Here is a 72089-nt window from a genome sequence, read left to right as displayed (position 1 = left end):
ATAAACTACAAACAAAAAAATACAATAATTTATTTTGTCCTCACAAAAAAGCACAAATGTCAGGGTACAACAAAACTTCTCCAGGACCTAAAATACCCTTAGACCCCAGAGGGTTAATGTGTCATAACTTGGGTTTCCTTCCACACATTTGCCTGAAATTTACCAGAATTGTTCCAAATTATGAACTTTGCAAGAAAATTTTTTTTTTCTATTTTTGTTGAACTATGTGTCCGTAAAATAAATACATTCCTCCTCAAGTCCTCCCGAGTCAATTTGACCCGGCCACATTTAGTGGGCCAATAGGTCACACTTTTGCCCATTTCAGCGCAATGAACCTACATACAGAAACAAAAATGCATACATAAAATGTTCACTAACACATGCACCCAAAACACACACTCACACACACATCGGGCATTGAATTTCATTAGGCCTCCAGAAAAAAATGCCACACATTTGTAAATATTTCACACTTTTGATATGCCTTTGCCTAGCAGGGGCAGAATATGATCTACGGAAATGATGCTACACACACACACACACACACACACAGTCAAACACTGTTCAAGGCATTGGGCATTGCATTTCAGTTGGCCTCCAGACATAACAAAAGATATACATTTGTAAACATTTCACACACATGCACATGCACACACGCTTTGACCTGGGGATGTTTGACATACACGAGCCAGTGGTTATCCAAAATAATATTTAATCATTTCTGCTTATTTTACTTAAAACATGGCATAATTTCATGAGGTTTATTGTTTCTAAATTAAATATAATAAAAAGCATAAGAGGTGTAAAGGAAGTTTTATTCACAATAAGTTATGCCACGTTTTTGAGTGGTGTGTGTGTGTGTGTGTGTGTGTGTGTGTGTGTGTGTGTTTGTGTGTGTGATCAGATGGCATCTGTAGGCAAAATAGACATAACAAGTGTAAAATGTCCACAAATGTAAGCTGATCACACAGAATGGTGATCATTGTAAAATTTTTGATTTATAAGCATTCAAGTCAATTTGACCTGGAAAAAAAACAGGTTTTTTATTTTTATTATTATTATTATTTATTATTAAAAATGGTCAAAATGGGTTCAAAACAATATCCTGGCTTTCAAAGAGACAATGCCCCAAGATAGATTCATTTCAAATATGAAACAATTTGCTGCGGTCTCTGACATCTGGACACGCTTCAACAAGAACTGTGCTGAGAGTTTCACTCCAGGAGAACACATGACCATAGATGAACAGCTGTTCCCTACCATGGTTTGTTGTCCATTCACACAGTATATCACAACCAAGCCAGACAAATTTGGGATCAAGTTCTGAATGTCCACGGATTTGGAGACCAAATATGTCTGCAAAATCTCCTTACTTGGGAAAGGACCCCAGTCGTCCTATCAGAGAGCGTGGTCATGAATCTGATGGAGCCATTTTTGGATGATAGCAGAAATCAATTTCTTTACTTCACTGTCAGTGTCGCATAGACTGCTGCAGCGCAAAACAACGCTACTGGGCACGGTGAGTGAAGTCCGGCGTGAACTTTCTCAACTTGCAAAAGACACTGCACAGCAAGAGGTATTCTCCACTTCAGTGCTTAGAAGTGGCAGTATCTGCTTGACAATTTATGCACCTAAAAAAAAACAAGACTGTGTGTGTTCTAAGTCCCATGCACCCATGCACCAAGACGTGACAATTGGTGACGGCAGAAAGAGGAAACCCAACATGATAACAGACTATAACCACATGAAGGTATTTGAATGTGTGTATAATTTTACATCAGTGCTACAAAGTTTTCTGATGTGTACTATACAGGCCTATAGAAAATGACTCATGACTCCCCCTCTCACTGCTTTTACACTGTGGTGTAGACGTGTTGGACCAAATGGAGCAGATTTATTCTGTAAGAGCAGCAACACACAGGTGGCCAGTAGCGTTTTTTTACAATATGCTGGACCTGGCGGCGGTGAATGCCTACATTTTGTACAAGGCATGTACAGGGTGGACAGGCAAAAGAAGATTTTTCTGAGTCTTCTAGCTAAGGAACTTCGTTGCCAATTCATGCAGCAGGAAATATTGGCACAGAGGCAGGCTGCTGCAGCTGCTGTACCAGGGACTGTACAGACAACGCAGTGTGCAAGAGAACTGCAACAGGAATAACAGCAGGTTTACCTGTGCAACATGTCAGAAATTCACCTGTGCCAAATGCAGGAATGATGGACACTGGATCTGCAAATGCTATAAAGTTTGAAACACTTTAAAATAAAACAGACTTGTGTATCCATATATTGTGAATGTGTTTCTTTTGTATAAATACAGCAGACATTTCTGAAGGTTTCCATGTCACACACAAAGACTCTGTGTGTCCAGCTTTCGCAGTGAAGAGATTGCTAGCGATAGACATAACAAATGTAAAATGTTCACAAATGTAAGCTGATCACACAGAATGGTGATCATTGTAGAATTTTATAAGCTTTCAAGTCAATTTGACCTGGAAAAAAAACAGGTTTTATTATTTACTGACATTAAAAATGGTCAAAATGGTTTCAAAACAATCAATCACTGGGCATTCCAATGTCCTCCTCTACCCACACAGTGCCGTCTTTTGCCGTCTGGCTCAGACAGGGCTTCCCAGTACCACGGTGCATCTTCTTTGGAGGCATGTTGGTTCTTGCTCCGTCTCAAAATTCACGTTTGGTGTTATAATTGATTGATGGCCAATGAAAATGAAATGACATCATTTTATTCTGTATGTGTACGAACATGTCAAAAGCCATGAACTTCACTCAGCTTATGACATTTGTCTACAAACGTATATTGGAGACTGACGTGTTAGCAAGTTTTCATTTTATTCATGTCATTGTATTAGCAACTTTTCATTCTGTTTTCACACATTTTTTAATAAATAAAACAGACTATTTTGTATAGATAGGCCATGAAGGTTTCCATGTCTAGATAGGCTTGTATAGATAGCCATTTCTGAAGGTTTCCATGTCACACATAGAGGTTTGGCCTGCCTTGGATCTGAGCTACTCTGAGTGAACAAATGCAAATGTGCCAGGCCTCACAGGTGATGGAGGTGTTTGCACAACAAAAGCAGGAGAACAATGGAGCTGTAGGGGTGCTAGTAGGTGTGAGGTCCATGGATTTTACGCGAATTTGTGCATGTTTTGTAAATCCTTCCTTCGCTGGTTGTGACAATTACTATATATTAGAATTATTAAACAATGTATTTCAATCATTAATTAATGACAGAAAGAGTGAGGATGTAGATTTTCTTTGTATCTTTATATACAGTGGATCAAGCAGTGCTAGAGGTTTAGAGGGAACACGAGGTAAAGTAGGAGGCCCCACTCAGGGCAGGCTCAGGGGTGTAGTGTGTTATGATGAGTGAGAACCACTAGTAGATCAGGCATGGATTAAACCAAATGAGTTCCCTTTCAAGAGAACTCAACACTGCATTAAGGCTAATGCTATGCTAATGCTAAGGGAATACGTGCCATCAATTCCATTTAAATGGCATCTATGTCACATTACTCCAGCTTTTTTGACCCCATGCCAAGGTCCCAGATCCTTCAGAGCTATTGATGTTCTGTTCCCAGTCTGCTTGTGCTCCCTCATGGCCTATGGGTAGTCATTGACTGCTGTGTGGCAGCATTATTATTGACCTTCTCATAGTTTCAGCCTTAATGCAGTTCAGAATTCGCTCGAAAGGGAACTATACCAGTTTACATATGTAACCTGTTTCCCTGAGAAGGAAACAAGATGCTGCATTACTTGCCACACAGCAGGCATATTCTCGCACTTTCTTTAGACAAATAGAAGCTGGAACAATGTGACATAGATACCCTTATTTGGACTGCCTGGTGCATATTCCCCTTGTCACGTGTCCTTACTGAGCCTTTAAATTTTAATACATCAGTGTAATAGAAAATGTTGTGAATAACAAAAATGAACATTGAACATTCTGTACCAATACACACACACCCAAAAACAAGGAACAGCAAAAAAGTAACAAAGGGGAACTGAACTGTTTCCAGTTGCACACTAGGCTGAAGAGACAAGAACTTTGCAGGCTGCAGGTGTGTGGAAATAACGGAGACTAACGGAGCGACCGTGCAAAGACAAGATTAGAGGAAGTCACACACAGTGGAAGACACACACACACAGCTCCATGTATAAATGGAGAACTGCCTTATATCCAAGTAACTCACTCTGTTCAGATTTAGGTTGGGACAGACTGACTTCACACTTGCAAGTGTATTGAATAAAGAAGTTGGATATTCCACAGGACCCTGCCGCGTTCTTCTCTGCAACTTAGTGAAAAGTTCACTTGAACTATTATCTCTGATTAATAGAATAGAATTTCCTCCACATCCTCCACACTTACTAGGCTGTGGAGGTGTTGCAATTATTCATAATGATAAGGCACCACATAAAGATCAAGACATAAATTCCACACATGCAGTTCTATATACTAACTTAACATATTGTATAAAGCCACAAAAAATAAGTCTACTGTGTCAATTCTATTAATTGCTATTTACAGACCTCTGGGACCATATACTGAATTCCTCTGTGAATTTGCAGCTTTCATTTCAACCATTTTCAAGCATTAATTGTGTGTAATATTATATATTCATTTTGATAAGTTAGAAGATCATCTGAGAACAGCAGTTGTCAGATTCAGTATGGTTAACAGTACAACCTCTAAGACCCCAACCAGTCTGGCTTTAAAGCAGCTCACTCTACAGAGACAGCCCTTTTGGATGTCTCTGAGAAACTACATGCTGCTAGATCAGCCAAACTGTCATCTGTCCTTATCCTCCTTGACCTTTCAGCAGCGTTTGATACGGTCAACCACAAGACTCTCTTATCCACCCTCAAGAGTCTTGGGATTTGCGGATCAGCTTGGGAATGGTTTGCTTCCTACCTGGAAGGACGCTCGTATCAGGTAACATGGAGGGGAGTGACATCTGCTCCACGCAGACTCTCCACTGGCATCCCACAGGGCTCAGTACTTGGTCCTCTTCTTTTCTCCCTGTATACTCACTCTCTTGGTGAAGTTATTTCATCACATGGGTTCTCTTACCACTGCTATGCTGATGATACACAACTTATCTTCTCTTTCCCACCCTCAGATGCCACAGCTTCTGACTGGATCTCAGCATGTCTGGCAGAAATTTCATCATGGATGACTGCTCATCAGTTAAAGCTCAATCCTAGTAAAACTGAACTACTGTTCATCCCAGGTGATTCATCCCCAGGTCATGATCTTGCTATATCTTTGCACAAAGATCTGATCTCCCCTTCAGCCACAGCTCGCAACCTTGGGGTAACCATGGACAATCAACTGTCCTTTTCCTCTCATGTTGCTAATGTGACTCGCTCATGTCAGTTTCTTCTCTACAACATTAGAAGAATTCGGCCATTTTTGTCCACACAGACTGCTCAGGTACTTGTTCAGTCTCTTGTCATTTCTAGGCTGGATTACTGCAATGCACTGCTGGCAGGTCTACCTATGAACGCAATCCGTCCTCTGCAAATGATCCAAAATGCAGCTGCCTGGCTTGTTTTCAACCTGCCAAAGTTCTCGCATACCACCCCGCTGCTGCAATCCCCCCACTGGCTTCCGGTAGCTGCACACATCCGATTCAAAACACTGATGCTGGCCTACAAAGCCAAAAATGGACCAGCTCCGTCTTACCTCAAAGCCCTCATCATTCCTCGCACTGCACCTCGCAACCTCCGATCTACCAGCACTGCTCGACTGGTTCCACCATCTCTCAGGGTAAGAGGGAAGTTTACTACAAGACTCTTCTCTGTTCTGGCACCAAGGTGGTGAAATGAACTTCCCCTAGAGGTCCGGACAGCTGAGTCACTGGCTATTTTCAAGCGGCGGTTGAAGACCTACTTATTCAGGAAACACTTCAACTAGCACTTCTTTCCTTATCTTTTGCATTAAAAAAAAAAAACCTTTGACACTTTTTCATTGTAACTTTGAACAAATGTTTTAAACTCATGGTATCTTAAGTATGTAACCTAGTAAGCAGCATTAACGTATTCAATGTTAGAGATTTAAGCACTTATGTACATCGCTCTGGATATGGGCGTCTGCCACATGCTGTAAATGTAAATGTAATCAGAATGTAATGTAACAATCAGAAATTCAAACACATTATCTAATATTGTTTTAAAATGTGTCTTGGACAAGATATTTACAATTTGTTATGTTGCTATGTTAAACACACAGTTATGTGACATTATAATTCATGCCACATATACTCAAGCCACATGAAGAAGTTTTGTATTGTCATTTCAACCATATACAGGTAGTGAAGTACACACTGAAATGAAACAACCTTCCATGAAACAATACATGTATTAAAACTATAGTTAGAGAATTAATGACTTTTAACACATTTATGAATCTTAGCCTCCTGGTGGTCTAGTGGCAGTATGCCGCATTTCATTGCTGTGGACTGCGTTTGATCCAACATAGCCACTGAAGTGTCAGGAATGGCAGAACTTTTTCTTTGTGTTTTAATTATTGTCACTCTTCCGGTATTTATACCGGTTGTCTTACATCTGTCTTTTGCTGACTGCTTATCTTTTGTTTTGCTGTCTTTTTTTGCTGTCTCTGTTTGTTGTTTCTGTTCCTGTTTTTCCACTTTCCTAGTGCTTCTTGTCCTTTGTTATTTTTCCCCTTATAATAAATCCCTTATTGTATGTTATCCCTGTATTTGGGGCTGTTTTTATCCTTGAAGTTCTGAATTTTCTGCACTGGTCCCAAGCCCAGATGAAATGGGAAGGTAGTGTCAGTAGGGGCATCTCCCATAAAACCTGTGCCAATTCAAATATGTGTAACAGATGATCCACTTTGTTGATCACAGCAGGCAACAGGGAGCAGCCAAAAGAACAATATTAATTTGGGAGTTTTGTGTTTATTTTATTGACACTTACTATTTATTTGTGGATCTTTCTTAATTGTGGATTTCATTTTATGATCATGAAACTTGTTGTTATTGACAGATTCTGCAACAGAAATTACAATAACCTTCCAGACAGTCCACACTGTCTGCCTCTATGGTGTGCAAACGTGTGTAAACAATGCAAGACGGAGATGACAGTGTGTAAACAATGCAAGACAGACAGTACAATACACTACACTGCAATAATATACAAAGAGCAGCACTGGTTTTCACCATATAAATGCTGAGAAACAACTCAAGTCTAAGAGTTGAGTATTACCCATGGAGCTGACATATGAAGGTGTAAAACTTGTAGTTTTACTTGTGGTCATACTCTGTGACCTTTAGAGACTATCCTTTACATAATAGACTGAGCTGCTTATTTGTCTTCTTACAGGCAAAATGGTTTATGCAAATCACTCCATCCTTTTGCCCTGCATTCTACTGACAACCAAAAAGTTCTGCTATACGCAGAGGTACTGTTTCATTCAGGGTACAGGAGATTTACATTTAGATTTACATTTAACAGTATGCCATTTGCCAGATGACCTCTTCAGAGTGACTTACAAAAGTCCTTTGAAGTCTCTATCTATGAGGACATAGATACTCGTTCACAAGGTCACCTCACAGCTAAGACCTGTCACTGTGTGTATTCTCTTGCATCTGTCAGAAATGTAACAATGGCTCATTTAGATTCAGCTTGCCACAGAAGGTCCAACATGGTTGAGAATGATGAGCGAGATGTCATGAAAAGATATTCATAATAGATTCTGTATCATTCTGTATCATGTTTGACCTTGTTGAAGGTCTTAGCAGATTATACACACGCACACAACACACACAACACACAACACACACACAGTGAGTATACTGTCAGTGTTTCAAAGTCAAATTAAATTTATTCATTTATCGCATTTAAGAATTCCTATTGTCTCAAAGCAGCTTTAACAGAGAAGAGAGAAAAAAGAAATAATATAATAAATAATGAATAGAAGAAGAAGAAATATAAGGATACAAATAAATAAATGAATATATACAATTAAAGTTTAAAATTAATGAAAAAAATACTAACTTTAAATAATATATAAAAAAATACTAAATATCTTATCGCCCTAATGACAAGCCAGAGGTGACGGCGGATAAGAAAAATTACCTGAGATGATATTAGGAAGAACTTGAGGAACCTGGCTCAGAAGGGAACCCATCCTCATTTGTGTGTCACTGGACAGGAAATAATGTAAATGTAAATGAAGTCCTTTTAAAAACAGTTTATAATAGTTCAACGAGAGCTCCTGAGGAACTAATGGGTCAATGCAAAATCTAGATTCAGCAACGACCTGATTGCTGATAAAGACCAGACCATACAGCTGACTGTCACTTGGTGTATTAGAATCAAACTCTCTGCACTGTGTGCATGTTAATCAACAAATATATAAATGGTTATAATTAGGTATTAATTAAAATTGAAGAATATTTTTTTATTCAAATTATAATTATATGGTGACCAAGATGGCAGTGGCGAGCGCATTGCGAGGCACTGGGACTCCGGATTTCATAATTTTGCAGTTAAACTTCCTGCTCATTTCGAGTCTGTTTGTAAAGAACAGTTTCACTTTAATATCGTTCACCCCTGTTTGGCTGCTGCTCCTCTCTCCCGTTTATTCTTATTTTAGTAGTTTGAGCCAATGAAGACAATTTGCGTATTTTTTCACGATGTGGATTCATGCTTCGCATGTTGGATTACTGCTTTTATCTCTGAGTGCTGTTTACTGGACTTTACTGTTTTATGGCGCAAAGAATCTGACAGTCCTTTCTTTTTAATGAACTAACTCCTGCTGGCTATGGATTATTTGACCTTCCAGGTTTTTCTGATAGAGGTGGGGGTATCATTGTGTTACACAATCAATAGGTTAACATGTGTCTCATGGCTGCCCCCAAATTTGACTAATTTGAGTGTCTTGTTTTGAGTGTTTGTGCACCCCTTCATGGCTACAGTCTACAGGCCTCCTAAGTCAAATAAAGACCTTTTATCTGAATATATCAGATATGTCGACTTTTCTCTGCCTCAGATTTTGAAAGAATTCTTCTCTTGAAATCTTCTCAGACCAACTCCTGGACTGTCCTATGCAGTCAAAGGCCACACTTTAGACCTTGTGATTTCCAACGGTTCATTTGTGTCTCAGTTGTCAACTTTTGATTTAGGTCTGTCTGATCACCGGGCTGTCTTTTTTAAAATGGACTTACCTGTCATGAACACTACCTCATCTTGCATCATTAATTATCACAAGTGGAGATCTATTGAGCCCACTGATTTTTCAGACTTTATTGACACTTCTTTAAGTTGTGACTCTCTATCTGATGATCTGCATGATAACGTTTCTGTGCTGAACTCTTTTCTCCTGACTGGCCTGGTAACATTGGTTCCCTTGAAGTCACGATCTGTTTCTTTTGCACACTCTGCTCCTTAGTACAATGATGATTTGCGAACAATGATGGCTTTGTGTCACAAAAGGGAGCGTAGATGGCACATTTCAGGTTTAACTGTTCATCACCAGGCCTGGAAAGACAGCTTACTCGAATAGAAGGCTGAAATGGTGTCAGCCAGATGTGTTTATTTTTCTCAGATAATTGTCAATAATCAGAGAACCCCTAAACAACTGTTTCGATCAATCAATAAGCTGCTAAAAAAATCAGTGCCTCTCTAATGTTACAGCTCACCGATGTACAGATGTAGCGGCTTAAAATTGTTTTTTTCCTGTGCCTGACAGGTGCTTCATCACACGCTTATCAGGCAGTTGTCATATTCTGTCATATAGACGTGTGAATATTCTAATGTAGCCACCACCATTTTTAGCTGTTGTAATGCAATTCCAGGGCACAACCCGAAGATGGGGCCTTTTTGCTCACAAACACTTTCTGACCCTGACTTTACAGGTCAGAGGCAACATTTTTTTAAGAGTATAGAAGCAGTTTTCTCTTTCACCTTGTACCTGTCCAGCAGGTACAATTCAGTTTAAATTCAGTTTTTATTATATATATATAATATATATATATATTAAAACATGCATCACCAAGCGTAACAACACTGCACTATTAGAGACATCAGTTTTAATAGGAATCCTCAGATTTGCAGGAGGTGAATACCAGAGTTTGCAGATTGACCTACAGTATCTGTCTGTGAGACGTGAGGGAGAGAACACCCCTTTGTTATGCTTACTAGGGGAGCAGAGCTGGGTGTTATCAGCAATGTTCTCACCATCCTCCTTCTACTGTTCTGTCTGCTGGGAGAGTGATGTGGCTTGAGAACAACTTTCAGAAAACTTCACTTGGATGACAGAATCTTCACAGACATATTATGCTTAAATTAAAAAAGAATGATTTTGGATCATTTATTACCTGCGTTTTTACTTACCAAAATGAAAACTAAGACAAATATACTGTATGCCAAGAGCGTGATTTGAACCGAGGACAAGATATTTTCAGGACATGCATCTAGGACCTGTTTAGACTTTAACCCTCTTATTACAGTATGTTGCAGGTCAAATTGACCTATAAGTTTTTAAAAAATTAAACAAATCTTTAAAAGTATTTTTTCTTAAAACTTCCTCAACATGTAAAATAAAATTGGTGAACATCACATATATGCAACCCTCCCTACAGTCTTAGGGTTAGAGTACTTTAGGGTTAAATGTCATATACTGTAGGACTTTTTTGTTTGCAGCTGTGAGACATATTTACGTCTCACACTCTCCTATATTGTCTTGACATCATCTATAAGGTGCATAAATGCAGTTTGTTATGACTTTTGATTGGAACAAGCTATTTAACCGTGCATTCTCTGGTGTTTTAGGTTGTCATCTGATGTCGTGTCTGTCTTCATGTTTTTAGCTATTAAAACCTGTTTTCTTATACGCTATCCTGCATTTGGGTCTGTTTTATCCCCGGGTTAATGACAAATGTGGGTGTCTGCAGATTAGTGCAAGCCGCAAATTCTAAATTTGATCGTTGCATTCAAGTAACATTACCTGGGAAGTGGTTTGAACTCAATGAAGGAGAATTCGCAGCATGCAGAGATCAGGGGGGTATTCCAGAAAGCAGGTTATGTGACATACCTGGGTATGTTTAAGGGTAAGTTCGTGGATAACCTCAACTTTCGGTTCCAAAAACGGAGGTAACTTTCTGGGTATGTATGTAACCATAGCAACTGACTCTCTGAAGATAACCTGCTCGGGAGCAGGTTATGTTTCAGTGTAACTTCGTTGCAGAAGGTTGGTGAGCATGGTTTTTTCGTCGGGAGAGGGTTATAAGACCGCGTATTGATGTGTTTGTATACCCTAATAAATATTTGAAAGAGCGTTATCATTTTTCAAAAGATTCGTTAGTTTATTTAACACGTCTTTTAAAACCACATATCGCAAATATGACAAACCGCGGTTCTACGCTTAGCACTTAGGTTTTTTGCGTCTGGCCATTTTTTGTACAGTGTGGGCGATTCAGAGCATGTGGGAAAGGCCACTGTGTGTAGAGCTGTTCGTACAGTATGTGTGGCACTTAAACAGTTCTTACCCACGTTGGTGCAGTTCCCTGGCCATAAACCTGCTTGTTATTAAAGACGAACTCCACAGAGTGGCAGGTTTGTCCTTTGTAGTAAAATCTATGACGCATATTTAATATTTAGTCATATTATTTATATCTATACATGTATTCATTATGCACACACACTTCATACTTCCATAACTTTCTGTTTCATGGTTTCCAAATGTATTTGGGTGCATTGATGGCACTCACATTCCTATTAAAGCTCCACCAATAAATGAGGGAGACTATGTTAATAGGAAATCTATTCATAGTATCAATGTGCAGGTAACAACTTAATTTTTTCCCTTCTTAAAATCATTAAAGTCATTACTTTTTCCACTAACTAGGTAATATGTGAGGCAACCCAAATCATTACCGATGTCGAGGCAAAATGGCCAGGATCTGTGCATGATGCCAGAATTTTCCGCGAGTCATCGTTATGCCAGACATTTCAGCAGGGTATGTTTTGCTTTATACAATTGTTTTTTTTTCCTTTTTACATTCAATTTGTGTTGTACACTTCAATCATTACAGGACAGTACAATGGTTACTTGCTGGGGGACAGAGGATACCCTTGTCTGCCCTATTTAATGACACCTTACCCTGAACCTGAGCCTGGACCACAGACACGGTTTAACCTGGCTCACAGCCGAACACGGGCCAAGGTGGAGATGACTATAGGATCCTCAAATCTCGGTTTCAGTGTCTGCGTGGGCTCTGGGTTAGTCCAGAGAGGGCATGCGACATTTTAGTAGCTTGTGTTGTGCTTCACAATATTGCCACTATAAGAGGAGAGAGCCACCCTCCTTGTAATGAGGAAGATGGCCCAGAGGAACACCTACAGATTTTAGAGGCCAACAGAGACAGAAGACTTTTGAGAGACAGGATCTGTCAATTACTTTTATTAATTTTTTTGCACTGGTCTGCCAGGCAGGTTATTTCTTTATTTCCTGAAAAACAATAAAAGTAAAATTCAATAAAATGTTTTTTATATTGCTTTACACACACACACACACACACACCACTTTCAACATGCAACAGATTAATTAATTCAATTTCAATTGCTGCTTTTTTAATGAGGAGCCTTTTCTCTTCCATTTGAAGCTGTATAAGGTCCATCTCCATGTCACATGTCACTTTTTCTTATTTGTTTTTGAAGATGGACCTTATACAGCTCCTTTGCTGGCAACTAGGAAGGTGGAAAAAATGTAATGAATGAGATTGTTTGGTCAGACAATAAAATTCAAATATGGACACCTGGACACAAAATCTTACCCTGCTTAGATTGTGTGCTGAGGTTGAAGGACCCTCATCTGTGGGCAAATCCCTAGGTATGTACTGTGAAAGGACAATGACAGTTTGTTACTCTAATGCCAAAAGGGGCCATACATTATAATGGTATGCATCATACCTCAGTGGATCTACCAGCATTGTCCACTTCTGTCACCGCAGATGTGGTCTCTTCATCGTCATCTTCATCATCTTCATCCTACAGGAGAAATATTCAAGTATACATTATCTGGCAAAAAAAAAAAAACAACAACCTAAAAGTAACTAAAGGTACCTGACAACAAATCACTTACAACTGTGACAGACTGTGTTCTTTCTGGAGGGTCCAATAATACAATCCGTCCATCAGTATCTATAAGAACACACAACCCATTAAATTCTCAATATTATCATAGAAAATAATACATGAAAAAAGTAACATGTCGGACTAAGATCACAGTAGCCTATACATCATATGCAGTTAAATAAAATAAGCCTACATAAAAATTTATCTTGTTCAAAAAGACTTTAAGTGACAGAGATAGTAATTTATTAGGACAAAAAATGAAAACAAATCATATAGGTAAACTTACATTTCACCATTTTTTCACCATCACTTGTGGTGCATGGTGTGTGCGAGGAACTGCCCCCTGGAATGCCAGCAACCACTGATCAGATGGGGTGAGGGGAGGTGGTGGTGGGCCCCCGCCAGTTAGATGGGCTTCGGTCTTCTTTCTATTAGCTACATGACAGAATGAATATACTAAATCCTGTTAGAATAATAGTTCAGTAATTGTGTAATCTAATATTACCTTTTTGCAGAATGTTTTTGTGTTTTATTTTGACTTGGGCTAAAGTTCTTCTGGCTCCAGAAGGATTACACCTTATTAAATAAAAAATATACATTATTATTTAAACTAAAGAAATAAATGGCAGGAAAAGAAAATGCTTTCATAGTGATATAACATATTCAAAAGGATGCATACTTCATTATTTTGCATTATAATAAATCGGGAGCCAAAACCAAATTTGTAATTTAATAAACTCACACATTTACTCTGTCCGTTATTTTTTGCCAAGCCAACTCTCTTGCTTTAGCCGATGCAGCTGTATTGCTTCTTTTTAATATTATTGGCTTAAACTCTTCATAAGTGTGCATTAACACCTCCAACTCCGCCTCTGTGAAATACGCTGCCCTCTTTTTCGTTTTGAGTTTCCATGGTGACTCGTGAAATCGGCGATCCATTGAAAATGTCTTTATACATGCACCGTGCACGCGCATAAACTCTGGGTAACCAATTGGAGGTTGATTAAACTAACTCTTCTCAGGTGTTTTGTGAACCGACACACTCATGGTATGCCTGTTTGGGGTAAATCAACCCAGAGGTTATGATTTACCAAATGGTAAGTTAACCAAGCTTTCTGGAATACCCCCCAGGAGCATCAAATAAAATGGATGGTCATGACATTGTGTTTATGTGTTGAAAGAAAAATGAGGAGATCATTAAAAGAGAATCTGCGGTGAGTCATCAGGTAGTTTTAGCTGACGTCTTCAACATAGTAAAAGTAGATAAGGCTCATGGGTACAGTAGTATTAGTTTACTGTCTGATTTAACACAACAAATACATAAACGGCTTTTCTCAGAAAAGAAACCATAGCACAATGTTTAGAATTCTACAGAATATAAAGCAATGGATAGAATGTTGAGTAATGTAATGTTATTCAAGTTTAAAAATGAATAACAAATGAGCAAAAATAATGCTTCCGAGTAGCAGAAAGAAAAATGTGCTGCAGACACTTAACTTTAACAGTCACTAGAACTCATGAAAAACAGTATCAAATATTTAAATGTTGTTTCAGTGGAACGTTCTTGCTGAGTTTAAACCTGATGCAAGAAAAACATTTTTCACTGACTGATCTGTGAGTCTTAATCTTAATCTTAAAGATTCTTAATAATCATAAATTAGTAGCTGTGAACATATGAACACTTCACACAGGACACAGAGGAGAGTGAAGATGAACTTTCTTATTCACTAATGTATTTAGTTTAATAAATAGTTCGTTATCATTTTATTATTTATGATGTTTTATTTGTTGTATTCCTCATGTTTATAAAAGTAATGATGTAATCCTTTTAAAATCTGACTATAAATAAATCCTGTACCCAGTCCTGAACATCTGTGATATTTAGAAATAGAAATTTAAATATTAATACAATACAGTAAATTCATACTGAACTGTAAAAATGTTAATATTAAATACTAAAATGTTAAATGTGCTACATCATGTGCAGTGTGCAGGTAAAGCATTGTATTTTATTTATAAATAATTATAAATATTTATTAAAATATGATTAATTAAAACCATTACTTCTTGTATAAAAGTCAAGGACAGAAGACAACGGAGAAAGAGATTACGTAAAATAACAGTTTATTGATAAACTGAGGTGAATGAAGTGAGCGAGGGTGCCACAGTGCAGGTGAAGCTCCAACACACACACTCACGGGAACACTGGAAGCCGACCCAGGAAGATTAGATCCTTGGATGGACAATGAACTTGGCAAACTATTGATAAAGAGAGATAAAGAGTCAGGTTAGTAGCCACAGCGTGCATCAGCAGCTAGCGCTTACAAGACCGGACAATGTGTGTGTGTGTGTGTGTGTGTGTGTGTGAGTGTCTTTTATGTGGTTATATGGTTTGCTGTGTGAGGGGAGAAACTGGCGATTCCGTGACAGTACCCCCCCCCCACCCCCCGCGGGTCCACTCCTGAGGACCCTTGCGACCTCCGGCGCTGAGGTGGGTGGCCTCTACTTTGGGGTGTGGGCTTGTCGGGGTGGGCAGTGTGGAAGTCACAGAGTGGTTCAGGGTCCAAGATGTCATCCTTGGGGACCCATGAGCATTCCTCTGGGCAGAATTCCTGCCAGTAGACAAGATATTCTAACCTGCCACCTCGGCGCCTGGAGTCCAGGAATTGCGGGACAGTGTACACGGCGTGATTCTCTTCGGGGGGGCTTCTTCACCAGGTCCTGTGAGGGGAGAAGGAGAGACAGGTGAGTGATACAATTTAAGAGAGGAGACATGGAAACTGGGTGAATTCGGTAGTGCGAGGGGAGTTGGTGCTCAAAGGTTACCGGATTGACCTCCTTCACAATGACAAATGGACCAATAAACCATGGACTCAGCTTTTTGCAGGGTAGGCGTAGGCAGATATTTGTGGACAGCCAGACCCTGTCCCCGACCTTGATGTTGGGTGTCGGGGCATGACGAACATCCGCCTGCTGTTGCTGGTGCCTGACAGCCCCTTGCAGGTGATGATGATGCACTGAGTTCCAAACCCTCTCATTCTCTTGGAACCAGTGCTGGACAGACGGGACTTCTGATGGCTCTTCTGTCCAGGGGAACATGGGAGGTTGGTAGCCAAGCATGCACTGCAAAGGGGTTAGGCCGGTGGTTTGCTAACGTAGGGAGTTCTGTGCGTACTCGGCCCATGGGAGAAACTGGCTCCAAGAGTTCTGGTTATGATGGCAGAAGGTTCGGAGAAAACGGCTAACCTCTTGGATCTCCCGTTCAGTTTGGCCATTGGACTGCAGGTGATAACCGGAAGAGAGACTGACTATCACATCTAGGAGTTTGAAGAACACTTCTGTCAGGCACTATATCTTTGGGTAGGCCGAAATATCGGAACAGATGCTGAAATAACAGCTCTGCACTTTCCATGGCTGTGGGCAGACCCTTAAGGGGTATGAGTCAACATTTTAGAGAAATGGTCTACTTTTGCTTTTGCTTTTTGCAGATTATGTTGTCCTGTTGGCTTCCTCAAATCAGGACCTTCAGTGTGCACTGGGACAGTGTCCATGTCACACATAGAGGTTTGGCCTGCCTTGGATCTGAGCTACTCTGAGTGAACAAATGCAAATGTGCCAGGCCTCACAGGTAAAGTGGGTGTTTGCACAATAAAAGCAGGAGAACAATGGAGCTGTAGGGGTGCTAGTAGGTGTGAGGTCCAAGGATTTTACGCAAATTTGCGCAGGTTTAGTAAATCTAGTGCTAGACGACCTATTGGTCATTGATTTATGGACAACTCGTCCCCAGTCCCAGTCCCCCATTGCCCTTCGTTTTTTTCTTCCACATATACAACAAACAGGGAGGAAAGTGCAAGTGCAAGTATTTCATGAAGAGGTAAACCTTCAACCGTCATTTGAAGGTAGTCACTGACTCAGTTTTTCAGACCCCCAGTGCAAGGACTGATAAATGCAAGGGGCTTGAGGGAGCTGGTCCATTTTTGGCTTTGTTTGAAAATAATCCACTTCAGAGGTGTATTAGAATTAATATGTGGCGTTTATTAAAGGAATCACAAGCAGACAAAAACAGAAAATGTAAAAAGTTTAGGCAAAGTTCAAACCATGGGCAAACAAGATGTGTGGCAAATAAATGCTAAACAGAAACCAAAAACCAAGAATAGTAAAACAGGTCAATACACAATGAGGCAATATCGACAATAAAGAAGGCTTGGAACACACAATACTTCACAATATGGTGAACGAGAGCCTGACTTGTATCTCTATATTTAACTTTACATTTATGGCATTTGTCAAACACCCTTATCATGAAAAAATAAAACAGTCATTTAATATACATTACTTATTGACTACTAGTTATAGAAATAGATTTAACATATATGTATTATGCAAATATATGTACATATAACAGCTAAACAGTTAATTCAAAATTAATTGATCTAAAGGTAACTTAAAGATAACTTAGAGGGTAACAGATTTAGAGGTCACACTTATTATTTACTAATGTAGTATTTTTTTCTTCTTTCAGCTTGTGAAACACAACTCCATCTGGTTGTTTACGCCATTTCACTGTGATGTTCTCTGTCCCCAAATCATCCTTCAGTTTCTGGTTGATCTGACGAACAGAATAAGACTTTTATTACTAAATAATGCAGGATAGAGACTCACCGGTAGGAAATGATACAGAAACTGAATACAACAGTCAGAATCTAATTACAATATGTTTATATGTGTCAGAGTTTGATGAATACTGGGAAATGTACATTATAAGTTTTGTGGAGGATGAGACCCACCTGCTCCAAGATGGCCGTCATCACTGCAGGATCATTCACATCCTTATCAGATCGGACCTTCACTCTTAGTGTTTGTTGTACCTTGATATCTAAATGCAGAAACACAAACAATAACACACAATTACATCATCATACTGGACTCAGTTTAATTTGACTAAATGTAAGCCTGAATAAATTATTAACTCACCTGAGTAACAGAAGAAAGGCATTATGTCTGAACACAGAGCATCAGCAGCCTGACCGTTATTTATATAACCACAGTTTTCATTCTTCAGGGCATTATCAGGTTTTCCAGTCATCCATCTGATGGTAGAGAAATTGGTTTGGTCTTTCCACTTCCAGGAGTCTCTGAACAGACCAAACCAAGTCCAGCCTGATATCAGTGCCTTTATAACTGAGTCTTCAGTTGCATCTCTTGAGCTGGCCAAGTCTGTGTGATGCTGTCTACAGTAGGTCTGAGCTTCAAGCCATGACATAGTAGTAGAAATGTAAATGTACCTCTGATTTCCAGTTTTACTGACTGTGAGAATAAAAGCACATGATGCAATGTGAGTATTAAGGCAATATTAATGTTTCTAAAATTAATTAAATATACCTCTGATAACTCTCTGTGAGAATAAAAATACACATAATATTTTATAACAAAACAACAGTTCCCACTTATAAATTGCAAAAAAAAAGTGAGCAATATGTAGATTATTACCAGCAAAACAAACAGAAGGGAGTAGTGCAGTACAGGAAATGTCTGCCCAATCCAAAGGAGTTATCGCACCACACTCCTCATGTCCACCCCCATTGTCGGGTTCACCTGAACTCCATCTCGTGCTTCCCACTATCTCATTCCCCATGGACCAGCGCCAGCTGTTGATGGGATTGTAGAGTCCAATCCAAGCACTGGAAATGAATTGTTGTCTCTGTGCTTCATTCTGAAGTCGGACCATGTTGTCATTACTGTCGATGATAGCCAGGTCAGTGTGTGTGGCTCTGCAGTAAGCCTGGGCATCACTCCAGTTTTTCCCCTGCTGGATCAGATAGTACTGACGAGGGACAGACAGGACGAGAGGAACTGTGGATATATTTTAAACATTTTATGCAACATTAGCCCTGCTAGAATATTTTGCTTAATTAAATAATTATTTTTATAATTTCCTGCTTTAATTGCATAATTTCATACTAAAACATTTTACCATGAAATATTCCCTCACCTGTGAAAAGCAGGAGTATAAACAGATGCTGCTCCATTACTGATGTGTAGACAAAATTACTGACTCACTAAGACAAAAGAAATGTGATTAAAATCCCTCAGCAGTTCTAATCAGCAGTAAAACTGATAACTGTTAGTACCATATCACAGTTCAGTTAATAATGTAAGTATTGAATGTATATCATTCCTCAAACAATGTTTTTCTAAGTTCATATTAAAGTTTAGTTTATTTCAAATTGGCAGAAGACCAGAGGTAGGACATGTGCATGTGACAAGTGTGTTTAATTCATTATTTAATTATGGGTTATTTAATATTAAGAAGTGGAATGCAGATAATGTTGATCCTTGTCTGTATGGGTGATTACTCGTCGATGTGTTGGTGATGCCTTTGGGCTTCGGTAGGGGGAGGGGAATTGCTTGCGCGTGCGCCTCATCCTCATTCAATACAAACAAGTGAAGACAAGAGCACATGTGTGTGTTTCTTCCTTCTCCCGTTACTTTTTCCCTTTTTAAGGTAGTCACCACTCGTAAAGCAATGTAGAGCTTAACACCATGTTAATAATACACTTTGTTATGTTCTTGTGCTTTTATATGAGTAAAAGATATTTTTGCATTGTTTAAAGAGTTCTGTGAGAACTGAGAATATGTGTAGCTTTATGCAAGCCGCCGGAGACCTTGTGGCTCTATCGTGTCTGAGTCCCACACTATGAGTGTTTACTCTGTCGTTGGTGTTTAAGTTAGTTACTGCTACGTTCACATTACATATTTTGCAGTAAAGTTTGTGTATTTAACACTACAAGGGTGAGCTTATGTCATGCTGAGACAATTAACACTGTTAACAGTATAATTAATTCTAGTGTTATGTGAGAAGTCATTTAAAAAAGGAGTATTTAAAATGTCATTTGATAACTTTGTTTAAAACAATTCAAATTACATATGGTAAGTTAGTTAAAAGGATAATTTAGAAAGCGTTAAGAAGGTGTTTGTGACTTTGGTTCTAAATCTGATGAGTGCACAAATGTTGAAATGTATGTTTTCTTATATACATCGTTAAATGTTCATTCGATACAGATGAGTGAAGGCAAGAGTGCGTGTGTGTGTGTGTTTCTTCATCCTTCTCCCGTTACTTTTTCCCTTTTAAGGTTTCAATATGCACAGAAGTACAGGAGATCTTCATTATGTCTGAAAACAAATCCAAAGAAAGATCAAAGACAGGTGAAACAAACATAGAACGATGAGGGCCGAGGATCCAAGTGCATGTACAGATTTTATTTAACCGAAAAAGTAATCCAGGGACCGGCAATGACACAACTACACACACTACTGCCATAAAGGAACAACAACTGATAAAGAACATAGGAAACACTCAGGGTTAAATACATACATACAGGGAACCGATGAAAAACAAGAACTGGAACACATGACTAACAACAACCAATGAGAATATGACACATACACAAGGCAGGAGAACATCAGGGCAAGGTAAGCAAGACACAAGAAATAGGTTACAAAATAAAAGACATGAAATACAGAACACAAGACAAAACACAAACCTATGTTACAACAGGTCAAGAACAGCAGGGAATCAGTAGGTCTGAATCAGGCTATGGTCACACAGTGAAACACAGGCTGTGATGAAAACATAGAAGAGAGAACACAGAACATGAGGATTAGTAACATCACAACCAGAGATAACACAGAACATGAGGCTTAGTAACATCACAACCAGAGAGAACACAGAACATGAGGCTTAGTAACATCACAACCAGAGAGAACACAGAACATGAGGATGCGTAACATCACAACCAGAGAGAACACATATCAAGCATCGCGTTAGTTCAGGCAGGCCACGCAGTAAGCTGTCCACAAGGTGGACAGCTTACTGCAAGGTGCACCAATCCAGCACAACTTAGGGGCGTATGTGTTTTAGCAACAAGCTTGTCACGATAACGCTGCAAAGCCAGCACAGGGCGACGCATCCTCCACATCTCCACTAGCTAGTGGACCCCAACTCCTGTAGTCTATCTTGCGGTGGGGCACCTAGTACTCCCTTTTCCCACGACCCACGCCTAGCTCCGACCCAGCCTCGCACATCACATGCCGCTTGCTCGGCCAATATGCCCCGATCGTGTTTTGCGGTCTACGGCACCACGCATCAGTTATGTTGGGCGGTCTCCTTTGGCATACGGTTTTGTTTTGGGGGTCTATTCATTCCCCAGCGCTGCCTCCCCACCCCATCCATGCATGCGCACAGACAGGCACGTGAGAAAATTCTCCCAGAACAGAACCATCCCGACAACACTAACTGTATGCTCGCTAACCTTCATTTACGTAGTGGTCCTGACTGAAAATGAGGATTAGTAACATCACAACCAGAGAGAACACAGAAAATAGACTTTACAAAGAAGAAAACACACACAAAGGTTTAAATAGATCATAGATCATAAATCAGTAAGGAAACTGAAAACAAGTGAGATCATGATACACAAAGGAAACATGGCTTTATAAACAAATAAAGAACAATGTAGAACAAAAGCAGAAGTCAGCAGTGTAGTGCTGCAAGTTGCTGTACCAACTGTGAGGGGAGATTCATGACATAAATTTGTGCTACAACACATGGGAAGTGAAGACGTAATGGTTTACATTATTAATCATCGTTTTAATAAATATTTATAATTATTTATAAATAAAATACAATGCTTTACCTGCACACTGCACATCATGTAGCACATTTAACATTTTAGTATTTAATATTAACATTTTTACAGTTCAGTATGAGTTTACTGTATTGTATTCATATTTAAATTTCAATTTCCAAATATCACAGATGTTCAGGACAGATGTTCAGGACTGGGTACAGGATTTATTTATAGTCATATTTTAAAATGGATTACATCATTACTTTTATAAACATGAGGAATACAACAAATAAAACATCATGAATGATAAACTGATAATGAAATATTTATTAATGTAAAGACATGAAAGACATTAGTGAATATTAAAGTTAATCTTCACTCTGCTCTGTGTCCTGTGTGAAGTGTTCAGATGTTCACAGCTCCTAATTTATGATGATTAAGAATCTTTAAGATTATTAAGACTCACAGATCAGTCAGTGAAAAATGTTTTTCTTACATCAAATGTTCCACTGAACAATGAACATTCAAATATTTAATACATAGGTTTTAGATCTAGAGTCAGTTCGATGTTTATTGGTTATTGAATGTTTTTAACTTCAAATATTGCATTTTCAAATATTGCATTTTTTATTTTTTAACTTCAAATATTGCATTCTCACATGTTAAGCTCTACAAAACTTTCCCCATCAAGTGGTAGGAAATAACTGAAGAATTGAGTAGAATGTTAAAACATACCTGAAATGTGAAGGAGGTAAACTATCAGTGTTGTATCTGAGCGTATCTCAGTGTCTTTCAGATCCGTTCTGTGGTATCTGATGACCCAGCATTGCTATTTATTCTCTTTTTAGGCTTGATGACATACTGCAAAGCAGCACTGCCTACTTTCTCTACTTTACAAATCAGATGAAATGGAAATCTGAGATGGACAGGACATGACTGTTCAAATACAGGACGGGCGTTCAAGTTCAAGATAAAGTCACCTTCAAATAATTTTTAGTGTGTAATTTAAAGGATTCGGTTTTGATTTTTAGATTGTTAGGTTGTTAGATGAGCTCATCATACTGATCTGTAACCATGGATATGGCCTCATCAGAACAGGTCTATAAATCTGCAGCACTACTGACAAAAGAATACAGTTAATGGATTTTTGTCATAAATCTAAAATAATTAGTTTATTATATTCTCATGTAATGAAGTTGAAGACAGATCAAAACTGAAAAACAGGAAACTGGCAGAGGTCAAGATGTCATGGATAATCGAATACTAGTATGTTGTAGTACTGCGAGCTGCTATGAGCTCTGAGCATCAACATGACGGTGATATTCAAAACACAGAGACGTTTGGAGATAAATCAGTATAGTTAACAGAAATAATACAGAAACAACCTTATCATAAATATTAATATTTTAAAAGGCATTATAATGACTGTCAGGGATCAGCCCGGACTTCTGGACATGTGTTATTGTTATTGTTGTCGTTACGCGTCTGCCCCACCTTCAGAGGTGGGTAGAGTAGCCAAAAATTGTAAAGTAAAAGTACTGTTACTTCAGAATAATATGACTCAAGTAAAAGTAAAAAGTAGACATCCAAATAATTACTTGAATAAGAGTAAAAAAGTACTTGGTGAAAAAACTACTCAAGTACTGAGTAACTGTTGAGTAACGTCTGATTTATTTTTTAACACAAGACAACAATCAGACAGACAAAAATACAAAATAATCTTTATGCAAATTATGGCTCATTCAATCAATAAAATAAATTAAAATTAACTAGATTTGTAAAGTTCGTCGCGACAAACTTTGATGTTGGCTTTGACGGTGCAAGTATTCGCAAAGGCCGGTGCATTTTGGAGGCGAGTGGACAGAAATATTGTGAAAGCTGCTGGACAACTAGGGTGCCAATACTTTTGGAGGTGAGCAGACATGAGCATGTGATGTGACCATAATACCCGTGGGGCAGTTCCCCTCAATGTGCTGAGTATTTTGATATGTCACATGTCCATGTTGTGCAAATTTTTGATTTCGCTGGTTTTGGGGGCGGGGCTACACGTGACGTCACGTGACATGACCAGAATACCCGTGGGGCAGTTCCCCTCATTGTGCTGAGTGTTTTGATATGTCACATGTCCATGTTGTGCAAATTTTAAATTTTCACGTGACGTCACGTGACGTTACGTGACATGACCAGAATACCCATGCGGCAGTTCCCCTCAATGTGCAGAGTGTTTTGATATGTCACATGTCCATGTTGTGCAAATTTTTGGTTTCGCTTGTTTTGGGGGCAGGGCTACACGTGAAGTCACGTGACGTGACCAGAATACCCGTGGGGCAGTTCCCCTCAATGTGCAGAGTGTTTTGATATGTCACATGTCCACATTGTGCAAATTTTTGATTTCGCTTGTTTTGGGGGCAGGGCTACACGTGACCTTACGTGACGTCACGTGACGTGACCAGAATACACGTGGGGCAGTTCCCCTCATTGTGCTGAGTGTTTTGATGTCACATGTCCAAGATGTGCAAATTTTTAATTTTGCTTGTTTTTGGGGCAGGGCTACATGTGACATCACGTGACGTCACGTGACATGACCATAATACCCGTGGGGCGGTTCCCCTCATTGTGCTGAGTGTTTTGATATGTCACATGTCCACGTTGTGCAAATTTTTAATTTTGCTTTTTTTTGAGGCGGGGCTACATGTGACAGCACGTGACGTCACATGATGTGACCAGAATACCCGTGGGGCAGTTCCCCTCATTGTGCTGAGTGTTTTGATATGTCACATGTCCATGTTGTTCAAACTTTTGATTTAGCTTGTTTTGGGGGCGGGGCTACACGTGACGTCACGTGACGTGACCAGAATACCCGTGGGGCAATTCCCCTCAATGTGCTGAGTGGTTGATATGTCACATGTCCATGTTGTGCAAATTTTTGATTTGGCTACTTTTGGGGGCGGGTCTACACGTGACGTCACGTGATGTGACCAGAATACCCGTGGGGCAGTTCCCCTCAATGTGCTGAGTGTTTTGATATGTCACATGTCCATATTGTGCAAATTTTTAATTTGGCTAGTTTTGGGGGCGCGGCTACACGTGACGTTACGTGACATGACCAGAATACCCGTGGGGCAGTTCCCCTCAATGTGCTGAGTGTTCTGATATGTCACATCTCCAAGTTGTGCAAATTTTTAATTTTGCTTGTTTTTGGGGCGGGGCTACATGTGACATCACGTGACGTCACGTGACATGACCATAATACCCGTGGGGCGGTTCCCCTCATTGTGCTGAGTGTTTTGATATGTCACATGTCCACGTTGTGCAAATTTTTAATTTTGCTTTTTTTTTGAGGCGGGGCTACATGTGACAGCACGTGACGTCACATGATGTGACCAGAATACCCGTGGGGCAGTTCCCCTCATTGTGCTGAGTGTTTTGATATGTCACATGTCCATGTTGTTCAAATTTTTGATTTAGCTTGTTTTGGGGGCGGGGCTACACGTGACGTCACGTGACGTGACCAGAATACCCGTGGGGCAATTCCCCTCAATGTGCTGAGTGGTTTGATATGTCACATGTCCATGTTGTGCAAATTTTTGATTTGGCTAGTTTTGGGGCGGGTCTACACGTGACGTCACGTGATGTGACCAGAATATCCCGTGGGGGCAGTTCCCCTCAATGTGCTGATTGTTTTTGATATGTCACATGTCCACATATTGTGCAAATTTTTAATTTGGCTAGTTTTTGGGGGCGAGGCTACACGTGACGTTACGTGACGTGACCAGAATACCCGTGGGGCAGTCCCCTCATGTGCTGAGTTGTTCTGATATGTCACATCTCCATGTTGTGCAAATTTTTTATTTCGCTTGTTTTGGGGACAGGGCTACACGTGACATCACGTGATGTGACCAAAATACCCATTGGGCAGTTTCCACTCATTGTGCTTGAGTGTTTTTGATATGTCACATGTCCATGTGTGCAAATTTTTAATTTTCACTTGACGTCACGTGATGTCACGAGACGTCACGTGACGTGACCAAAATACCCATGGGGCAGTCCCCTCATTGTTGCTGAGTTTTTTGATTTGTCACATGTCCATGTTGTGCAAATTTTTAATTTTCACGTGACGTCACGTGATGTCATGTGACTTGACCAGAATACCCGTGGGGCAGTTCCCCCTCATTGTGCTGAGTGTTTTAATATGTCACATGTCCATGGTTGTGCAAATTTTGATTTCACTTGTTTTGAGGGCGGGGCTACACGTGACGTCACGTGACCGTGACCAGAATACACCGTGGGGCAATTCCCCTCAATGTGCTGAGTGTTTGATATGTCAATTGCCATGTTGTGCAAATTTTAATTTTCACGTGATTGTCACGTGACCTCACGTGACGTGACGTGACCATAATACCCTTGGGGAAGTTCCCCTCATTTGCTGAGTGTTTGATATGTCACATGTCCATGTTGTGCAAATTTTTGATTTCGCTGGTTTTGGGGGCGGGGATACAAGTGACGTCTACGTGACGTGACCAGAATACCCGTGGGCAATTCCCCCTCAATGTGCTGAGTGTTTGATATGTCACATTGTCCATATTGTGCAAATTTTTAATTTGGCTAGTTTTGGGGGCGGGGCTACACGTGACGTTACGTGACGTGACCAGAATACCCGTGGGGCAGTTCCCCTCAATGTGCTGAGTGTTTTGATATGTCACATGTCCATGTTGTGCAAATTTTTAATTTCGCTTGTTTTGGGGATGGGGCTACACGTGACATCACGTGACGTGACCAAAATACCCATGGGGCAGTTCCCCTCAATGTGCTGAGTTTTTTGATATGTCACATGTCCATGTTGTGCAAATTTTTAATTTTCATGTGACGTCACGTGACGTCACGTGATGTCACGTGACGTCACGTGACGTGACCAGAATACCCGTGGGGCAGTTCCCCTCATTGTGCTGAGTGTTTTGATATGTCACATGTCCATGTTGTGCAAATTTTTGATTTCACTTGTTTTGAGGGCGGGGCTACACGTGACATCACGTGACGTGACCAGAATACCCGTGGGGCAATTCCCCTCAATGTGCTGAGTGTTTTGATATGTCACATGTCCATGTTGTGCAAATTTTTCATTTTCACGTGATGTCACGTGACCTCACGTGACGTGACCATAATACCCTTGGGGCAGTTCCCCTCATTGTGCTGAGTGTTTTGATATGTCACATGTTCATGTTGTGCAAATTTTTGATTTCGCTGGTTTTGGGGGCGGGGCTACACCTGACGTCATGTGGTGACGAGTGATGTCACCAGAATATTCGGTGGGGTGCCAATACTTTTGGCAAAAAGTGGCTACTGAGGGTTTGGACATTTCATGTCAATACTGCAGTCATTATGGGATTCTACTTATTATACTGCATAGAACAGTACATGCAATTCTTAATGTTGGATGTATTGTGTGTGTGAGAGCTTAGAGGACTTTTTGGAATTCCCCATTCAAGTCTATGGGATGTTCGATCGTCGACGACGGGAAAACCGAAATTCCATCGGAACTCAGGAATAAAAATTTGGTCCGGAGTAAGGGTCCTGAAGAACCTGTCCGAGTTCTGTATAATCGCTCGAAACTTGCCCGAGTTATAAACCTCAAAGTTATAAATGGAAGTCTATGGAAAAAAAGGCCCACTTTGAGCTTCCGTACCTGGGAATGCCGGAATGCCGATCTCTTAGAAAATAGAAGAAGCCACAAACGTCAGACCAGGGTCTACGACAGATCCGAATTTGGTCCATGTGGCTCGAACGCCCTTGGACCGCATTTTTTTTAAATAATTTGTCTAGATAATAATAATAACTAGATTTGTAAATTTCACCCGTTCCCGACAAACTTTGATGTTGGCTTTGGACGGTGCAAGTATTCGCAAAGGCCGGTGCATTTTGGAGGCGAGTGGACAGAAAGATTGGTGAAAGCTACTAGACCGCTAGGTGCCAATACTTTTGATGGTGAGCGGACATGAGCATGTGGCGTGACCACAGACAACCCGTGGGGCAGTTCCCCTCGTTGTGCTGAGTGTTTGATATGTCACATGTCCATGTTGTGCAAATTTGTGATTTCGCTTGTTTTAGGGGCGGGGCTACACGTGACGTCACGTGACGTGACCAGAATACCGGTGGTGCAGTTCCCCTCATTGTGCTTAATGTTTTGATATGTCACATGTCCATGTTGTGCAAATTTTTAATTTTCACGTGTCGTCACGTGGTGTCGAGTGACGTCACCAGAATACCCGGTGGAGTGCCAATACTTTTGGCAAAAAGTGGCTACTGAGGGTTTGGACATTTCATGTCAATACTGCAGTCATTATGGGATTCTACTTATTATACTGCATAGAACAGTACATGCAGTACATCGAAAAGGCCGGTGGCATTTTGTAGGCGAGTGTGGACAGAAAGATTGTGAAGCTACTAGACCGCTAGGGTGCCAATACTTTGATGGTGAGCGGACATGAGCATGTGACGTGACCACAGACAACCCGTGGGGCAGTTTCCCTCATTGTGCTGAGTGTTTGATATGTCACATGTACATGTTGTGCAAATTTTTGATTTCGCTTGTTTTGGGGCGGGGCTACACGTGACGTCACGTGACGTGACCAGAATACCCGTGGGGCAGTTCCCCTCATTGTACTGAGTGTTTTGATATGTCACATGTCCATGTTGTGCAAATTTTTAATTTTGCTTGTTTTTGGGGTGGGGCTACATGTGACATCACGTGACATCACGTGACGTGACCATAATACCCGTGGGGTAGTTCCCCTCATTGTGCTGAGTGTTTTGATATGTCACATGTCCATGTTGTGCAAATTTTTGATTTTGCTTGTTTTTGGGGTGGGGCTACATGTGACATCACGTGACATCACGTGACGTGACCATAATACCCGTGGGGCAGTTCCCCTCATTGTGCTGAGTGTTTTGATATGTCACATGTCCATGTTGTGCAAATTTTTAATTTTGCTTGTTTTTGGGCGGGGCTACATGTGACGTCACGTGACATGACCATAATACCCGTGGGGCAGTTCCCCTCATTGTGCTGAGTGTTTTGATATGTCACATGTCCATGTTGTGCAAATTTTTAATTTTGCTTGTTTTTGGGGGTGGGGCTACATGTGACATTACGTGACGTCACGTGACGTGAACATAATACCCGTGGGGCAGTTCCCCTCATTGTGCTGAGTGTTTTGATATGTCACATGTCCATGTTGTGCAAATTTTTTGATTTCGCTTGTTTTGGGGGCGGGGCTACACATGACCTCACGGGTACATCATGTGACATGACCATAATACCCGTGGGGTAGTTTCCCTTATTGTGCTGAGTGTTTTGATATGTCACATGTCCATGTTGTGCAAATTTTTGATTTCGCTTGTTTTGGGGGCGGGGCTACATGTGACTTCACGTGACGTGACGTGACGTGACCAGAATACCCGTGGGGCAGTTCCCCGCAATGTGATGGGTGTTTCGATATGTCTAAGTTCCATGAAGTGCAAATTTATGTTATGGCTTGTTTTGGGGGAGGGGCTACACGTGACGTCACGTGGTGTAGAGTTGACGTCACCAGAATATCCGGTGGGGGTGCCAATACTTTTGGCAAAAAGTGGCTACTGAGGGTTTGGACATTTATCATGTCATTATTGGATTTCTACTTATTATTATACTGCGTGGATCACAGAGAGAGAAGCCGTGCCTGAGCTCTGCGCACGCTGTGTGTGTGAGAGCTTAGAGGAATTTTCGGAATTCCCCATTCAAGTCTATGGGATGTTCGATCGTCAACTACCGGAAAACCGAAAATTCCGTCGGAAGTCCAAATAAAAACTTTGTCCGGAGTAAGGTCCTAAAGAACCTGTCCGAGTTCGGTGTAAATCACTCGAAAACTTGCCGAGTTATAACCTCAAAAGTTTATAATGGAAGTCTATGGGAAAAAAGGCCACTTTGAGCTTCCGTACCGGGAATGCCGGAATTCCGATCTCTTAGAAAAATAGAAGCAAACAAACTACAGACCAGGGTCTACAACATATCTGAATTTGGTGCATGTGGCTCGAACGCCCTAGGGCCGCATTTTTTTTAATAAATTTTGTCTAATAATATAATAATAATAATAATAATAATAATAATAATAATAATAATAATAATAATAAGCTTATAACGGAAATCAGAATGTTGGCTTCTACAAAGCCAACATAATTAATTACAAATTAGCTTAAATTAAATAATTCAGGTCAATTCAAGTACTTAATAAATAAAAAAAATGAAAACTAGCTTTATAAAGTTTGTCGCGACAAACTTTGATGTTGGCTTTGACGAGGCAAATATTCGCAAAGGCCGGTGCTTTTTGGAGGCGAGTGGACATAAGGGTCAGTGTTACTTTTGGAGGCGAGTGGACAGAAAGATAGGGTGCCAAAACATTTGGAGGCAAGTGGAGATGAGCATGTGACGTCATCCGAATATTCCTGGGGAAGTTCCCCTCATTGGGCTGAGTGTTTTGATATGTCACATGTCCATGTTGTAAAAAGATTTTTGATTTTGCATATATTGGGGGTGGGGCTGTGGGACAACTGAAAGGCCAGTCAGTACACCAATTTAATACTTTGTTCAGAGTATCACTCTAAAGGAGCTGGCCGAGTTTGGTGTAGATAGTTCGAAAGCTTGCCGAGTTATAAACCTCCAAAATTTATAATGGGAGTCTATGGGAAAAAAGGCCACTTTGAGACCCGGTACCAGAAGTACTGGTACTCGGATCGCTTAGAAAAGTAATAGAACAAACTTCAGACCAGGGTCTACAACATATCCGAATTTGGTGTATGTGGCTCGAACGCCCTAGGCCGCATTAAATTTTATAAATTTTTGTCTAAGCTTAAATAGGAAAACAGAATGTTGGCTTCTACAAAGCCAACATAATAATAATAAATAAAAAATAAATACACACAAGTAACACAAATTCCCAAACCTTTATACTTTTTACCAGGCAGAACTAGAACGAGGCAGCCCCATAAATTCTCATAAACTGTGTGTGTCTCCAGTGACAGAACAAACAGAAGGAAAACACACACATTTCATACCAGGCATGCTGAACAAGAAAACTGCACAACGGTCAACGTAAAACGTGTGTGTGTGTGTGTGAAAACCAGAGGTGGGAAGAGACAGAATATACTCTTACTTCGTTATACTTCGTAAAATACTTCGTTACTGTACTTAAGTACATTTTTCTGGTATCAGTTTTTACTCCACTATTTATTTTCGGACAACTTTTTACTTTTACTCATTTACATTTTTACACAAATATCTGTACTTTTCACTTCTTACATTTCCCCAACGGACTCGTTACTTTTAGTATTATTCCTTCTCATTGTGCGCTGTTTCCAGCCTATCATCCTATCATTGTGCGGCTTTTTCCCCATGTGACTGGTGTACTGTATTATTTACTGGCTATCAGACATAGACTAAGGATAGCGGAAGCTAACAATAAGCAGCACGCCTACAAAAGGAATGGCTAATGTTCATTCAGAGGGAGTCACCGATGTTAAAATAACTAACAACGAGGACATTCCTGAACACACATGGCCATATATGAGGGAGATGTTTGATGTTTGAGATGTTGAATGGCGAATGCGTTGCGAATTGTTTCAACCAGGGGCGGTTCTAGCCCTTTTTTAGGGTGGCTTCAGCCCAATGTCTGTAATCTCAGCCACCCTAAAACTATAAGGATCATTTTTACTTTCATAAATAAACAATAAAACTGACGTTAAAATGCAGGACATGTCGTCGATGGGAAAGAAAATTATTATCAGTTTGATCCAAGAGCTATTTTTTTTCGGCGGAAAAGACGCAAAGACGGCACCCAAAAGCAGTGAAATGTCACTATTCTTATTACCAGAGTTGTCATATAATATATAATATAGAACTCTTCTTGTTTTAAATTCTCACTGAGGGCTAAACCCCCTAAAGATGAAACCCTAGAACCGCCCCTGGTGTCAACCCAAAAAACACCAAGTGCTTAATTTAATTAACATTAATTTTGTCATTTGTAAAACATCACAATAATTTTGAGTTGTTTTCAAGGACAGAGCTGGAATCTCCCTACAGTTTGGGATATGGCTTGGTGATACACTTGGTATACATTTATATTTCCAAAAGTATTGGGTCACCTGACCTTTCTTGCTATATGTGGTTGTTTTCTGATCTCATCCCTACTGAAGACCTTTGGGATGAATGTGAACGCTGACTCCTCCCTACCTCACCTACATCAGTGCCTGCCTTTCGTAACACTCTTGTGGCTGATGAACACAAATATCCATCAGCACACTCCAAAATTATATATATATATACACACACACACACATACATATATATATATATATATATATATATATATATATATAAAACATGACGTCCAGTTACCAGCATGACACTAAACAGGTAGTAGTATCGGCGACTTTTTACTTAAGTACATATCAGAGCCCATACTTCTTTACTTTAACTTGAGTAAAAGAGTGTAGTCACTACTAGTGACTTTTAAAAATGAGTATCTGTACTTCTACTTGAGTAAAGGATGTGTGTACTTTTGCCACCTCTGGTGAAAACATGCCGAAACAAACTATTTCACCAAAAAATCACTCAGTGATGTCACTATTAAACTTCACCGTCTGTTTTTCCAGACGGTTTGTGTTGCTAACTAACCCGTCTCGCCGCTGAGATTGAGTATGGTAACGTGACTAGACTGCACAACTACTTTTGATTGGTGAAACACAGTCACGTGGTAGAGCCTTAGCGGAAGTTTCTCTCTCTGTCAAAAAAAAACATTAAAATTGATGCGTGGAATACCAAAGAGGTAAAAAGAAAAGTAACAAGCTCATTGTAGCCTAACGTAGCGGAGTAAGAGGACAGTTTCCTCTTCACAAATCTACTCAAGTAAAAGTAAAAAGTATAGTGATTTAAAACTACTCCTAGAAGTATAATCTTTTCAAAAACTTACTCAAGTAAATGTAACAGAGTAAATGTAACTCGTTACTACCCACCTCTGCTCCTCTCTGTCTCCACACCTGTTCCTAATTGTGTCTCATTGTCTTTTGTATAATTGTGAGCCGTGTTGCCGATGGCAGTTCTTCAGCCCTGCTTTTGTTGTGCAAATACCCCAATCACCTGTGAGGCCTGGCTCATTTGCATTTGTTCACTCAGAGTAGCTCAGATCCAAGGCAGGCCAAACCTCTGTGTGTGATATGGAAACCTTCAGAAATGCCTATTTATACAAAATAGTCAGTTTTTTTATTTATTAAAAAAATTGTGTGCTAAGGTTTTTCATTGCCATAGTACATATCATATTTATATAATCCTTGAGTAGACATGGGGTCTATTTGACTCATCTGGAAAGTTTAACCCTCTGGGGTCCAAAGACCCACCGGCGTGTCTTTGGCACATTTTTTCCTCTTCAACGTGAAATCCACTTAAAATACTCTGTCATTCATAATCATACACATACATGTAATACATCATTTGAAACTGTGAAGTGTCTACTTTTATTTGAGTGCCTTCATAATAACAACAAAACACGCTTTTGTAGAATAAAGAAAATAAACAGACTGCGTTCTCTGCCATCTCGGTCTCGGTCACCACTCTTCACAGACACATAAATAAAACAACCAGAATCTCAGCGAATACTTGCCTCAAATACAAGATAAATATATGCATAGAAAGCTTGAAATGTCTACTTTTAAATAAACAAAATCAAGTTAAAAACAAATAATCTATTTTTATGTAATTCATAAGAAAATAAGGAGTGGTCCGGTTTCTCCTGTTTCGCCTAATTATAGCTAATGTGTTCCCGCCTCCCTCTGAGCGCACTGTTCACATGGAAATGAACTTAGGTGATTCTGTAACCACGTACACACCCCCGAGACACAGGAATGACTCAGTACATGAAATCCAGACCTGTGTGCTTGGAAATGCCTTGGAAATGCCAGGCATATGATGTTCACTTGTGTGTTCAGCTGAAAAGGAACTGTTTCCTATAGTGGCACAAAGATGTATAACTGTTCAATTCTGGGTACTATGTGACAGAGGAGGTTAGTGGGCTTCTACAAACCTTACACCCTTTTTTATCTTGCACTCTTCCTGTTGACACTTTTTTTTTGTTCCACAGTTTTGCCCTGATTGTGTCTTCTGTGTTATTACTAACTTCTAAAGTGATTTTGTGTGGTAGTTAAATATTCTAAATAAACTACAAACAAAAAAATACAATAATTTATTTTGTCCTCACAAAAAAGCACAAATGTCAGGGTACAACAAAACTTCTCCAGGACCTAAAATACCCTTAGACCCCAGAGGGTTAATGTGTCATAACTTGGGTTTCCTTCCACACATTTGCCTGAAATTTACCAGAATTGTTCCAAATTATGAACTTTGCAAGAAATTTTTTTTTTTCTATTTTTGTTGAACTATGTGTCCGTAAAATAAATACATTCCTCCTCAAGTCCTCCCGAGTCAATTTGACCCGGCCACATTTAGTGGGCCAATAGGTCACACTTTTGCCCATTTCAGCGCAATGAACCTACATACAGAAACAAAAATGCATACATAAAATGTTCACTAACACATGCACCCAAAACACACACTCACACACACATCGGGCATTGAATTTCATTAGGCCTCCAGAAAAAAATGCCACACATTTGTAAATATTTCACACTTTTGATATGCCTTTGCCTAGCAGGGGCAGAATATGATCTACGGAAATGATGCTACACACACACACACACACACACACAGTCAAACACTGTTCAAGGCATTGGGCATTGCATTTCAGTTGGCCTCCAGACATAACAAAAGATATACATTTGTAAACATTTCACACACATGCACATGCACACACGCTTTGACCTGGGGATGTTTGACATACACGAGCCAGTGGTTATCCAAAATAATATTTAATCATTTCTGCTTATTTTACTTAAAACATGGCATAATTTCATGAGGTTTATTGTTTCTAAATTAAATATAATAAAAAGCATAAGAGGTGTAAAGGAAGTTTTATTCACAATAAGTTATGCCACGTTTTTGAGTGGTGTGTGTGTGTGTGTGTGTGTGTGTGTGTGTGTGTGTGTGTGTGTGTGTGTGTGATCAGATGGCATCTGTAGGCAAAATAGACATAACAAGTGTAAAATGTCCACAAATGTAAGCTGATCACACAGAATGGTGATCATTGTAAAATTTTTGATTTATAAGCATTCAAGTCAATTTGACCTGGAAAAAAAACAGGTTTTTTATTTTTATTATTATTATTATTTATTATTAAAAATGGTCAAAATGGGTTCAAAACAATATCCTGGCTTTCAAAGAGACAATGCCCCAAGATAGATTCATTTCAAATATGAAACAATTTGCTGCGGTCTCTGACATCTGGACACGCTTCAACAAGAACTGTGCTGAGAGTTTCACTCCAGGAGAACACATGACCATAGATGAACAGCTGTTCCCTACCATGGTTTGTTGTCCATTCACACAGTATATCACAACCAAGCCAGACAAATTTGGGATCAAGTTCTGAATGTCCACGGATTTGGAGACCAAATATGTCTGCAAAATCTCCTTACTTGGGAAAGGACCCCAGTCGTCCTATCAGAGAGCGTGGTCATGAATCTGATGGAGCCATTTTTGGATGATAGCAGAAATCAATTTCTTTACTTCACTGTCAGTGTCGCATAGACTGCTGCAGCGCAAAACAACGCTACTGGGCACGGTGAGTGAAGTCCGGCGTGAACTTTCTCAACTTGCAAAAGACACTGCACAGCAAGAGGTATTCTCCACTTCAGTGCTTAGAAGTGGCAGTATCTGCTTGACAATTTATGCACCTAAAAAAAAACAAGACTGTGTGTGTTCTAAGTCCCATGCACCCATGCACCAAGACGTGACAATTGGTGACGGCAGAAAGAGGAAACCCAACATGATAACAGACTATAACCACATGAAGGTATTTGAATGTGTGTATAATTTTACATCAGTGCTACAAAGTTTTCTGATGTGTACTATACAGGCCTATAGAAAATGACTCATGACTCCCCCTCTCACTGCTTTTACACTGTGGTGTAGACGTGTTGGACCAAATGGAGCAGATTTATTCTGTAAGAGCAGCAACACACAGGTGGCCAGTAGCGTTTTTTTACAATATGCTGGACCTGGCGGCGGTGAATGCCTACATTTTGTACAAGGCATGTACAGGGTGGACAGGCAAAAGAAGATTTTTCTGAGTCTTCTAGCTAAGGAACTTCGTTGCCAATTCATGCAGCAGGAAATATTGGCACAGAGGCAGGCTGCTGCAGCTGCTGTACCAGGGACTGTACAGACAACGCAGTGTGCAAGAGAACTGCAACAGGAATAACAGCAGGTTTACCTGTGCAACATGTCAGAAATTCACCTGTGCCAAATGCAGGAATGATGGACACTGGATCTGCAAATGCTATAAAGTTTGAAACACTTTAAAATAAAACAGACTTGTGTATCCATATATTGTGAATGTGTTTCTTTTGTATAAATACAGCAGACATTTCTGAAGGTTTCCATGTCACACACAAAGACTCTGTGTGTCCAGCTTTCGCAGTGAAGAGATTGCTAGCGATAGACATAACAAATGTAAAATGTTCACAAATGTAAGCTGATCACACAGAATGGTGATCATTGTAGAATTTTATAAGCTTTCAAGTCAATTTGACCTGGAAAAAAAACAGGTTTTATTATTTACTGACATTAAAAATGGTCAAAATGGTTTCAAAACAATCAATCACTGGGCATTCCAATGTCCTCCTCTACCCACACAGTGCCGTCTTTTGCCGTCTGGCTCAGACAGGGCTTCCCAGTACCACGGTGCATCTTCTTTGGAGGCATGTTGGTTCTTGCTCCGTCTCAAAATTCACGTTTGGTGTTATAATTGATTGATGGCCAATGAAAATGAAATGACATCATTTTATTCTGTATGTGTACGAACATGTCAAAAGCCATGAACTTCACTCAGCTTATGACATTTGTCTACAAACGTATATTGGAGACTGACGTGTTAGCAAGTTTTCATTTTATTCATGTCATTGTATTAGCAACTTTTCATTCTGTTTTCACACATTTTTTAATAAATAAAACAGACTATTTTGTATAGATAGGCCATGAAGGTTTCCATGTCTAGATAGGCTTGTATAGATAGCCATTTCTGAAGGTTTCCATGTCACACATAGAGGTTTGGCCTGCCTTGGATCTGAGCTACTCTGAGTGAACAAATGCAAATGTGCCAGGCCTCACAGGTGATGGAGGTGTTTGCACAACAAAAGCAGGAGAACAATGGAGCTGTAGGGGTGCTAGTAGGTGTGAGGTCCAGGGATTTTACGCGAATTTGTGCATGTTTTGTAAATCCTTCCTTCGCTGGTTGTGACAATTACTATATATTAGAATTATTAAACAATGTATTTCAATCATTAATTAATGACAGAAAGAGTGAGGATGTAGATTTTCTTTGTATCTTTATATACAGTGGATCAAGCAGTGCTAGAGGTTTAGAGGGAACACGAGGTAAAGTAGGAGGCCCCACTCAGGGCAGGCTCAGGGGTGTAGTGTGTTATGATGAGTGAGAACCACTAGTAGATCAGGCATGGATTAAACCAAATGAGTTCCCTTTCAAGAGAACTCAACACTGCATTAAGGCTAATGCTATGCTAATGCTAAGGGAATACGTGCCATCAATTCCATTTAAATGGCATCTATGTCACATTACTCCAGCTTTTTTGACCCCATGCCAAGGTCCCAGATCCTTCAGAGCTATTGATGTTCTGTTCCCAGTCTGCTTGTGCTCCCTCATGGCCTATGGGTAGTCATTGACTGCTGTGTGGCAGCATTATTATTGACCTTCTCATAGTTTCAGCCTTAATGCAGTTCAGAATTCGCTCGAAAGGGAACTATACCAGTTTACATATGTAACCTGTTTCCCTGAGAAGGAAACAAGATGCTGCATTACTTGCCACACAGCAGGCATATTCTCGCACTTTCTTTAGACAAATAGAAGCTGGAACAATGTGACATAGATACCCTTATTTGGACTGCCTGGTGCATATTCCCCTTGTCACGTGTCCTTACTGAGCCTTTAAATTTTAATACATCAGTGTAATAGAAAATGTTGTGAATAACAAAAATGAACATTGAACATTCTGTACCAATACACACACACCCAAAAACAAGGAACAGCAAAAAAGTAACAAAGGGGAACTGAACTGTTTCCAGTTGCACACTAGGCTGAAGAGACAAGAACTTTGCAGGCTGCAGGTGTGTGGAAATAACGGAGACTAACGGAGCGACCGTGCAAAGACAAGATTAGAGGAAGTCACACACAGTGGAAGACACACACACACAGCTCCATGTATAAATGGAGAACTGCCTTATATCCAAGTAACTCACTCTGTTCAGATTTAGGTTGGGACAGACTGACTTCACACTTGCAAGTGTATTGAATAAAGAAGTTGGATATTCCACAGGACCCTGCCGCGTTCTTCTCTGCAACTTAGTGAAAAGTTCACTTGAACTATTATCTCTGATTAATAGAATAGAATTTCCTCCACATCCTCCACACTTACTAGGCTGTGGAGGTGTTGCAATTATTCATAATGATAAGGCACCACATAAAGATCAAGACATAAATTCCACACATGCAGTTCTATATACTAACTTAACATATTGTATAAAGCCACAAAAAATAAGTCTACTGTGTCAATTCTATTAATTGCTATTTACAGACCTCTGGGACCATATACTGAATTCCTCTGTGAATTTGCAGCTTTCATTTCAACCATTTTCAAGCATTAATTGTGTGTAATATTATATATTCATTTTGATAAGTTAGAAGATCATCTGAGAACAGCAGTTGTCAGATTCAGTATGGTTAACAGTACAACCTCTAAGACCCCAACCAGTCTGGCTTTAAAGCAGCTCACTCTACAGAGACAGCCCTTTTGGATGTCTCTGAGAAACTACATGCTGCTAGATCAGCCAAACTGTCATCTGTCCTTATCCTCCTTGACCTTTCAGCAGCGTTTGATACGGTCAACCACAAGACTCTCTTATCCACCCTCAAGAGTCTTGGGATTTGCGGATCAGCTTGGGAATGGTTTGCTTCCTACCTGGAAGGACGCTCGTATCAGGTAACATGGAGGGGAGTGACATCTGCTCCACGCAGACTCTCCACTGGCATCCCACAGGGCTCAGTACTTGGTCCTCTTCTTTTCTCCCTGTATACTCACTCTCTTGGTGAAGTTATTTCATCACATGGGTTCTCTTACCACTGCTATGCTGATGATACACAACTTATCTTCTCTTTCCCACCCTCAGATGCCACAGCTTCTGACTGGATCTCAGCATGTCTGGCAGAAATTTCATCATGGATGACTGCTCATCAGTTAAAGCTCAATCCTAGTAAAACTGAACTACTGTTCATCCCAGGTGATTCATCCCCAGGTCATGATCTTGCTATATCTTTGCACAAAGATCTGATCTCCCCTTCAGCCACAGCTCGCAACCTTGGGGTAACCATGGACAATCAACTGTCCTTTTCCTCTCATGTTGCTAATGTGACTCGCTCATGTCAGTTTCTTCTCTACAACATTAGAAGAATTCGGCCATTTTTGTCCACACAGACTGCTCAGGTACTTGTTCAGTCTCTTGTCATTTCTAGGCTGGATTACTGCAATGCACTGCTGGCAGGTCTACCTATGAACGCAATCCGTCCTCTGCAAATGATCCAAAATGCAGCTGCCTGGCTTGTTTTCAACCTGCCAAAGTTCTCGCATACCACCCCGCTGCTGCAATCCCCCCACTGGCTTCCGGTAGCTGCACACATCCGATTCAAAACACTGATGCTGGCCTACAAAGCCAAAAATGGACCAGCTCCGTCTTACCTCAAAGCCCTCATCATTCCTCGCACTGCACCCTGCAACCTCCGATCTACCAGCACTGCTCGACTGGTTCCACCATCTCTCAGGGTAAGAGGGAAGTTTACTACAAGACTCTTCTCTGTTCTGGCACCAAGGTGGTGGAATGAACTTCCCCTAGAGGTCCGGACAGCTGAGTCACTGGCTATTTTCAAGCGGCGGTTGAAGACCTACTTATTCAGGAAACACTTCAACTAGCACTTCTTTCCTTATCTTTTGCATTAAAAAAAAAAAACCTTTGACACTTTTTCATTGTAACTTTGAACAAATGTTTTAAACTCATGGTATCTTAAGTATGTAACCTAGTAAGCAGCATTAACGTATTCAATGTTAGAGATTTAAGCACTTATGTACATCGCTCTGGATATGGGCGTCTGCCACATGCTGTAAATGTAAATGTAATCAGAATGTAATGTAACAATCAGAAATTCAAACCATTATCTAATATTGTTTAAAATGTGTCTTGGACAAGATATTTACAATTTGTTATGTTGCTATGTTAAACACACAGTTATGTGACATTATAATTCATGCCACATATACTCAAGCCACATGAAGAAGTTTTGTATTGTCATTTCAACCATATACAGGTAGTGAAGTACACACTGAAATGAAACAACCTTCCATGAAACAATACATGTATTAAAACTATAGTTAGAGAATTAATGACTTTTAACACATTTATGAATCTTAGCCTCCTGGTGGTCTAGTGGCAGTATGCCGCATTTTCATTGCTGTGGACTGCGTTTGATCCAACATAGCCACTGAAGTGTCAGGAATGGCAGAACTTTTTCTTTGTGTTTTAATTATTGTCACTCCGGTATTTATACCGGTTGTCTTACATCTGTCTTTTGCTGACTGCTTATCTTTTGTTTTGCTGTCTTTTTTTGCTGTCTCTGTTTGTTGTTTCTGTTCCTGTTTTTCCACTTTCCTAGTGCTTCTTGTCCTTTGTTATTTTTCCCCTTATAATAAAATCCCTTATTGTATGTTATCCCTGTATTTGGGGCTGTTTTTATCCTTGAAGTTCTAATTTTCTGCACTGGTCCCAAGCCCAGATGAAATGGGAAGGTAGTGTCAGTAGGGGCATCTCCCATAAAACCTGTGCCAATTCAAATATGTGTAACAGATGATCCACTTTGTTGATCACAGCAGGCAACAGGGAGCAGCCAAAAGAACAATATTAATTTGGGAGTTTTGTGTTTATTTTATTGACACTTACTATTTATTTGTGGATCTTTCTTAATTGTGGATTTCATTTTATGATCATGAAACTTGTGTTATTGACAGATTCTGCAACAGAAATTACAATAACCTTCCAGACAGTCCACACTGTCTGCCTCTATGTGTGCAAACGTGTGTAAACAATGCAAGACCGGAGATGACAGTGTGTAACAATGCAAGACAGACAGTACAATACACTACACTGCAATAATATACAAAGAGCAGCACTGTTTTCACCATATAAATGCTTGAGAAACAACTCAAGTCTAAGAGTTGAGTATTACCATGGAGCTGACATATGAAGGTGTAAAACTTGTAGTTTTACTTGTGGTCACTACTCTGTGACCTTTAGAGACTATCCTTTACATGATAGACTGAGCTGCTTATTTGTCTTCTTACAGGCAAAATGGTTTATGCAAATCACTCCATCCTTTTGCCCTGCATTCTACTGACACCAAAAAGTTCTGCTATACAGCAGAGGTACTGTTTCATTCAGGGTACAGGGAGATTTACATTTAGATTTACATTTACAGTATGCCATTTGCCAGATGACCTTCTTCAGAGTGACTTACAAAAGTCCTTTGAAGTCTCTATCTATGAGGACATAGATACTCGTTCACAAGGTCACCTCCAGCTAAGACCTGTCACTGTGTGTATTTCTCTTGCATCTGTCAGAAATGTAACAATGGCTCATTTAGATTCAGCTTGCACAGAAGGTCCAACATGGTTGAGATGATGAAGCGAGATGTCATGAAAAGATATTCATAATAGATTCTGTATCATTCTGTATCACTGTTTGACCTTGTTGAAGGTCTTAGCAGATTATACACACGCACACACACACACACACACACACACACACAGTGAGTATACTTTCCAGGTGTTTCAAAGTCAAATTAAATTTATTCATTTATCGCATTTAAGAATTCCTATTGTCTCAAAGCAGCTTTACAGAGAAGAGAGAAAAAAGAAATAATATAATAAATAATGAATAGAAGAAGAAGAAATAATAAGGATACAAATAAATAAATGAATATATACAATTAAAGTTTAAAATTAATGAAAAAAATACTAACTTTAAATTAATATATAAAAAAATACTAAATATCTATCGCCCTAATGAACAAGCCAGAGGTGACGGCGGATAAGAAAAATTACCTGAGATGATATGAGGAAGAAACTTGAGGAACCTGGCTCAGAAGGGAACCCATCCTCATTTGTGTGTCACTGGACAGGAAATAATGTAAATGTAAATGAAGTCCTTTTTAAAACAGTTTATAATAGTTCAACCGAGAGCTCCTGAGGAACTAATGGGTCAATGCAAAATCTAGATTCAGCAACGACCTGATTGCTGATAAAGACCAGACCATACAGCTGACTGTCACTTGGTGTATTAGAATCAAACTCTCTGCACTGTGTGCATGTTAATCAACAAATATATAAATGAGTTATAATTAGGTATTAATTAAAATTGAAAGAATATTTTTTTATTTCAAATTATAATTATATGGTGACCAAGATGGCAGTGCGAGCGCATTGCGAGGCACTGGGACTCCGGATTTCATAATTTTGCAGTAAACTTCCTGCTCATTTCGAGTCTGTTTGTAAAGAACAGTTTCACTTTAATATCGTTCACCTGTTTGGCTGCTGCTCCTCTCTCCCGTTTATTCTTATTTTAGTAGTTTGAGCCAATGAAGACAATTTGCGTATTTTTTCACGATGTGGATTCATGCTTCGCATGTTGGATTACTGCTTTTATCTCTGAGTGCTGTTTACTGGACTTTACTGTTTTATGGCGCAAAGAATCTGACAGTCTTCTTTTTAATGAACTAACTCCTGCTGGCTATGGATTATTTGACCTTCCAGGTTTTTCTGATAGAGGTGGGGGTATCATTGTGTTACACAATCAATAGGTTAACATGTGTCTCATGGCTGCCCCCAAATTTGACTAATTTGAGTGTCTTGTTTTGAGTGTTTGTGCACCCCTCTCAGTGGCTACAGTCTACAGGCCTCCTAAGTCAAATAAAGACCTTTTATCTGAATTATCAGATATGTCGACTTTTCTCTGCCTCAGATTTGAAAGAATTCTTCTCTTGAAATCTTCTCAGACCAACTCCTGGACTGTCCTATGCATGTCAAAGGCCACACTTTAGACCTTGTGATTTCCAACGGTTCATTTGTGTCTCAGTTGTCAACTTTTGATTTAGGTCTGTCTGATCACCGGGCTGTCTTTTTTAAAATGGACTTACCTGTCATGAACACTACCTCATCTTGCATCATTAATTATCACAAGTGGAGATCTATTGAGCCCACTGATTTTTCAGACTTTATTGACACTTCTTTAAGTTGTGACTCTCTATCTGATGATCTGCATGATAACGTTTCTGTGCTGAACTCTTTTCTCCTGACTGGCCTGGTAACATTGGTTCCCTTGAAGTCACGATCTGTTTCTTTTGCACACTCTGCTCCTTAGTACAATGATGATTTGCGAACAATGATGGCTTTGTGTCACAAAAGGGAGCGTAGATGGCACATTTCAGGTTTAACTGTTCATCACCAGGCCTGGAAAGACAGCTTACTCGAATAGAAGGCTGAAATGGTGTCAGCCAGATGTGTTTATTTTTCTCAGATAATTGTCAATAATCAGAGAACCCCTAAACAACTGTTTCGATCAATCAATAAGCTGCTAAAAAAATCAGTGCCTCTCTAATGTTACAGCTCACCGATGTACAGATGTAGCGGCTTAAAATTGTTTTTTTCCTGTGCCTGACAGGTGCTTCATCACACGCTTATCAGGCAGTTGTCATATTCTGTCATATAGACGTGTGAATATTCTAATGTAGCCACCACCATTTTTAGCTGTTGTAATGCAATTCCAGGGCACAACCCGAAGATGGGGCCTTTTTGCTCACAAACACTTTCTGACCCTGACTTTACAGGTCAGAGGCAACATTTTTTTAAGAGTATAGAAGCAGTTTTCTCTTTCACCTTGTACCTGTCCAGCAGGTACAATTCAGTTTAAATTCAGTTTTTATTATATATATATATAATATATATATATATTAAAACATGCATCACCAAGCGTAACAACACTGCACTATTAGAGACATCAGTTTTAATAGGAATCCTCAGATTTGCAGGAGGTGAATACCAGAGTTTGCAGATTGACCTACAGTATCTGTCTGTGAGACGTGAGGGAGAGAACACCCCTTTGTTATGCTTACTAGGGGAGCAGAGCTGGGTGTTATCAGCAATGTTCTCACCATCCTCCTTCTACTGTTCTGTCTGCTGGGAGAGTGATGTGGCTTGAGAACAACTTTCAGAAAACTTCACTTGGATGACAGAATCTTCACAGACATATTATGCTTAAATTAAAAAAGAATGATTTTGGATCATTTATTACCTGCGTTTTTACTTACCAAAATGAAAACTAAGACAAATATACTGTATGCCAAGAGCGTGATTTGAACCGAGGACAAGATATTTTCAGGACATGCATCTAGGACCTGTTTAGACTTTAACCCTCTTATTACAGTATGTTGCAGGTCAAATTGACCTATAAGTTTTTAAAAAATTAAACAAATCTTTAAAAGTATTTTTTCTTAAAACTTCCTCAACATGTAAAATAAAATTGGTGAACATCACATATATGCAACCCTCCCTACAGTCTTAGGGTTAGAGTACTTTAGGGTTAAATGTCATATACTGTAGGACTTTTTTGTTTGCAGCTGTGAGACATATTTACGTCTCACACTCTCCTATATTGTCTTGACATCATCTATAAGGTGCATAAATGCAGTTTTGTTATGACTTTTGATTGGAACAACATAGCCTGTAACAATTTGTTCACAAACTACAACCTGGGCCAGGAGCTTCTAAAGAGAAAGTCCATGTTTGTCTTCACATACAGTACTGTTCAGAACAGCTAGTACTCAACAAGGGAAAAACTTTACTCTCATGAGCACTTTGCACAAAAATGCTGAAAGCAGCACATGCAAGAACCAGAAACTGAGTTTTTTTGGACGGAGATGTTTCCTACTGTAAGTGCAACATGTCAAAGCGGTACAAGAGGCACATCTTCTCTAAGGAGCTGGGGAAGATACCACATGTACATGGAACATGTACCAAGGGCCCAGCTGCTGTACAGTGAGGGATCCAGGACAGGATGTCACCTTGTGCGCCAGCACGCCAGGTACGCATCTCTGAGCATGTGTATAGTGGAGTACATTTATGAATGTATGTTGTTTGTGTCATGGGATCAGCAATAAACACACTAATCATCATCCTCTTCTTTCCAGGTTGTTACTGGGGGAAAATAAAGAGGAAGAAGCAGCCAGGTCTGCAGCCATCTGATGATGACAAGACTAACATGTGAACCACATCACAGGGTGGTTTGTACAAATGACCATTTGCAGGGACCACACTGTGATACCATGTCCCTCATATACTGTGTAGATGTCCACATATGCACCTTCTTCATTTCTACCTATAAATGTTTGTATTACTGTACATTGTGTCATGTGCATAGTGTGTATGGTGACAATGTAAAGACACATCACATGTGCGCTGTGGCGACCCACATATAAATGTACATGTGTTCATATTGTCAATATTATATTGTGGCTGGCTGTTGTGTTCAATTTTGGTTTAAAAACAATGCTCAAATAAAAGTTACTTTCATTTGTCTTGATTTTAAGTCACCGAGTCAATTTGACAGACTCGTTTCCCAGCACTGTGACTTTCTACATGTATTGTAGAAAGATGTGGCTCAGTGAATAGTGAATAGTTCCCATCACTATATTGTAGTTGTTACGATCGTTACATCTACATGTTAATTGCCTGGCATTGATACAATAGACAAGCCAGGCATTTGTCTGTGACTTAAAGGTAACTAAGGGTTTCTTTTATTACGTTATTATTTTAACTATTTCTTCTATTTATTTCTACTTCCGGGCACAGCAGTCAGGCTCCTAGGTTCTGTTCACTGTTTACTGCTTACCGTTAATCCAAACCTATCCATTTATAGCACTTCTATCCTTATACAAGCTGTGAAATGTGATGCGTGTGAATATATGAAGTTGAAATATGAGGATAAAATATGAGAAAACCTGACGATGAAATATGAGGATAAAATATAAGGATATGTGTTCTTATTCTTCTTATCTCTTTCCTTTTCTCATCTGTTCTTCATTCAGTAATATTCAACAATGACCAGTAGAGGTCAGTTGTGGCGTATGTGTGTATTTATGTATGATGTGGGTGGAACTGGGAAGTGGACGAGATGGAGGCTGTACAAAGCTGTGTGTGTGTGTGTGTGTGAGTGTGTGAGTGTGTGTGTGTGTGTGTGTGCCGCAAGTTATTAACCAAGATTTAAGCTTAAACATTAGATGACGTTTCTATTCCTGTATATAAGGTACGACACACCAATGTTCCTTCGTATTTTCCCTTTTTACTCAAGATATTTAAACTGTTCTTTGTATTGTACAGTACTAAATGCTGTGTGTCAGGCAGTTCGTGTGACAATGTAACAACATACAGTACAAATGCAACATACATATACAACACTTCTGTACAACACTTTCTGTATGTTATGGCACTTAGTTACAACTTACATGGTACTTTACTCTACGTTGCTATATTGTTTTGTTAATTTGAATTTCCTAATTTTCCCATATACAACGCTTACGTATACTCCGTTACTTTGCTTTACCACAATCAGCCAGCCAGAAGCCCTAAAAGCGCTTACCCTGCTCCTAGACTAAAACACATTACACTTGTTTGCACGCTCTAAGGAAATGTGCAAGCGTGCAACGTACACTTTCAGAACAAAAACAAAACCACTAGCAGTGAAGTGTCACTTACTCCTTAATTAACGCCTTAATTAATCTGTAGTCAATTGCAGTCAATCCATCTTAGTAATTATTTTTGTCTTTTTAAATTGCTTATTATGTAGTCATCTAATATAATATAGTATAATATTATAAATCTCCTTTTACTATAAAGTCCCACTACAATCCCTAAAGATGAAGTCTTAGACTCTAATCTTGTGCCACTAAAGCTCACTGAATTTATATTTTTTTATTTTTTTGTATACCTTTTACTTCACATACTTACAGTAGGTACATTAAATATCAGATACGCTAAGACTTTTTCCAAGTATAGCTTTCCTTTTACACCTCCCTCTGTTGTAATGCTTGCTCACTTCTTCTCTTCGTCTGGGACTTCCTATTTTCATAAATCCAAAAACTTTCACTTGCCCAATTCCTAACTTTTACACAACCCCACTGTCGTGCTTACTTACCTCTAGTCTCCTTCTGGGACTTTCTGTTTTAATAAGTCCATAAAACTTGTAATTGTCCAATTCCTAACCCACCGTAAACACTCCTATTCCATACCACACTAAAATTCCTCCTCCTTTCAGATTATGGAATTAACAATATCTTGCAATTACTTGTACTTCATCAAACATCAAACTGAATCGTCATTGAGTTTGACAATACACAAACACACAAACAATTCAATACACATATACACATATACCCCCCCAGCCCTACCAAGCAGACCTGTCTCGCTGGACAGCGGTATCTAGGGCTAACGCGTTTCCTCCACCTGCCCGTTCTGCCCTGGCAGTGAGTTATATAGCACTCACACCGGCGGTACACGGCAGGAATTTTATACTTAATATCAAAAATATAAATAAATAACAAAATGTATATAACAGTATTTACTCATGAGATTTTTTTCCCAACCCACACATTCCCATTAAACCAAGAAAAAAAAATGAAACAGGAACCACCTTACCCCCCCTTCTCTAATTATGGTTTGGTTTGCTATTTCTCATCCAGCTCTTCTATTTCACCCTTAAAAGTTCTTGAGTTCGAGGGCAGCTGTCCGCCTCCCTCACCCGGGCCACTCTTCCCCTATCACCCCACAGATTCACTATACACAGACTTTTAAATATAACAGGCGTCTGCTTACCTTAATATTTTGGCCGGCCTCTGTAACCCTTCTGAGAGAGCGGTCCTGGTTCCAGACGCAGATCACACTAACCCCTATGAAGTCCCATTTGGGGTGCTATTAAATATGTCGGAACTCAGAGAGCCCCCCTCCAAGTGGACATATCGCAGGGTGAATCACAGCCAAATTAGTACTTGTTAATATTATTGTGTTAATAATATTATGTAACAGTTTACATTAAACTACTAAACTGTATACTTATACTATAATGGATCTACATAAAGCAATAAGAAGAATTTCCAGACCTGGATGACAATGAGCAAGACTTCTTTATTGGAGCTGATCAGCCACCGCTTCAGGGAGAAAACTCAAGTCGAAAGTAATCAAAGAAAAACTGAACAGAGCATCCCCATGCCACCAAAAAAGTACCCCCTCCCTAGAAAATCTCTTCAATATATACTCTGGCACCTCTAGTTGCCGTCTATACCTTCATACGTAGTAATCCACCTGATCTGTCTGATTTTTTCCCTGACTCTAGAGAATCGCCCCGTGACACCCCTTTATTTCCCCGAAAAACAAGTCTGCCTTTTACTGAAAAACAAGTCTGGCCTTTTGTTTTTCTGTTGTTTTCCCCGACTTACTTCTGCCTTATTATTAAAAAATATGCTGAGTTGTCAAAACTGTTGTTAAAAATGTGCTCGAGATCTTCTCGTTTTTTTTCCTCCCCTTGTTTTTCATCTTGCCACTCATCAAACTGAAGACACGTCACGTGGACCAATCTCCCAAGCTCCCTTTAAAGCTAGAATGGGTGAGTTTTCCTCTTTCTTTTTATATATTTTTCCTGTATATGATTTTAACTGATTATATGCCTATATATATATATATATATATATATATATATATATATATATATATATATATATATATATATATATATATACACACACATACACACACACCCACACACATATATATATATATATATATATATATATATATATATAATATATATATATAATATATGTATATATATATGAAAACGATAACCATGACATACACAGAAACCTATGTATGAGATATCTGCACACACACACCTACATATACCTATATTAATCACTAATCACATCTCTCCCTACATAAAGTGATCGATGAAGATATGCTATCACCTATGTTATATGAGTTTTGAATTATGATATAATTATGACATGAGTTCATGATCATAGGTTAGGGTTATGGGTTTTGATTAAAATAACCTTCTGGTTCAGAATCATCTGGATCATATGTTAGTGGTATTTGACTCATGATCAAGGTTTGTTCGATTATTATAAGTGTACTATTACTATAATTGCTAAGCCTTTGCACTTTATAGTGTTGTTATGCATATATGTGGAGGCCTTAGTTCCTCTATTTCTCCTAAAGGACAGGTTCCCTTTTTCTTGTTTTTTCTTAGATCCTCAGAGTCAGGGGGCTGTCTGGCTGGTCGAATGATTCGGCCTTCTTGCCCTACTCGTTTACATTTACATTTACAGCATTTGGCAGATGCCCTTATCCAGAGCGACGTACATAAGTGCTTAAATCTCTAACATTGAATACATTAATGCTGGTTCACTAGGTTACATACTTAAGATACTATGAGTTTAAAACATTTGTTCAAAGTTACAATGAAAAAGTGTCAAAGGTTTGTTTTTTTTCCCATCACCTTGGTGCCAGAACAGAATAGAGTCTTGTAGTATACTTGCCTCTTACCCTGAGAGATGGTGGAACCAGTCGAGCAGTGCTGGTAGATCGGAGGTTGCGGGATGCAGTGCAAGGAATGATGAGGGCTTTGAGGTAAGAGGGAGCTGGTCCATTTTTGGCTTTGTAGACCAGCATCAGTGTTTTGAATCGGATGTGTGCAGCTACCGGAAGCCAGTGGGGGGATCGCAGCAGCGGGGTGGTATGCGAGAACTTTGGCAGGTTGAAAACAAGCCGGGCAGCTGCATTTTGAATCATTTGCAGAGGACAGATTGTATTTATAGGTAGACCTGCCAGCAGTGCATTGCAGTAATCCAGTCTAGAAATGACAAGAGACTGAACAAGTACCTGAGCAGTCTGTGTGGACAAAAATGGCCGAATCCTTCTAATGTTGTAGAGAAGAAACTGACATGAGCGAGTCACATTAGCAACATGAGAGGAAAAGGACAGTTGATTGTCCAGGGTTACCCCAAGGTTGCGAGCTGTGGCTGAAGGGGAGATCAGATCGTTTTGCTGGGATATAGCAAGATCATGACCTGGGGATGAATAACCTGGGATGAACAGCAGTTCAGTTTTGCTAGGATTGAGCTTTAACTGATGAGCAGTCATCCATGATGATATTTCTGCCAGACATGCTGAGATCTGGTCAGAAGCTGTGGCATCTGAGGGTGGGAAAGAGAAGTTCTGTATCATCAGCATAGCAGTGGTAGGAGAACCCCTGTGAATTTTTGAAAGAAACGAGAGAAGTGATACCGGTCTGTAGTTACTGATGTCTGATGGATCCATAGCAGGTTTCTTTAGGATGGGAATAACCCTTGCTCTCTTGAAAGTAGTTGGTACCTGACCAGATGCTATGGATCTATTGATGATAGTGGAAATGAAGGGCAAAAGGTCTTGCGAGATGGTCTGGAGTATAGTGGTAGGGAGTGGATCCAATGGGCAGGTGGTAGGATTGCAGGACTGGATGAGTTGTAAAATCTCTTCTGCTGCCACAGTGACAATGAAGGTGTAGGGGAATGCATACTCTGAGATGTAAGTGCAGTCGGGGCTGAAGTGAAGGTCCGGCAGATTTCTTCAATCTTCTCCTGCTAGAAAGAAGCAAAGTCTTCTGCAGTTAGGTAGGATGAAGAAGGCGGAGCTGGGGGGTTGAGCAGAGAAGAGATTATGTTGTGGAAATTCCTAGGGTCATGTGAGTAAGCTTCAAGCTTTTCCTTGTTGAAGGAAGTCTTGGCAGAAGTCACATCTGAGGAGAACTTGACAAGAAGTGTTCGGTAAAAATCAAGATCTGCATCAAGTTGTGATTTCTTCCACTTTCTCTCTGATGATCTTAGCTCTCTATGATTGTTGTGCAGCACATCTGAAAGCTAAGGAACAGAACAATAAGTTTTCTTGGGTTTAGTGAACATAGGGCAGAGGAAGTCCATAGTTGAGGAAAGAGATGAGAGGAAAGTATCTGTAGCTGAGTCCAAGGGTAGTGAGGAAAAAGACAGGATCAGGAAGGGAAGAAAGAGTGCCAGAAACTACAGATGAAGGGGAGACAGAGTGAAGGTTGTGGCGGGTAAGAGCAAGGGGGTGAGAGGTAGTTTTAGAGGTAGAGTGATGGTGAAGGATACCAGGTGATGATCAGAGACGTGTAGTGAGGTAGCAGTCACGTCTGTAGCCGGAGAAGGAAACCAGGTCCAGGACATTGCCTCCTTTGTGTGTGGGGATGTAGCTGTTGAGTGTGAGGGTGAATGAGTCGAGAAGAGACAGGAGGGAAGAAGAATGTAGCTTGTCAGAGGGGAGGTTGAAGTCACCAAGCACCGTCAGTGGGGGAGCTATTGGAAGGGAAAGCACTAAGCAGTGAGTCCATTTCTTCCAGGAAGTCTCCTAGGGGACAAGGAGGGCGGTAGACAACAATGATAACAAGGTTGATTGGAGAGGTAACTGAAATGGCATGGAATTCAAAAGAAGAGATGGTTAAATGAGAGACGAGGAGAGGTGTAAATCACCATTTCTTTGACAACAATAAACCTGTACCACCACCTATGTAACCCATGAACTTTCCAAGTTCATGGAACAACTCTGTTCTCCTGACCTCCCTGAGCGTCCTTTCACGCCATCCTTCATTGTGAAGAAGCCTCTGACTCACACTTCCTCCACCCAAGCTCCATTGTCCAACCTCATTGACCAGAGGACTCAGACAGATGGCTGCCTGCATGCTGAATATTGCTGCCCTGAGCTGGGATCACCTGCCTCTCCTCCAGCGTCCTCTCCCTCTGAGTCTTCTGAAACTGGATCTCCAGACTACACTCCTACTTCTCCTAGGCCTGGGCCTAGCTACACCTACTGAGTTTATGACTTCAATAAACCCAATAAACCACCTTTTTTCCTGTTAATACTTGACTCAAGCGTATATTATTATATTTTATTATTATCTTATAGCTACTACTATCACAACATCTGGCCTACCCCCATAGGTCCTATGACATCAATTGTAATATTTTATATTATAATAGCATAGTCCAAGATTTTTACCAACACAAAACGAGCTTACTGGGATTGTGACCCCTGTAGACGAAAGCGTCTGCGACAGTAGGAAGTAAGTACAGAGATGGGTTTGAGGCACATATTTGCAGTCAACCAAAAGTGAGAATTAAGGTATGGTATAATATATCAAAACAGTACTGGACACTTATTGTCATGAATCTTTGTCTTGTTCTTGGTATATCCTTGCACAAAGATCTGATCTCCTGTCAGCCACAGCTCGCAACCTTGGGGTAACTATGGACAATCGACTGTTCTTTTCCACTCATGTTGCTAATGTGACTCACTCATGTCGGTTTCTTCTCTACAACATTAGAAGGATTCGGCCATTTTTGTCCACACGGGCTGCTCAGGTACTTGTTCAGTCTCTTGTCATTTTAAGACTGGATTACTGCAATGCACTGCTGGCAGGTCTACCTATGAACGCAATACGTCCTCTGCAAATGATCCAAAATGCAGCTGCAAGGCTTGTTTTCAACCTGCCAAAGTTCTCAGATACCACCCTGCTGCTGCGATCCCTCCACTGACTTCCGGTAGCTGCACGCATCAGATTCAAAACACTGATGCTGGTCTACAAAGCCAAAAATGGACCAGCTCCCTCTTACCTCAAAGCCCTCATCACTCCTCACACTGCACCCCGCACCCTCCGATCTACCAGCACTGTTCGACTGGTTCCACCATCTCTCAGGGTAAGAGGCAAGTATACTACAAGACTCTATTCTGTTCTGGCACCAAGGTGGTGGAATGAACTTCCACTAGAGGTCCGGACAGCTGAGTCACTGGCTATTTTCAAATGGCCGTTGAAGACCTACCTATTCAGGAAACAATTCAACTAGCACTTATTTCCCTATCTTTTGCATTTATTAACCCTTTAAGACCTAAGGGTATTTTTACAATTATTTTTCCGCCTGGTTTTATTTACTAAAAAGCTTGTAAACCATCAACCCTGTTGTGCACAGACAATTGACACACCTCTTTTTTTTCAAGACAAGTTGCACTGTCAGTATATTTGTGTTGCATTGATGTCACCTGAATGTAAAATAAGTTATGGGACAATAAAGACAAATGAAAACATAAAACGGAAATTTAATCATTCAAATATTTATTGAAAACACACACAAATAAATAAAAGCTAAGCATATTTCCTCTGGAAAACAGTTTGTTCAAGTCTTTGGAGTCCTGGAACTCAGGAATAAACATGAGAACTTATACAGAAAAAAACTATTTACATTTTCCCAAAAAAAGTCCAGGGGTCTCATTTATAAAACTGTGCGTAGGATCCCTACTAAAAGTTTACGTACGCCCAAAAGCCAAAAAAATTCAGATTTATAAAACCGTGCGTACGCACACCTGTAAGCAATGTTCCCTTTATAAATCACAGATCACTCGCGTGAACCAGCCTCAAATCCCGCCCTGTACATGCCCATTTTTAACCATAAATAGTCAATGCAAATGACTGCGCGGGCACGAGAGTGGACCTCGTTATAATGAGTTTCCTCTGCGCTCTGTGTGTTTAAAAATGAGGTGAGGAGCAGCGTCTCAGGGGTAGTCACTGTCACCTGCAGGTTATAATTATATTAAAAGCAACATTGTTATAATTATATTAAAAACAACATTGTTACATTTTCTACTTTTTAATATTGTTAAACTCACCAAGAAGCCAGCCATCACGTACTGCGCCTGCATTTAGTCTGTTCCCTCACTGCTATGTGTCAAGATAAAGGAATCATGTGTTGAACCAGGCCAGCGTGCCACAATGTTTGTGAGGGTCATGTTGGAGTCACATATGATTTGCACATTAATAGAATTATTAATAGAATGCACATGCTTTCTATTACCATAAGCAAATAAATTTTCAGATGGTGCCCTTATAGCAACATGAGCGCAGACAATTGCGCCGATTACATTTGGGAAACCAGACATTGCTGCAAAATTTCATTTTAATTTCGGCCTGTTCTCGCACAGTGTAGGGGAACCTGATGTACCGACTACCTGTATTAAGTATAACGTTCCAAACGACAGATATTATGGCACTCAGGGACGGCTGTGATATACCAGACCTATAGGGTGAGATGATAGATTCCAATAGAATTATTTCATATACGAAAAGTTTTAGACACAAAGTTGAGGATTACTTATAGGTTTTATATATATATATATATATATATATATATATATATATATATATATATATATATATATATGCCAGCATTGCCATCATGAAGCATTACATACCCGGGTCACCGGAGGATTTATTTGTTTCTAGCAATTAGACTGAGCAATTAACATCTTGACAAAATCACAGAATTAATTTGTGGGCGAAAATTTAAGACGAAAATGTTATAGTGAACACATACTTCTTCATGATGGTTTTGTAATGCACACCATAATAGTTAGGACCGATGATGAGTAGCGATTGTGCTTCATGACTGTATTTGCAGACTTTGACATTTTATGATATATGTTCATTAAGGAAAATATTTTGTTTTTACACTGTGTTCTGCAGTTCTCTAATAAAAGGGTATTTCATGCTATTCTGTATCACATGTAGTCGCGCCATCTCCTCCTGCGCTCCCGTTGTGGACAATGTGACTGTAAGGCGCTGATTATTCATTCATTTATTCATCTTCTACCGCTTATCCGAACTACTCGGGTCACGGGGAGCCTGTGCCTATCCTCAGGCGTCATTGGACATCAAGGCAGGATACACCCTGGACGGAGTAGCGCTGATGATGATTATTATTATTATTTTTATTTTTAATAAATTTTGAATTACGTGTGGATTTTCTAGAATCATCGGCACAAATAACACTGTTGGATTTAATCCTCATTATAATGTGGATATAACGTATGAAATGGAGTGAAAATTTAATGTCATTAATTCTTATAATCGTTCTTCTCACATGAATTTTCAGTCACTTCAGTTCACCACCTAACCATCTGTGTCGCCAATTCCCTTTGTCTCCAGAATGTGCGTACGCACATCTCAAAGTTTACTTACAGGTGCGCACATTTTCCCGTCAAGTTTGTTTTTTATAGATCACAACCTTTGCGCGAAAACTGGCGTACGCACGTTTCCAGCCCCGTTTTGTGCGTACGCACGCTTTATAAATGAGACCCCAGGTGTTTTTGGCCTCTTTGGATTTTGGATATTTACAGGTGCCAAGCCTCAAAACAGTTCCTATCAGGAATCACACAGAGGGCCACATCACAGGCTTTGCATTTCCAGGGGGTGGCCTGTTTGACCTGCCTTGTCTGTTTGCAATTCACACATTGCCTTCTACCATAGGAGGCCTTCTTGCTGGTATCAGTTTGGTCAGATGTTGGCACAGGTACATGGTCACTTTGTTGCTGGGTGGGAGGAACAGCAACGGTAACACCACAGAGTTGGGCTGTCAGCTCCTCCAGAAAATCCCTGTGGGTCATGGGCTGTTGGTGCTTCTCTGCACAAACTTCCTTGTGAAGTAAGTAGCTGTTGGTCGCAGCAATGTCCAAAAAATGGTAAAACAATGTCCTGTACCATCTCATCGTTTTATGGTGAACGGAGTAGTATTGGATGAGTTGATCAGAAAGATCAACACCTCCCATATGCTTGTTGTACTCAGTGACAGGGGTTGGGCATGGAATGGATTTGGTGTCCCAGCCTCCATCCTGAGTTCTTACACTTCTCTGAACTGTGTTGCCAGAGAAGGCCGGGTGAATTGTGGAGCAGACAGAGACTTCCCGAGTGTCCATCCACTTTACAAAAACCAGAGGGTCGTCACGGATCCACCTGATGGTGCCCCTAGGATCCTTTTTGGTCATGGCATTTGTGGTTGTGTGGGGGCATTGCGTCATGCCAGTGTGAGCCTTTGTTGCCACCATCCTCTCATCAACTGAAAGGTTCTGCCGTGGGTGATAAAATGCTCTGCCCACATGTTTGATGTCATCTAAAACGGGCTTCAGACGAAACAGCCGCTCATAAGCTGGTGTCCCTCTTTGGTCCTGTGTGACATCGTGGACGATGCCGTCGGGCTCTGAGCATTAAAAAATGAATAAGGGCACTCTGGATAAGGGAGTCTGCCAAATGCTGTAAATGTGAATATAAATTATCTATTTCAAAGGCATTTATCAATGTAATAAACTCTTTGGCTAAAGAGTCTACAGTGCAACACACATGTATGTTAAAATCTCCAAGAATTAACAATTTATCATACTTTGGTACCAGTTCAGCCAACAAAACTGCAAACTCATTTAAGAAGTTTGCATTGTATTTAGGAGGGTGATATAACAAGGCAATCAATAGTGGACTTTTCAGTTCAACTGTAAATAATTGCATCTCAAAACTTCTGTAATCATATTCTACTATTTGGTGATGAGAAAAATTGTCTTTAAAAATAGAAAGTAATCCACCACCCCTTCCGGTTAAGCAAGGCGAATTTACAAACAAAACAGTTTGAAGGTAAAAGTTCAGCAAGGGGGCTTAAATTACTGACAGTAAGCCAAGTTTCAGTAATAAATACGCAATCCAACTCACGCGAAGTAAAAAAGTCATTTATAATAAAAGTCCTATATAATACTGATCTTGAAATAAGCAGACCCATCCTTAATAGAAGCGGATTTTCCATCTGTTCCTCCGACTGCTGCGCCCAAGGAAAAGTGCGAAGATGATTGAAGTACACTCCTCGATGGTAGACACGGGGAGAATCATATACACCCGAGGTCACTGTAGATGGGACCAGGGGAGAACTCAACTCATATGATAGATCCAGGGAACGCCAACGAACTGAATAGTCCTTGGCCAAAGACCTCTCCCGACGTTCGAAAGGCCACACACCAGATCGCAGAGCCAGGCTATGCTGTTTAGCCTAACAGCATAGCCACACTGTTTTTCAAGTTTCTTCCTCTGTCTCTTCACCGGTAACGAACAACGCCATCGCCGTAGAAAACCAGGTATCGATGATAGGAACGAAGGAGGGGGATAATATGAGCCATTTGAGGCATAGCCCAGCAAATAGTTTGAACTGGTCTGCAGACTTAAGATAGTTGACCTGTCATAGGCCAATATTGCGGACCGCGTTTCTTTCAAAATAAAGCAAATTAAAACACACAATACAAATACTAGCCTCCAAGACCGACAGCGTGGACACACAAAATTGCTCCTCACTCGAGCTCTTGTCACACAATATAAATACTCTTAGATTCAAGGTCAGAATCATGCAGAAATAAGACTCATCTCTGTTTTAGATAAACTCAAGCATGTGTGTAACACTTACATAACTCTTTAAATGTCTGTCTGTAGGAGCAATAGTCAAGACAACAAGGCTAGTAATGTAGGTGTGTTAGTGTAGCAAGTTAATTTTAAAATGTCAACAAAGTTTTGTTATTGTATTGAGACTTATTCATTTTTGTGTTAACTTCAGCAAAACTTGCTGTGTTTGGGGCTCCTACCATTGTTGTAGGTGGGGTAATTTTTAGTATGACACATTGGAGGAAGTATGCCGTTTGTGTTTAGAAAGCTCAGAGGCACTGCGAGTGAGCAAGGAAGTGGTAGGTCATTTCGCTCTCTCATATTTTTTATTTATTTAAACTTCATTTGTGATAAACCCTTTGTGTTTATGATGAAAATGTGACGATTGTTAATATAAGTAAAATATTGATGTATTTCACTAATTATCCTTTCATTTCCAACTGTTTATTTAGTGTTAATTTGTTCATGAAAATCTTATTATTTTCATTCGTATTTAATTTTTTTTGCCATTTTGGAAAAATATTTTGCATGTCTCTTTAATGGTGACGTCATTCTGGTTCAGCCCGCGCTGCTTCCTCAGACCGCGGTGTGCGTGCTGAGTAGAGGTAAGCAGTTAGCGGTGCTCTTTTGGTATAAGTTTTGAAAAGTTTTGAAAAGTTGATTAAAGTTGTAATATGCATTAATATTATTATTCACAGTTTTTTTGATGTATTAGCAAGCGTTTTGTATATAGCTGGGTTGGGTTTAGTGGGTTTGTTACCGTGTATAGCTGCTCGGTATGTGTGTGTGCCGACAGACCGAGATGATTCTAAAATGGCTACTTTGGTTTGTACAGGTGAAGAATCACAGACTACGGTTTATTCTTGTGCTGTACTCTTTGGTTTGTGCAGGTGCGATTTACATTTGTTTTGGTTTTCAATGTATTCATTTTGTATTAATTAGTTTTGTGATTCATGATTATATATCAATGCCATTCATAATGTGTTTATATTGTTTATGGTATGATATTATCGCGCTGCTTCCTCAGACCGCGGTGTGCGTGCTGAGTAGAGGTGAAGAATCACAGACTACGGTTTATTCTTGTGCTGTACTCTTTGGTTTGTGCAGAATAAACTCTCCAGTTCAGCAGCAGCTCCAGTTCTTCCGGGTCTTTTATTACACAACGCAGAGAGTAGAAGTTGCCAGAGCTCGGCCGGTTACAGTGGTGCCGTGACCCGGATGAAGATCAGCTCATTTCGGATCTTCATCCAAGGATCAATGTCGTTTGGTCGCCGGTGGGCGCTGCACTTCATTCAAGGTTTTAATGAACAGTAACACAAAATAGTGCATTTTCACTGAACTGGACGTTTCACTGTATAATTAGCTCCACTGCCTTTTACTTTTCTTCCTTTCATTATTTGAGATTATTTGAAATCATTAACGTTACTTATTTGGTGAATTGTATGTTATGTAATGCAATGAGGAATGATGGCACATGGTTACAATATGGATCATTTTGATGCTGATGGCAATGTGTCAAATTCAAGTTTTGGCAGAGGGAGACTTTTCAGTGACCATACTTTTACACCTGTTACATTGAGGGGTAATGTAGAACGAACACCACCGGAATTTTGTTCCACACGGGTAACTGAACAAACACCTAGTCAGTTACGGGGTAATCCGCTATCTGCCTCTCCAGATCTAAGTGATCCAGCATGGGTTAATCTCATAACACATATTGCACAGAAAGTAGGACAGACTATAATTTCCACTCAAAGTGAGGTAGCGTATGGGGAAAGAGAATCTAACAATGCACAGACTCGTAGTTTAGGTGCAGGTCAGTCATTCTCAGAAGCACCCTCTCTTAATTTGACGGGAGTTAAACTAGTCATGCAGTCCGAGGCAAAAGAGCCCCCTGTCTTCCGAGGAGATGGAACAGATAAGTTCAGTGTGCATGAATGGGAAGATTTAGTGGACACTTACCTGCGGAAAAGAGGCATACCAGTGTTGGAGCATTGTAACGAAATCTTTTCAAGACTAATGGGTAAAGCCAAAGATATTGTTAGAATTACCCTTCGCAGTAACACCTCCCTGAGACCCTCTGAGAACCCCAAAGTGATATTTGATATTCTGAAACAGCATTTCAGCGAGGTCAGATATTCCTACATGCCCTTAGCTGATTTTTACAGCACAGTGCCTGTTGCAGGAGAAAATCCAGTTGAGTACTGGGTCCGTCTAAATAAGGCTGTTGATGTTGCAGAGGAGGCTTTAACCAGGCTTGGGCGACATATGGATAATCCGTGCCAAGAGGCAGCAATGATGTTTGTCAAGCATTGCCCAGATCTATCCCTGTCAGCCATTTTCCGTTTAAAAGCACCTGATAAGTGGACTGCGAGTGAGGTACAAGAACATCTTGACAGATATCAGACTGAACAAAAAGAACAAGTAGCAGTCAAATCCAAGCGTAGCTTTGCTGTAAGAAATGCTACAGCTTACACCCAGTCACCTATGGAGGGTGATGTTGCAACCAGCGTTTTACCTGTAGTGTCATCTGATAACACTAACTCTAGTACCCCATCTACTTTACAGAATGATGATAATTGCATGAAGACACTCATCAGTCTACTTGATCGTGCTCTTTCCCAGAATAGTCAAGCAGAGATGAGGCACCCTCGTCCAAGCCAACCACCTACGAGAGCGTGTAAGGTGTGCCATTCCCCTGAGCATTCGACTTTGGCACATTGTCGGCGACATCGACTTTGTCTTGCCTGTTTCCAGTCTGGTCACATACGGAGAGATTGTGAAAAATACCAACCCAACAATGTCAATCAGTTTGCACAAACACCTGAGAGTTCACCAACTTTAAAATAGTCGTCCCACACCTGGAGAGGGGACGTGTGGGTAGATTGGAACAAACCCTCAAAAGTGCAGATCCTAAACAAGTTTATGAAAATGCATGTGCCCAAGCCCCGGCTGAAGTTCAAGTGATTGCACAGAATATGCAAACTCTTGAAGTGTTCGATGAATTGTTTTATGCACCTGTCTGTGTTGACAACAAATTTCAGATGATGGGAATGTTGGACTCAGGATCTATGGCATGTACTTTCAGTGAAGCAGTAGAGAGCAGGATGCTGAGTGAAGATGCGTTGCCAAAGGCCACACCGTTACCACAGGAGATAATGTTAATAGGATGTGGAGGTAAAGCAACTAAACCCAAATGTATGTATGAAGTCGAGCTGACGGTATATGGTGAGAGATGTTTAGTGCCTGTTCTAGTTGTGCCAGGACAAAGAGATGACTTGATCATTGGTACCAATGTAATTAAGTTCCTCATGCACAGGATGAAGATCAGTGATGATTACTGGAGGATTTTGTCTAACCGTATCTCAGAGCCATCTCCATCGTGTGAACAATTCTTGGATGTCATGGCAAATACTTGCCGCTGGAGAGGTGGAAATCCACCCGACAAGGTTGGGACTGTTAAGCTTCAGCAATCAGTTACTCTTATGGCCAAACAAGAGCACCTTGTCTGGGGAAGGCTGCCAAGTAATGCTGCTATGTCAACAGGAAGCACTGTAATCGTAGAGGCCACTTCTTCTAGATCCATGCCACGGGACATCATCATTGGCCGCGTTGTTACACCGTTGTGGGGAGATCGTTGGGTTCCTTTGAAAGTTACCAACCTTTCGGACAAACCAGTTACCCTCAAGAGGAATCTTAAGCTCGCAGATGTGTTCCCATGCATAGCTGTTGAAGATTTTGATTTGTTGCAGGGTTTCAGTCATGTCCAAGTACCAACATCTGAAAGGCCTTCTCAAGCTGGTGTTACAACTGATCTCAAACAGAGACTAAAGACTGTAGGTCTCAGTGACATTGATATTGACTCATGTTCTGTTAAAGATACAGTGAAAGAAAGGCTTGTAGAGCTGCTTGAGAACTACAATGATGTATTCTCCAAACATGCTTTGGATTGTGGGGAGGTCAGAGATTTTGTCCATCGCATCCGCCTAATGGACGAGCGTCCGTTTCGACTGCCATACCGTCGAGTGCCACCTGGCCACTATCAAAAATTGCGCCAAGTTCTATCTGAGATGGAGGAGCAAGGAATAATTCGGAAATCAGTGAGTGAATATGCTTCGCCCTTAGTTCTAGTATGGAAGAAAGATGGCGGCTTGAGGATTTGTACGGACTTTAGATGGCTAAACGCTAGAACTATTAAAGATGCACACCCGCTCCCACACCAATCTGATTGTCTAGCTGCCTTGGGTGGAAATACTCTCTTCAGTACTATGGATTTAACATCAGGCTTTTATAACATCCCCATGGCTGAAGAAGATAAGAAGTATACAGCATTTACTACCCCAGTAGGACTCCACGAATACAACAGGATGCCTCAAGGGCTGTGCAACAGTCCAGCATCTTTTATGCGTATGATGTTGAGTATCTTTGGAGATCTGAATTTTAGTAGCCTGTTGTGTTACTTGGACGACCTGTTGGTGTTTGCACCCGATGAGAGTGTGGCTCTGGAAAGGTTGGCGGTAGTATTCCAACGATTGAGGAACCACAATCTCAAGTTAAGTCCAAAAAAGTGCCATTTGATGCGAGCCTCTGTTAAGTTTTTAGGTCACATCATTGATGGGAATGGTGTTTCTGTTGATCCGTCAAAGGTCGAAGCCATAGCCCAACTGACAAAAGCTGACCTCATGGAAGAAGATGGGTGTACTCCATCTGTACGGAGGATTAAGTCTGTTTTGGGAATGATCCTCTATTACCAGCACTTCATCCCAAATTGCTCCTCCATAGCTAAACCACGTTTTTCACTGACAGCTGGGCAGAAAAGGAGGTCAAAGGTTAAAACCGAGGCTAAGGCTGGTACATACAGAAAGCTCAAGATAGCGGATTGGACCTTAGAGTGTGATGATGCCCTTTCTAAACTGAAAGAGAGCTTGCTACATAGTGTGGTTCTAGCCCACCCCGACTTCTCTCTCCCGTTAATCTTGTCAATTGATGCTTCTCTGGATGGACTTGGGGCAGTGTTATCACAGATATCAGCAGGCGAAGAGAAAGCCCGTCCAATTGCATTCGCTAGCAAATCCTTAAGCAATTCTCAGAAGCGGTACCCAGCACACAAGCTTGAGTTCTTAGCCTTAAAGTGGAGTGTGTGTGAGAAATTCAGCCATTGGTTAAAGGGCCACACGTTCACCGTATGGACGGACAATAACCCGCTCACATACATTCTAACGAAAGCTAAACTGGATGCTTGTGAACAGCGCTGGGTGTCTAAGCTTGCGGCTTACTCTTTCGATCTCAAACATATCGCGGGAAGAAAGAACACTGTAGCCGATGCTTTGAGTCGGGATCCTTTCACAAAAACAGTCAGTCACAGGCTCATTACGGAGCAATATGGTAGTTTACTCAATGAGGCTGAAGGTATTAGCGAAAATGGAATTCAAGACACTTTCCGTTTACAAGTGAACAGCCTCCTTGTGTTGTCACAGTTGAATTCTGCAGTGTCCTGTGATCACACAGCAGTTGAAACTTATCTGAACCTCCATAATCAGTGGGAGACTGTAACTGAGATGAGGGCCATTCAGGCAGTTCAGTCCGTTCAGGATGCAGTAATGCCTGGGTGTGCACAATTCCAGTAATCCCTCTTCAGGAGATCCAACAGGGTCAAGAGTCAGACCCAGTAATCTCAAAGATTATGCCTTTCCTGAGTCAAAGGAAACGGCCTTCAAGGCGAGAAAGGGTTGGATTGGACGCCAGAGCTTTAGTTCTTCTTAAGCAATGGGATCGGCTGAAGATTCAGGATGGAGTGGTCTATCGTGTCTCTAAAGATCCTCTAAGCCATCACAAAAGGTTCCAACTTGTACTTCCTTCTAGTCTTAAGACTAAAGCTCTAACTGGTGTTCATGACCTTGCTGGACATCAGGGACAGTCAAGAACACTCCAGCTAACCCGACATCGCTTTTTCTGGCCTGGAATGGAGCGTGACGTAAGGGAGTATGTCAAGTGTTGCCAGAGATGTATATTGGCCAAAACACCCGAGCCATCTGCACGAGCTCCACTTGAGAGCATTAGAACTTCTGCCCCCATGGAGTTAGTGTGTCTGGATTTTTGGACTGCTGAGGACAGCAAGCAGCGCTCTGTTGACGTATTAGTTGTGACTGATCACTTCACAAAGCTGGCCCATGCCTTTCCGTGTGTAAATCAAAAAGCAAAACAAATTGCAAAGAAGTTGTGGGATCGCCTCTTTTGTGTTTATGGTTTCCCGACACGCATTCATACAGACCAGGGAGCCAACTTTGAAAGTAACCTCATAGCAGAATTGCTCAAGCTGGCAGGCATTGAGAAGTCACACACTACTGCGTACCATCCGATGGGAAACGGGGGGACAGAGCGGTTCAATCGAACTCTGGGTAATATGCTCCGTTCTCTGCCTCTCAAAGAGAAACACAAGTGGCCCGAGCAGATACAGACTTTGACCTTCGCATATAATGCCACAGTACATGAGACCACTGGTTACGCCCCATTCCAGTTGATGTTCGGCCGTATTCCAAAGTTACCGGTTGATGTCATATTTGGACAGGTGTTGCATGACCCTGTGATTGTGGACCATGGTAGTTATGTGAGAACACTCATGTCTTACCTTCACGAAGCAGCACACATTGCTCAGAAACATGCTGAGAAAGAGCAGAAAAAGCAAGCCAGGTGTTATAATCGAAAGGTAAAGGGCACGTATTTGAACATCGGGGACAGAGTGCTCCTTGCAAACAAGAGTGAGAGAGGAAAGAAAAAACTTGCCGATAAGTGGGATCCAACCGTCTACACTGTAAAGAATCGGAACCTTCAAACCAATATATACAAATTGATTGACGAGGAAGGAGGATCCAAGGTGGTGCATCGAAATTTGATTCTTGATATCAGCTTCTTACCTGTTGAACCACTTCAAGATGACAAGGACATTCAAAAGGAGATTGAAGGTCAAGAGTTTATCGAAGTTGATGTTCTGGGATCTGATCACTCAGTCCACAGTCGAAGTGTCTGTGACCAAAACCTCAGTGAAAATGAGGCTGTTGGGGGTTCTGATCAAGCGTCTGTCATAGAGATTGAATTCCCAGCAAGTAATCCTGACCTAGAAATGGAAATTGTGAATGACTCTCATGCCAACAGTATTGTTGACACACAAGCTCACATTTCTACTGACACACCGGGTGTTAGCACCCGTGCAGGGAGGGTGGTCAAAAAAGTTAGCCGTTTAATCGAGTCCATGGCACAGAAGTCATTTTATGGTCAGAAAGGGGAGTCACCAGTAGTAAAGAGAGCAGGATCATTTCTTTCTTTATTTTAAAAAAAGGGGAATTTGGTTCCATTTGGTGAATTTCAGAAGTGTAAAATAGACCAGATTATTGTATGCTGTACCAGGCAGCATATTGTTCTAAGAGTGTCCAAGACCTGATCAACCTTGGATTTCTCTTAACCTGTGAAGCGGGTAACTTTCTATGTTGAACTGTGAATGAGGGTCATTGGAAAAATCTGGTTCTATGGGACCAATTTTGTGTCATTTGGTCAGGATATTAGTGAAATTCAGGAGGGGTGAATGTGACGATTGTTAATATAAGTAAAATATTGATGTATTTCACTAATTATCCTTTCATTTCCAACTGTTTATTTAGTGTTAATTTGTTCATGAAAATCTTATTATTTTCATTCGTATTTAATTTTTTTTGCCATTTTGGAAAAATATTTTGCATGTCTCTTTAATGGTGACGTCATTCTGGTTCAGCCCGCGCTGCTTCCTCAGACCGCGGTGTGCGTGCTGAGTAGAGGTAAGCAGTTAGCGGTGCTCTTTTGGTATAAGTTTTGAAAAGTTTTGAAAAGTTGATTAAAGTTGTAATATGCATTAATATTATTATTCACAGTTTTTTTGATGTATTAGCAAGCGTTTTGTATATAGCTGGGTTGGGTTTAGTGGGTTTGTTACCGTGTATAGCTGCTCGGTATGTGTGTGTGCCGACAGACCGAGATGATTCTAAAATGGCTACTTTGGTTTGTACAGGTGAAGAATCACAGACTACGGTTTATTCTTGTGCTGTACTCTTTGGTTTGTGCAGGTGCGATTTACATTTGTTTTGGTTTTCAATGTATTCATTTTGTATTAATTAGTTTTGTGATTCATGATTATATATCAATGCCATTCATAATGTGTTTATATTGTTTATGGTATGATATTATCGCGCTGCTTCCTCAGACCGCGGTGTGCGTGCTGAGTAGAGGTGAAGAATCACAGACTACGGTTTATTCTTGTGCTGTACTCTTTGGTTTGTGCAGAATAAACTCTCCAGTTCAGCAGCAGCTCCAGTTCTTCCGGGTCTTTTATTACACAACGCAGAGAGTAGAACACTGTCTCAATGTTTATTTCTAAAATATTTACCAATGTAGTAATGTTTTCTTTGAAAATGGCGTTTGTTTTGGTTGACTTAATGTGCGTTTGGTTCGCACGTATTTCCCAATACAGGGATGAGAGAGTGTGTTTCCGGATGTGTGACTAATTATGCCCTATTCTACACTGTTAAAAGTACAGATAGGGGCTATCTTAGCAATCACCTTAATGTGTTTCGCTTCACAGAATATCCACCAGGTGGCGCATAAGACCACTGTTTCTCTTAAACACTGAAAGGTTTTTTAAGATTGTATAACATGTTTACATTATTAATTTACATTTAAAAATGTAACATTTTTTATTTTACTTCACATTACATCAGAATTGTAATCACCTTAATGTGTTTCGCTTCACAGAATATCCACCAGGTGGCGCATAAGACTACTGTTTCTCTTAAACACTGAAAGGTTTTTTAAGATTGTATAACATGTTTACATTATTAATTTACATTTAAAAATTTAACATTTTTTATTTTACTTCACATTACATCAGAATTGTGAGAAAACATCCACAATAAATTATAATTATAAAGACGTATGAAACACTTTTGGCTATGGGATTTTTAAATTAACATTTGTTCTTCTTCTTATTATTATATGTTGCCTACATTTACTCAAATAATGTAAAATAGGAAATCACAGTTCAAGTTAGGCATAACATAACATAAGTGACATTAAGAGATTTTATTAAGTAACTTTATTCATTTATTTTAGAGATATTTATAGAAATATATACATATATGACATATACCAGCCTGTAATTGTGCATTAACTTTTGTGCCTCTAGAGAGAAAATAATAATGAGGCATTTTTGCAAATTAATGAGGTTTATTATACCAAATATTAAATTTTTTTTGCAAAATATATGTTAATATGTTTTAAACAAGTTAGACAATAAAGGTGAAAAAAAGGCTATCATATATACTTCATTTTTTTTATATAAGCAGTCAAAACAGACAAGGTCAAGTTGGCGCTCCCAATTTGCATAGGAATTCAGACGAGGTCTGCAGGAGGGTTATGTTATGCAATATCGACCCATTTTTTATGTTATAAACATTCATCTGTAATACCCTTTAAGTTATGCAGCAAATAGCATTTAAACAAAGTAACTGCAAGAAAAAGCTTGTGCTTTGTATTAACCATTTGTTGATTACGTAAAACTTTCCACTTATTGCTGTAAATTTAAGTTGGTTATATCAACATATGTCAAATTAAGCTATGCGATAGACCCATTTTTTATGATATAAACATTCATCTGAAACACCCTATAAGTTATGTAGTAAATAGCATTTAAAGATAACTTAGATGTAACAGATTTAGATGTCACACTTATTATTTGCTACTGTAGTGTTTTTTCTTCTTTCAGCTTGTGAAACACAACTCCATCTGATTGTTTACGCCATTTGACTGTGATGTTCTCTTTCCCTGAATGATCCTTCAGTTTCTGGTTGATCTGACGAACAGAATAAGACTTTTATTACTAAATAATGCAGGATAGAGACTCACCTGTAGGAAATGATACAGAAACTGAATACAACAGTCAGAATCTGATTACAATACAGTTTATATGTGTCAGAGTTTGATGAATACTAGGAAATGTACATTATGAGTTTGATGAATACTAGGAAATGTACATTATGAGACCCACCTGCTCCAAGATGGCCGTCATCACTGCAGGATCATTCACATCCTTATCAGATTGGACCTTCACTCTTAATGTTTGTTGTTTTCCTGTGACATCTAAATGCAGAAATACAAACAATAACACACAATTACATCATCATACTGGACTCCATTAAATTTTCTAAAATGTAAGACAGAATAAAACATTAACTCACCTGAGTAACAAAAGAAAGGCATTATGTCTGAACACAGAGCATCAACAGCCTGACTGTTATTTATATAACCACAGTTTTCATTCCCGAGGGCATTATCAGGTTTTCCGGTCATCCAGCTGATGGTAGAGAAATTGGTTTGGTCTGTCCACTTCCAGGAGTCTCTGAACAGACCAAACGAAGTCCATCCAGTGGTCAGTGCCTTTATAACTGAGTCTTCAATTGCATCTCTTGAGCTGGCCAAGTCTGTGTGATGCTGTCTACAGTAAGTCTGAGCTTCAAGCCATGTCATAGTAGTAGAAATGAAAATGTACCTCCGATTTCCAGTTTTACTGACTGTGAGAACAAAAAACACATGATGAAATGTGAGTATTAAGGCAATGTTAATGCTTCCAAAATTAAAAGTTTACAAAAATTAAAATGATAACATTATATAATATAAAATTATAAAAATAATTGAAAATTAACAGATTACAAGATTAAAACTCAAAAATTTTCTCAAAAATTGCTGACAGAACAGCAAGAAATTGGCTTATATGTAAACCTGGTTAGACTGAACAAGTATTTTCTAATTGTCTGAAATGTCAAAGTTCATAAAGATAAGTGTCTGAAATGTGTTCCAAGTTATTCTTTTGAATACTTCACTTCAAGAAATATTGTACTTTAATTCATTTAGCATATTAAAAACAAACTGTTCTGAATTTCTTTTACAAAACGGCATTCTCTACTGACAAATAGTAAAGTGATTTAATATGTAGATCCATACCATCAAAACAGACAGTGGGGATTAACTTAGTACAGATCACATCCGCCCAACCCGAGGGAGAAGTCATACCACACTCCTCATGTCCACCAATGTTGTTGGGTTCACCTGGTTTCCACCATGAAGCTCCTACTGACACATTCCCCATGGACCAGTGCCAGCTGTTGATGGGATTATAGAGTCCAATCCAAGCACTGGAACTGAATTGATGTCTCTGTGCTTCATTCTGAAGTCGGACCATGTTGTCATTACTGTCGATGATAGCCAGGTCAGTGTGTGTGGATCTGCAATAAGCCTGAGCATCACTCCAGTTTTTCCCCTGCTGGATCAGATAGTACTGACGAGGGACAGACAGGACGAGAGGAACTGTGGATAAATTTTAAACATTTTATGCAATATTAGTTCAGTCACTATTTTTACTTATTAACTCTTCTAATAATTTCCTTTATTTGATTGTGCAATCTTTTTTTTTCATTTAATATTTCTTTGGTACAAAACACGAAATTATTTTAAATCAGCAGAAAAACACACACACACACACACACACACACACACACACACACACACACACACACACACACACACTTCTCTCACCTGTTAAAAACAGGAGTATGTAGAGACACTGCTCCATTACTGATGTGTAGATAAACTCACTAAGACAAAAGAAATGTGATTAAAATCCCTCAGCAGTTCTGATCAGCAGTAAAACTGATAACTGTAAGTACCACATCACTATATATGATTATAACTGAATTTAAACACAGATCAGTTAATAATGTAAGTATATCTGTTATGAATGAAACATCTGCCACATCTCCCGACCGCCACCAGAGGGAACCTTCACCCAAGTTTTAGCGACTTCCTGACTACATCCCCCACAATCCACTACTCCTGTCATGATTACACCACCAGATGTTTCCCATTTCCCACGCTATAAAAACTGAACTTGAACCTTTCCCCAGTGCGAAGTCTCGACTAGTGTTTACTGTCATTCTGAGCGTTTTCTGGTTGTTATTCTGTTTTCCGGTTTTTGACTCTGTTTGATACTCTGATTCTCTGATTGTTTGCTGCCTGCCCCGACCTGTTTTCCGTGTTTACCTATTCTGATTATTTGCTCTCTACATTGTTGTGTTTGCCGGCTCTGACCCCCACCTGTTGTACTACGATTTCCGAATAAAGCATGCATATGGATCCTCCATCTCCTGACGCTTCGTTACAATATCATTCCTCAAGCTGTGTTTTTCTAAGTTCACATTAAAGTTTATTTTATTTTAAATTGTCTGTCAGGATCTAGCCCAGGATTTTTGCCATGTGATTTTGTTTACATTTTGTGTTCACATGTCTGTCCCACCCTTGTCTATTCCTTTCCAGCTCAGCACACCTGTTCCTTATGTGTCTAATTGTCTTCCTTATCAATCCTTGTCTTTGTATTGTCTTTGTGTGTTTCTTTTCCCCAATGCTTCCCGATTTTGTTTGTGTTGTGTTTCTATGTTATATTTAACAAATGATGTTTTTAGCTATCCTTGAATTTGGGTCTGAATTTTATCTCGAAGACACCCCCCATTTTTCTGCCACTGTCAGAAAAACAGAGGCAGACTGTGTGCACACGTACAGGAGATCATTCATTATATCTGAAAACAAATCCAAATGAGAGCAAATGAAAAGACGGGTTATAAAAGGTGTCGCCACTATCCTTAGTGATTACCTCACCGTTACCCAGAGAACACAGCATAGATTTAGTTCTTTTGAAGTGCTTGTCCTTAATGTTACACTATCGCACCTGCACACGAAGAAATCCCTGATGTCTCTTGCTCTAGTGACCGTGTACAGACCCCCAGGGCCCTACACAGTTTTTCTTAGAGAATTCACAGATTTTCTCTCAGACCTACTGGTTAACTTTGACAAAGCATTAATTGTAGGAGACTTTAACATTCATGTTGACGACACAAACGACGCTTTAGGACTCACATTTACGGACTTACTAAACTCACTTGGGCTCAAACAAAACATCACTAGTGCAACTCATCGACGTAATCACACACTAGATTTAATAATATCACACAGAATAGATGTCACTGATATAGATATCATACCTCAAAGTGATGACATCACAGACCATTACCTCATAACATACACACTACCTGTAGAACAGACCACGTTATCGACTCGGGAGAACCATTATTCCGACCACCAAAGACAGATTCACAAATAACCTGCCTGATCTGTCTGGACTTCTTACTGTACCCTTAAACACAAATGACCTAGATGTAATGACTAACAGCATAGGCGCTATATTCACTAGCACATTAGACACTGTTGCCCCAGTCAGATTACAAAAGGTTAGAGATAAAACACTTGCACAATGGTATAATAGTCATACTCACACCCTCAAGAGGGAGACCCGTAACATCGAACGGAAATGGAGAAAAACTAAATTAGAGGTTTTTAGAATTGCGTATAAGGACAGTATGTCCAGCTATAGACAGGCTCTAAAATCTGCTAGGGCTGAGCACCTGAGCAAACTCATAGAAAATAACCAGAACAATCCCAGGTTTTTATTTAGCACAGTGGCTAGTTTAACAAAAAAACAGAAATCTGAACACACTATTCCATCACATTTCAGTAGTGAGGACTTTATGAAATTCTTCACTGATAAAATCGAAAGTATCAGGAATAAAATAGGTGACGATCAACATATGAGAGCAACCAGTGACACAATCTCACCTAAGGCTTTACACAGCTTTACAAGTATAGGACAGGAAGAGTTAGATAAACTTATTACTACAGCTAAATCAACAACATGTTCACTAGACCCCATCCCAACTAAACTACTGAAAGAAGTGTTACATAAAGCTGGTGAGCATCTTCTTAATATCATTAACTCCTCGTTATCTTTAGGTTATGTCCCAAAGTCTTTTAAGTTGGCAGTTATTAGGCCACTCATCAAAAAACCTAACTTAGATCCTAATGAACTATCAAATTACAGACCTATCTCCCACCTTCCGTTTATGTCTAAAATACTTGAAAAGGTTGTGTCTGTTCAACTGAGCTCCTTCTTACAGGAGAACAACATCCTTGAAGAGTTTCAGTCAGGTTTCAGGCCCCATCATAGCACAGAAACTGCACTTGTTAAAGTTACAAACGACTTGTTCTTAGCTTCGGACCAAGACTGTATGTCCTTATTAGTTCTACTTGACCTTAGTGCTGCAATTGACACTATAGACCACAAGATTCTTCTAGATCGCTTACAAAATTACACAGGTATTCATGGACAGGCTTTAAGTTGGTTTAGATCCTACCTGTCAGACCGATACCACTTTGTAGAATTAAATGGTGAATCCTCCAGTTTATTACCAGTTAATTATGGGGTCCCTCAAGGATCAGTTCTAGGACCTCTGCTTTTTCTCGATATACATGCTTCCATTAGGGAACATTATTATAAGACATGGGATTAGTTTCCATTGTTATACTGATGACACAGTTATATATCTCATCAAAACCAGATGAAATAGCCACAGTGTCCAAATTAACTCAATGCCTTAGAGAGATAAAAGACTGGATGAGCTGCAACTTTCTATTGTTAAACTCTGATAAGACAGAAATACTACTTATAGGTCCAAAAACCAGTACACAGAAACTCTAACAACTTAACTCCCATTTAGAGGGATGT

At 40.0% G+C, this 72089-nt stretch overlaps 1 protein-coding gene across 1 annotated transcript; it reads right to left on the bottom strand.

Moving 5' to 3' along the window:
* Positions 1-16257: 16257 nt before the first annotated feature.
* LOC125139065 (putative C-type lectin domain family 20 member A) lies at positions 16258-70573 on the bottom strand. The gene is made up of 8 exons (XM_047801939.1): positions 70513-70573; positions 69014-69072; positions 68423-68785; positions 67660-67992; positions 67470-67561; positions 17619-17732; positions 16504-16550; positions 16258-16402 (listed from the first exon to the last, which is right to left on the bottom strand). The coding sequence occupies exons 1-8, from the start codon at positions 70536-70538 to the stop codon at positions 16258-16260; spliced, it is 1179 nt and encodes a 392-aa protein (XP_047657895.1). The 5' UTR covers positions 70539-70573.
* Between the last annotated feature and the right edge of the window lie 1516 nt (positions 70574-72089).

Source organism: Tachysurus fulvidraco, chromosome 16 (assembly GCF_022655615.1).
Source record: "Tachysurus fulvidraco isolate hzauxx_2018 chromosome 16, HZAU_PFXX_2.0, whole genome shotgun sequence".
Lineage (NCBI taxonomy): Eukaryota > Metazoa > Chordata > Actinopteri > Siluriformes > Bagridae > Tachysurus > Tachysurus fulvidraco.
This window is presented reverse-complemented; position numbering and strand designations above follow the sequence as displayed.

What these genes read in the sequence shown, in the direction of transcription:
- LOC125139065 (XM_047801939.1), bottom strand. Translation starts at nt 70,538, where the DNA reads ATGGTCTGTGATGTCATCACTTTGAG. An exon ending in CCCCACTGTCTGTTTTGATG is followed by an intron (nt 67,993 to 68,422) that starts GTATGGATCTAC and finishes TTGTTCTCACAG; the next exon opens with TCAGTAAAACTGGAAATCGG. An exon ending in AAGAAAAAAATACTACATTA is followed by an intron (nt 16,551 to 17,618) that starts GTAAATAATAAG and finishes ATACCCCTTAAG; the next exon opens with GGTCTGCCCACAGCCATGGA.